The following is a 72089-nucleotide window of genomic DNA, read 5'->3' on the forward strand; positions in this document are numbered from 1 at the left end:
ATGTGAATGCTTAGGCCATGTAGCAGGGTTGAGGTCAATTCAGGGAAATTAAATTAATGAATTGAAAATGATTTATATTAATTAATTAATTAATTAATTAAGCTCATTCATTGATTTTCAATTAACTTCCAGAATTGACTTAAGAGGCTTTTACATCCGCAAAAACACAGCGTTTGCGTAATATCACCAAGTCAATTTCCCGTATGTGCAAATATACTTGGCCAAATAAAATAATTCTGATTCTGATTCTGATTCTAATATCAAATATCAACTTTTTTCAAAAGGCTTAATATCAACTTTTTGGCATTAACCCACTATTCTGCGTTTCTACTATTCTTTTGTAGACTATGCTGTTTCGCATGATGAAGCAATGTAGGCTTAATGACATTTATCTCACAATTGACATTGACTTCATTGAGTGTCTAACGAGTGCCTAGGGTGTGTTTCAGACACACTAAAACCGAACGTGGTATGCTTTAATGCCCATGATACTGATGAATGAATGAACGAATGAATTAATGAATTGGGATACCCATATGTGATTCATTTCATCTGCATGTTCGGATGATGTAATGATGTGTCCAGAAGGTTTGCCGCAGGTACCACTATCTGCCCGTTACTTGGGACTCCCGCAGTCCTTTGAGTTCTACTCCAGCTCTATCCATTAAACACGCAAGCGTCAATTGAGTCTGGCTATAGAAAATGATACCAGAGTTCTGCCTATAGAACTTTGAATGGGATATGTCTCTCCGATTTAGGTGGCGCACTGTCAATACGCCACCACTTGTCGCTCTACCAGCATGAAAAGGAGCGGGCGTGTGGAGAGAAAGAGAGGCGTGCGCCACGGCATTGTCGGATACGCTAAAGTGGTGTAATAACTCCACGTCCACCTTCACTGCAGCGGTCTGGCCAGCAATGTTTTGAAAATGTAAGCGTGAAGCTTCGTCAATGCTATTGGAGCAACGTCTCTCTGCGTCCTCGTTGTTTACAAAGGAACTGGCGTGGACTGTGGTGCAACGAGCAGTAGTGGGTGTGCGCTGGTGTTCCTATAGCCTAGGTGCTGCGGGGAGAGAGGAGCTCATAATTACCTATTTACCCGGGTGTGCACCTCGCTCTCTCTGACTAGAGCAAAAGAAGACACGGATGATGTGTTTTTACACCCTATCGTTCTCCATCCTCTCTCGGTTAAAAACAAGGGATTCCATCGAGAGAGTGTTGAGAGATTTCACATAATTGTTTTCTTCTATTGAGCGAGTTTGTTTTACGCAAGGGTTTGATCCACTGTGACAACCAGAAAATCAAGATGAAATTTCCAACGGAGAACCCAAGAAAACCAGGGAACTTGAACCCTGCACCAGGTTTGTATACCGGAACGTTTATCAATACAGCAGATCAATTGATTTAATACAATCAGTATGAACGTCAACAGTCTATTATTGGTTTGGTATGTAGCCTATAATCAGTTGTTGCTGACACATAAGTGTTTTTATAACAATTGTCTGGATTGAGTAGCCTGGCATTCATCACAGTGACCACACACATGGGCATGTGTTGCATGGCCACACATCCAAGGTGCAATGCCGCAATCCACACCATTGTTTTGCATATTGTGTCTTATCCATTATACCCATTCTCATTTAATACCCTAAGCTCTATACTACTGTATAACATGTTTTTGATAATTGCTACTTGGGTGGGGGCACTAATGTGTCTACCAAATAAACTGCAGATGATGCCATGTCTGCAACCCGTCAAAGCACCGTCAATCATCGCACTTGCCGAGACTTGTGTCTAGATAGTGAACACCATGCGAGGGATAGGCCTAATGCCACATTAGCATCTTAATTAGCTTTATGCAATCAACTGGGCGCGTACCGATGTCTGCTTAGCGTTCATATCAGTTGGTCCAGGCACGACTTCTTGCAGCTACCTCTTGCTAGTATTCCCCATCACCTTAACACGAGGAGAACATGTGTTTCGTCAGGGTTTTTTTTAAAATGTAAATACTGATGTGAAAAAATTTATTTATTCTATAAGGTCTTTGAGATAAAGATTAATTCAGGCAGTTGGTAATGTAATGAAAAATGACAATAGCTGCAGTAGCCTATAGAGATGTATTGTGTGGTAGGTATAACATTACCTCATGGGTAGACCGTAGAACAGTGGGTAGATCCCGCCAATCGTGCATGTATAGCACGTCCATGCGGCTGGCTCCCCTATTCATACCGCCACATGTTTACCCAGCCGCACAAGCCAATGCAAGTGATTTATATGTCTATCTGTTTTTTTACGGTATGACCTTCTGCGGAAATGTCAGCAGTGTTTTACGGGCTACATGTAGTCATGTGTTGCACACACGCAATTATTCTCATTTTTTAGGCACGCAGTAGTGCTCATCAAAATTCATTGCACCTGCCAAAGCATGCAGTGTTGTGATTGTGAATGTTTTCCACCCAGTGCAGTTAAATGGTTACATAAATCACACGCACTAATTGTATTGGTTTTCATCAAAATCTCCCTTTGTGAATGAGATGTGGTAGAACGGTTACGACTTCCATTAAATCATTGCATAATGACTGTGTTGACAGCATCTCGAAGGTAACGTTAGGAATCCAAGCAATGCAGCTTAACAAACCATAACTTTAGGGGATTGATTATTGTGACTAAATGTAGATGCATATCACCAGTGAAAATGACAAATAAAATATCAGCTCCAGGTTTTGAAGTCAGAAGCAGTAGGGTACAGTATCTACAGCTTTTACATCATGCTGTTGTTTTCATATGGGTTCATACATAGACCAATCCATGAGTCATTCTCACCCAACATTTGGCGCTGCCCAGAGCTTGTGAATCCAATAGCATGGTGGAACACTACACTGCTCATGGATGTCTGCTTTTCATAAAGCACACAGACATGGTGGATGCACCCTCTCTCTGCAACTCTATGCTGCTCAGACAGTTAAGGACACAGACTCCATTAGTGTAACATATTTATATCCCTGGGGCTGAATTTCTTCACTTCTTCAGAAATTCTTCAGTTTTAAAAGCTACAATTATATGAAGTAGACGTAGTTGTAATGATATAAGTAGTTGACTTGCAGTTTCCCTTTGTCTCATTGCTGCACCATAAAGTATCATTTCCCTCACTTTCCTCATTGCAGTGGCGGTCCATACCAACCTGGCCCCCCCAAAGAAGGTCCAGCCAAGCATGCTGCAGTCCAGCTTGGTCCAGGCCAGCGTGGCCACCATGCAGAACCCCATGGGCTGCACCATGCCCCGGCTCTCCGTGGCCCCGCGGCCTGCCAGCATGGTGGCCAGCATGGAGGGGGTGGCCGACGGCTCCGCCCTGCTCACCGTCATGAAGTGGAAGACGGTCCTGGCGGTGTTCGTGGTGGTGGTGGCCTACCTGGTGGTGGGAGGCCTGGTGTTCAGGGCGCTGGAGCAGCCCTTCGAGAGCAACCAGAAGGACACCATCACTATGGAGAAAGCAGCGTTCCTGCAGAAGCACCCCTGTGTCTCGCCTGCTGAGCTGGAGGCGCTCATCAAGGTAAGGCAGGCCAGGCAGCCCAGCCGCCAGCCTGGGTCGATACTCCAGCTCTCTTCCAGCCCTGGCTGGGGTCCCTAGTGGGGACTAAGGTCTGCTGAAACCTGACCTCCATATTGATCAGACGCCACCCAAGCCCCACACAGACAATAAACACCGCCAGCCATCTAGGAATTGGAAGTGAGCCACACTAGATATAGACCAGTGTATAAAAATACATGTAAAATAAGTCTAGCTGTCTGTCATATGACTGCCCTGTGGGTGGCGGTGGATTTTGATAGACAATGAACAGGCTACATGCTACTTGTGCGAGATGACCAGTCTGCCTGTCAGCCTGTTTGCCAAAATATGACATCTTTCAGGCCCATGCTGCCAGCGCCAGACGCTCCTCACTGTGATGCCTAATGACACTTGTTATTACTAGTGCTTCGCTGGGAACGTGGGTTGCATAACAAAGCCTCAAAGATGCGGCTGAGGAGACTGAGGAGAGGCAGGGAATAGATCAGAACGTCTATCCCCACTATTCAGAGAACTGTGTAATGGATCCTCACTCAAAGAATAGCCTTAGAACAATGTTTTATCTGAGTCATAGGAGAGCAGTAGCTTCCCATACATTATTATGTAATGTAATTTTTTTCTGCACCACTATTGATTTGTCTCTTTCTCTCATTAGGTCTGTAGCTTAGAAAAGTTGGCAAAGACCCCTGTCACTGCAATTCTAAGCCTTTTTCCATTAAGTCATTCTATTCACTTCTTTATTTAGATTCTCATCTTGATTGATTTGACTTGCAGGGGTATGCCTGCCAATTCTTTGACTGCTGCTTCATGTCAGTCGATTAGCCTACACTGAGACCTCTCAGATATAGCTCAAGGAAATCTATCAGGGAACAATAGCTGCAACAATCTGTGGATAGCTAGACCCTTTAAACCGGCAAAAGGGAAACTGGACTTGGAGAGGATAAGCCTCATAAACTGGGCTTTATTTGACTTGAACTGCAGGACTCTCACTTTTGCAAGCCCAAGGGTTTTCAGGGCCAAATGCTTACAGCTCCTCATAAAAGTGGAAGAGTGGAACCCAAGTGTTTGGACCGGCCAGTTATTGACGCTACATGAAATCCGGTATGATAATGGACAGAATAATGCAGAGCACGGTCCCTCTGGTGAGGTGTGAACACCAGTTATGGAACGGAGCCAAGCTTCACTTGGCTGGTTTACTCATACACAGTGGAACACAAAATGACAGTGTGAATTTAAGTGTGAAATGTAAAAAAACCACTTCCCTTACAATAACTAAAGATCTTGATTAGGTCTCGATTGGTGGTGATAGGGTTGTTTTAACAGTAAAACATCAGGTTGTAATTTATGTTGTTTAGGAGAAACCAGAGGCAGCCAGCCATTTATCTTGGTTAGGAGAAATAGTGAAATTGGCTAAATAAGACGCTGATCAAGTGCCAGATCCATTCCAATCTGGAAGACACTGCTGTGGAATGGAGGAGTGAAAATGCGATTGCAAAGGCTCACTACCTTCACAAGCATTGGCAAGGGACTTCTAGATCAAGCTGTGTGTTTTTGCTTGTACGCTACAGCAGAGGCTATTTCACATTCATATAACACATTCAACATGGGCTTTCTCAGGACCTCCATCTCAGGGTGCTTTCCCTTTGATAGGGCTCTTTAGGAGTGATTATCATTAAAGCAACAGTAGCCCGCTTGATATATGCAGTGATAATTACCCTGATTTTCAGGCTATATCAAGTCTTAAAGTCTTAAAAGCATCTACTGGGGATTCAATTATTCATTAGGCCATCCAGTAGCAGCAGGAGGTGGGATGGAGGTGTGGCTCGGCTAGGGGAATATTGACTGCTCCTCCGGGTCTCAGTTGGGGATTACAGCACTGTAGTTTGAGATAAAACCCTCCATGTTCTCAAACCACATACAGTACACAGTGCTATGTCCATCAATCCCTCAAAATCCTGCATTGTGTCACATCTTGTTTTGCATTGTATCTGATCATAAGGTCCACTCCATCACACACGGATTCTAGAGGCTAATCACACTGATTCAAAAGTAAACCCCCCCATATCTTATCAGATACCATTGGGTTGGTTTTGCCGCTCTAATAACCTGAGTCATTGTTTTGGTAGTGACTATTCCCAGCTGAGGATGAACAGGAGGCAGGGTGCAGCCTGTGTAGATACTGTAACACATGGTGTGGTTGTTAGGGTGAGGCCGTGGTGTGTCGCTCCATCCCACTGGGATCCCGCCCCAGTGTTTTTACTAATTACCCAACACTAGGACCAAGTGAGTCAGAGGTGTGGAGTGTGGCTGTGTGGTGACTCACCCACCTAGCTTACAGCGTATCTCACTGCCTCTCTCTCTCTCCCTCTCTTTTTCTCTCACTTGAGGGGAAAGTGCACTTTCGTTTTTTTCATGTGACTGCAAACGCACACTCTGTGCTGACGCAGTCTCAAAAGATTACCTGCAGGGTAAGACTGGGCTTGAACTCCTCAACCGTTCTTACTGTTAAACACATTAAATAGCAGTGTGAGACATGGGGACCCATATTCATCTTATATGCCATAGGCTTAGTCCTAACATTTGAAGGTTGTGAGAGAAAAACCTTCAAAAGGTCATTATGTTGGCATTTGTCATAATATAGTATGCAGAGATTCTGTCATCCTGCCACATATCAGCTACGTGTATCCAAAGTATCATAATTCTTAGCTATTTGATGAACTCACTACTCCTTTCGCACACAGCATTATTGACTTCTGAAATCCAACATGAAAGGTGAAGCCTCAGAGGTAGATGTGTGCCATGCTCCTGTGTCTAAGTCTACAGGACAGGCAGGGCTGGGCTGCAGCCAGGCTTCTAGGGGGAGATATATATTTCCTCACAGCCCTCTGTGTGAGTTCTATGGCTAAGACAGCGACAGCCTCCCCCTGTGAAATCTCTAGTACACATTTTCCTCTGCTGTATAATGGGGGTAGGGAGTGAATACGAGCTCCATCAGCTGCAGAATGTGTCCCTCTGTGCCAATACCTTTGCCTATTACTGGTCTCTTGCTGAATTGCTCAAGTGGCAGTAACAAAACATAAGAAGAGAACCATTTTCCCAGAGAAATCTCTCCTGCACTACTGTGTGCTGTGGTGTTGATTGATCATGCCGATAATAATGATGAGTAAGGCATTCACGGGTTAACTGAGGAGATGCTTCACACATTGATGGGGATCAGCAGAACATTGGGCATGAAAACACATGAAGTGAAAACAGTCCTCTTAGAGGTTACAAATACAGTGTAGAGAAAACCATTTGATTAAGCAGTTACAGTACATTAAGCCTTACATGGACTTATATGGACTTTCTGCACTATGAGATTATTCTTGTATAGAATGATGTATATGAAAAGTTATTTTTGAATGTAATACATTATTACGATTATTATTATTATTATTATTATTATTATTATTATTATTATTATTATTATTATTATTATAGTAACACATGACAATATGTCGTGTCAGAGTACAGATCCCTGAAGACATTAGCTACTGCAGAGATAATGCTAATCTTTGTTTGGGTCCTCATTGTGGGTGTGCTGAAGCAAAACCCATTCTGTTAAAATGCTGAGTAGCTTTTTGTTACCCTCGACTGCGCCCCGAGCGTGCTCTCCTCACCAGTCCTCTGATTCATGCAGCACTTTCATTCAGCTTGTTGTAAACAGTGAGCAGGGGAAAGGGGGTTGGGGTTAAACCTCATACTGAAGTAAATCATGTTTTTTTACTGCAAAGTTCACCTCAGTTTGGCAAGAGGAGTTGGTTGAATGCCACCATGATCATCGCCATGATGTGAGATGATCAGACAGGCATGAGCAGGTCCCTATGAGGCTCTCTGTGTACCCTACCACTGAACTATCACGGCCTGCTCTGCCCTTGTTTACTTGACCTTCAGCTCTCCCGCACACATATCTCTCACACCCTGAGACACTTCCTGTTGCTCACCGCGCTACAGCTCCATCTGCCGAGGCGGCTTCCTGCGGGGCAGACTGGCAGAGAGTGTGAGGGCTGCTCGGGGCATCTGCCCCGCCCGGTCGTAGGATCTCCATACCTTCTCAGTGCCGTCACAGTGCCACTGTCATGATGATTCACTGTGCGGAGGCGTCATCAGCGGTAAAGCAGCCATATGTTACGCAACTGGGTCCTGTATTTAATCACATGGGGAAAAAAATTGATGGATACTTATGTGGAAGCCCCCTAGTAACTGCTGTTGTACATCTACTGTGATGTACAGTAGAGCCGAAGTAATTCAGCAGTTTTAGGGATCAAGATAGTAGAAAACTGCAACATAACAATATGGATGACAAGATTTTCACCGTAGACTCGTAAGTGCTGCAAATGTTGACAGAATGCAACTACCTTTGTCCATTAGATGTAGTGATTTGATGTGCACTGTATGTCTCTCTCTGTTTCTCTTTCTAGCACTCTGTGGATGCTGTGAATGCTGGGGTCAGTCCAATAGGAGATACGTCCTATAACTCCAGTCACTGGGACCTGGGGAGTGCCTTCTTCTTTGCTGGAACAGTGATCACAACCATAGGTGACACACTGTATTTACACACCTGCCTCTACATTGATCACATTGAAAATTCATTGGGACCAAATCGATCAAATCAGTTTACATTACATTAGCTGTTATCTGTCCTTTTAACAGCTCTCCCAGGAATAGGCAATAGATTGTTCAGGCCCAAACCATGATCATATTGGTGGCAATACCCGAAAACTGCCCCTCAGGGTTTTCATAACATAGAACAGGGATTGGGCTGTGACTATTAGTCATCCCCCAGATGAAATGGAGTGAGCTTTTCCACTCAGGAGAATAATCTCCTGTCAGACTGAAGAATGTTCCATATTATGTTCTAAAGCGGACACGACAAAACAGTTTTTCCACCTTCACTTCCACAGATTATTTTGTATTGTTGTCTGTTGGTGTGTTAAGGGAGGATGGAGAATTTTATTTAAGGGGTTTCTAAACTGAGTTGAAGTGTGGTTAGACATTCTGGCATTTCATTCTCAAGCACCACAGTGTCCATAGACTTGACAACAAGACAATAGAGTGTTGTTGTAGCTGTGTGGAAATCACAGAATCAATCAGACCACGGTCTTGAAAATAACTTTCAGAATCATTATTTCTCTTGACAATTGGATGTCACCTTCTTGATGGATGGGGAATAGAAGCCTTTCACTTCCAGTTCAGACTGTGATTAACTCAGAAGACTGGACGACACTCCCCTCTGTGATGCTAAATTGAAACAGACACCCTGCAAGCAGTGGATGAAGGGCCAGACAGCACATGTTCAGCCATTTTAACTTTCTAAATAGTTGGCTGTGAGAGCCAGATGGATTTGCTACTGCGCAAACACCATTGTGTTTGTCCCATCCCAACCTCTCTCTTTTTCCTTCACAGGGTATGGTAACATCGCCCCATCGACTGAGGGTGGGAAGACATTCTGTATCCTGTATGCAATATTCGGCATTCCTCTCTTTGGGTTCCTCCTAGCTGGTGTGGGTGATCAGCTGGGGACCATATTTGTAAAGAGCATCGCCAAGGTGGAGAAAATGTTCAGGGTGAGTCAAAAGTCACGCATTACATTTATCCTTATTAAGTCTATGAAAACTATCAATAACATAGTGCTGGTGATGATGATGTTTTGATATGACAATAGTAACTCAATGTGCCAAAAACTGAATATGAATAGAGATCATTATAGATAATATACTGTATAAGATAGGTGGAGGGCTTTAAGTTTTATTTTTCAGGTGAAAGTGGCAAGTTTCCAGTGCTAGTCTGCTAATGATGTGTGGGGTCTGCATGATTAATTGTACAGTAAATGAGTGTCACAGAGCTTCACCCAGATTGGCCCAGCAGATAGCCTCTGTTCCACAGCCCTATCAGTGGGATGGCAGAGTAAGACAAACAGGGACACCTGTGGAGGGAGCTGAGGAGAGAGCTGCCTCAGAGACAAAGAACATAGCCACAGCACCACCATCACGTCTCATTTAAGCTAATGACTAATCTTTGGCTCATTAGCAGGTGTTCAAGCTGATAAATATACGCCATCTTGTCAGAGTCATGAATGTCCTCTCTCAAGCACTGTGAGGCCGCCAACCGCAGAGCAACGACACTGTGCACTCTGCTAAAGATTGCCTTGGCATAATGGCCCACGCCACTCACGCTGTGTGTGTGTGTGTGTGTGTGTGTGTGTGTGTGTGTCCTCTACGTTTACAGCGCAAACACAACCAGATTAGCCAAACCAAGATCAGAGTGGCCTCCACCTTACTCTTCATCCTGGCTGGGTGCATCCTCTTTGTCACCATCCCGGCTGTCATCTTCAAGCACATTGAAGGCTGGACTGGGCTCGAGGCTATTTACTTTGTCGTCATCACTCTGACCACTGTTGGAATAGGAGATTATGTGGCTGGTGAGAACTATTAATTATCAGCCTGTGTTTCTATAGCCATTTCTGTGTGCCATAATTATGTTGTACTGAGCATTAATGGGAAATTTGAACTTTCATAATAACAGCTGCTGCACACTTTCATAATGAGCTTCGCACTTGATTATGGTCGAAAGTACTAAGTAGTTTCATAAGAATGCCTTTATTTCATAGCTGGGCTTACCACAAGTTTGGTTCTGTGCTATTTCAATCACGTCTGTGCTATTTCCACTGAGGCTAGGTTCATCAGTGATGGATGTGGGCATCTGTGGACATGCTTATAATGTGAAATGCAGTTGTTTATTGCTTTAGTGAAATTGAATCCATTAACAGTATCAGATAGCTTGATCTCACTGAAAGAGCCTGCCTGCACCACACACCCAGCCACACGCTGACTATTTCTCCTCCAATCACTCTCCAACACACAAGTGCTTGTCAGAGAAAAAAACATGCAAGAAGCACTTGTCTGAGAAAATTAGGTTTGTTTTTCTGTTCTGTAGAAAAACAAACCTAATTTAAAAAATGTTTTGTAATGGTAGCAAATGTGACATAAGTGATTATCAGCTCTCTCATCATTCTAAAATGTTCATAACTTATTTGTATCCAACAGGAGGTGACCGGAGGATTGAGTATCGTAAATGGTACCGACCACTGGTCTGGTTTTGGATCCTAGTGGGTTTGGCCTATTTTGCTGCTGTCCTGAGCATGATTGGTGACTGGCTGAGGGTCCTGTCCAAGAAGACTAAAGAGGAAGTAAGGCTTCTTAATTCTGGCTGGCATTACAGGATTATCCTGCTATAGTGCCACATGGCCCAGTCAGACTTTGGTCTGGTTGCAGTTTGTCCTTGTGTAAAAAATTGATGTTATGGTAGCCATAAAATGTGATAGAATCTCAAGTATTGGTTTGTGCTCCAGGTTGGGGAAATCAAGGCCCATGCAGTGGAGTGGAAGGCTAATGTGCGGGCCGAGTTCAGGGAGACACGGCGACGCCTGAGTGTGGAGGTCCACGACAAGCTCCAGCGAGCCGCCACCATCCGCAGCATGGAGCGTCGCCAGCTGGGCCTGGACCAGCGAGCCGTGTCCCTGGACATGCTCTCCCCAGAACGCCGGGCCGTCTTCAACAGCCTGGACACCAACCACTTCAAGACCTCATCCCAGGAGAGCATCGACATCAAGCTCAACAACCTGCGCCTGCGGGGGGCTGAGCAGTGTGAGCCCCGCACGGACCACAAGACCTCCTCCGAGGATAACATCTTCAACCGCCTGGGCTCCGTCACCAAGCTGGCCAAGCGCAACAAGAACCGCGACCTGAAGAAGAACATCCCCGACAGGCCTTGCAGTGAGGGCTGTAGCACCCCGACCTACGGCTGCAGCACCCCCACCTACGGCTGCAGCACCCCCACCTACGGCTGCAGCACCCCCACCTACGGCTATATTACCCCCACCATGGATGAGGAGAAGAGGAAGGAGGAGGGGGAGGATGAGGAAGAGGAGGTAGACAAGGAGGTGAACACCAGCATGTCCGATTTCCCACTGTTCGTGGAGGTGTGCAAGCCCCTGAACGGGTTCATACCCGCAGCGCAGACCAAAGAAAACGAGAGCGAGACTACACTTGAAGACAAAGAGCTGCATATTCAGATGGATCCATAGACTCTGTCATTGATTCCTTACAGAAAAGGAGGTTTTAAACACCACCCTACGTGCCTTAACTCTCTCTTACTCCTCTGTGTGCTTACAGTAACAGTGGGAGATCCTGTGTCCCCATGTGCTATATGATGTTTGATTTATTCACTGTGCCCGATTAACCTGAAAGAAAGACAATAGGCTTTCTGTTTTCAGGTGGTTAAAGATTTTATCAGTTCTCCTGGTACAGTACAACATGTTCATTACAGTGAAATAGGGAAAGATGGCTGCTATTGAGAGGTGTCAGGAACAAAGCAATTAAGATGCAGTAGCAGAACTGCTATGGTGATCCTTTTGGGCCTCTGACTTTTATGCACATGTTGACCTTTGAGTTGGTGCTGGTCCTAAATTAATTTCTATGGTCATTTTAAGAAAGAAAACTGTTGCTGAAGAGCAATATTGCAAAAGACTGGAAAGCCATTGTGAAATGTAAGACTCTCACGTTGTGGTTGTCCTCATTCCATTAGTATGAGCAAGAGGCATCAAACTCTTAAATCCATATGAAAATGAATGAAAAACGAATAAAAACAGCCACGTTGTCTGTGCATGGTCCCAGAGCTAAGCTGTTGTTTGATTACAGTGTATTAATACGCTATCCAGTTCATTAACGTTTAACACTTACTAAATCTCAGGGCTTGTGGTCCTAATGTTGTCGTTGAATTATGTGTCTGACGTATGCTGCATTCACACTTTGAAAGTAAGAGGGGCTTTTCTTGCACTTCTGCGTTCTGGAGATGACAGCTTATGACAATGGAATGGAAGATAAGCCATAGAACAATGGAGAGAAATGTCCCAAATTGCAAGTTACCAGATAGGGAATGTAAGAAATTTTGAGGATAATGAGAGTGAGAGCTGTTTAAGGTGATCTTGTCTATGACATCAATACAATGACAAGCTTGAATAGAGTAAGCTGACATCTTTATTATACTTGACTTGATTAATTGTACCATGTAATGTCTGTAAAGAACATTCACATATTCAATTTCATACTTGAGATGACACTGTAAACGTACGGTACGCAAGTAAAACGTTTTGTGTTTTGTTTGTATTCACTGATTGTATTACAGTGATTACAAACCCTTAAGATTCAGATTCAAGGGTTAAGTAACATTACCTCTCTATCTCTACCTGACTCACACACACACACACACACACACACACACGCAAACACACACACACACACACACACACACACACACACACACACACACACACACACACACACACACACACACGCACACACACATATCATACAGTATGGCCACACCAAAAACTAGAACAGCATTTCCATTCCTTTCGTTTGCATCGATATTGGTGCAGCATTAACCTAGTGTGAATGCAGCAAAGGACTCTCAATGTTTGTTATGAAAACGCTACAAATAAATAAAAACTCAAAGCATAAAAAGAAACTTGCAACAAGGAAGAAAAAGCATGCTATTTTGCAAAATATATTATCATGATATATGGTATTGATTGTACCACCACATGCTTCAGAAGACAATGCTTACTATAGCGTTTTTTAAATGCCATGTTGAGCTAATGTGGGCATCACCTGCTCAGTATTTGAACGTTGTTCACCGTATTACTTGTGCAACCATTACATTAAATGTAGTGAGTGCCTTTTGGAAATAAATATCACTGAATGACGTGCTTTTTGGAGTCGCTTGTGTGTCAATAATGGACTTGGGTTACTGTGTCCACCACATCTCTATTTTTCAATCTGCCCTTGTGTGGTAGTTATCAGAGATTTTCATCAGGCCGGAAAAAGGATGTCTTCCCAGTTATCACCCACATATCACTTTCAGTCTTGTTGGCAATGACCTCACTGACATTGAACTAATCCCCCATTTTGGCCATCCGTTCCTGTGTACCCTGGAGATATCCCACTGAACTCTATCACCTTCAAACTAGCTTCCTGCCATAGAACCCACTCTTCTCTATAGATATCAGCACCTTCCTTTTTAGCAAAAGGTTGTGATTCTTTAAGAGTAAGAGTCTTACAGAAACAACAAGGATATAATACCACAGGCTTAAGTACAAAATGTGTATATCATGATCCACTCACTGAACACTTTATTAGGAACACTATGCTAATACTGGGTAGGGCCTCCCTTTGCACACAAAACAGCCTCAATTCTTCGTGGCATTGATTCCACAAGAGTCTGGTCCATGATGACGTGATTGCATCACGCAATTCCTGCATTTTTCAGGTGCACTTTCAAGCTGTGACTGGGAAGGCCACTGAAGAACATTGAACTCATTGTCATGTTCATGAAACCAGTTTAAGACGACTTTTGCTTTGTGACACCATGATAATGCACCATAGTAGCCATTGGAAGATGGGTAAATTGTGGCCATGAAGGGATGCACATGGTCAGCAACAATACTCAAATAGGCTGTGGCATTCAAGCAATGATTGATTGGTATTAACGGGCCCAAAGTGTGCCAAGAAAACATTCCCCACACCATTACACGACCTCCACCATGAGAAGGTATACAGGTGTTCCTAATAAAGTATTCGGTGAGTGTATATAAACATCAACAAGAAAGACTGTGACCTTTCTCCCATTTGAATGACATTTGAAAATCTGTATGAGGAGAGATACGAGATTTAAGCTGGGGCTTTAGCTTTTTATTTCTGGATGCACTTTGAGCATGGGCCAATGCAGAAACTCCAGAGTTTATGCATATCAATTACAGGTTAATTGAGGAGGCTTGGTGCCAATGTTTGATAGATTGTGCAGTGTCTTCTTCTACAGAGCCCTCTCTGCAAACAAATACTGATCCAATTTCAGTCTTGGCAGCTAATCGTGTTATTGAGCCACAAAAACCTCACAGACGCTATTACCTGTCACTAGTATTGACATCCATGACCTTCACGGTAGAATTTGAATGAACTGTAGATGGAGATGTCTGTGTGCATTTCTTGTATTGCCTGACAGACAGTCAATGACAAAATACATTTCTCCCTGGTTGTCATTTTGTTTGTGTACAGCATTTTCACTCTGTTCATTGGCACATCAGATTATAGGGAGAAGGGAACGTTACATTTACACTAGCACAGGATGTTATGCCCACTCATTGTCAAGGCACTTTCATGTCTGAGACCAGGATTTACTGTAGTTTTGTCATTTACTTTTTTCTTTCCCTTTGAAGGGCAGATAAAGGTTGAAATTAGCATTCAGTATTTATATGTGAACTATTGTTCTCATTTCCGACAGAGCTCACACATGGCAGTTCTCACTGACACACGTCCTCAGATGCCTCTCAATTAACAGCCACGAAGCTGCGGTAACACCAGCAGTGAAGAACATCACCTTTACACAGTCGAAAACATTTATAGTTTATAAGTTTATACTTTTACAAGTATACACAAGATAATTACCTATTTTATTTGTTTGTCTGTTGAGGTATGGTTCTTAGACATAGGTCTACAGAGTAACAGAGGACCAGGGTCAGAAATTCTATGATATTCAACTCTGATTTGGTATCAAAACTGGCCTTATGAATAAATAATACATGATCATAATGAACCAGTATGTACGTTTGACCAGCCATGAAACTAATCAGCACCTTTATAATTCCACAACACAGCCCAAATCCCATTCTAACTAAGCATTGGAGTAATTATGAAGTTTGAAACAAGTGGATGGGAATCCATTACCGTACTTTAGTCCTCTCTCTACCTAAAAAGCGCTCCAGCAGGCTGACAAATAGATTATTGTTTTATCTATAACAACATGTCCCGCAGGTCAACTACTATGGCTCCCCTGCTCCCCTAGGTCCGACACAGAGACAAACCCAGACACTGTGGCGGAACCCCCACCTGTCACACTGAGTTAAAGGAGGAGAGGAGATGATGAAAGGTCTCCCAGGACAGCAGGAATGTCACTGAACACACACACAGTCTTCCACGGACTCCAGACCTCTTGAGCCCAGACTCTGGTAGCACACATAGATGATAATATCAATTGACTCAATGTTGCTGAAATACCTGCACATAACCAACTGGAATGTGTTATGGCAGATCTATACTTAAAAGATAGCTGCACAGAAAATAATAATCATAGTGGCTGTTTATCTGGGTGGGAAGGCTTATTTTGATAACAAGGATGTTATGGGATTACTAAATCAGTCATGACCTCATGCTGTGTCTTGATGACGTCCTTTCAGAGTGAAATGCAGTCCATCGTCTCCTTCACATGATCTCTTTCAGTCACTGTGGCCTGGGCCAGTCTGGCAAAGTGTGAAGACCAGCTGTGTTTGGCCACCGTGCCATATGGCGTACCACAGGCTCCCTGCTTCACTGATGCCCAAAGTTTGTTGGTGATGAATGTTTCATAATCTTTAGCCCCTCTGGACTGAGGCTTTTATTTTAATCATACCCCCAGCATAAGGCAATAACTGTCAGTAAGGCCACAGCAACAGTCACGATTGGCTTCCCAACCTTGAGTGTGGCAGCAGCACTCTGACAGGGTTGTGATAGCACTGCAGCAGAAAGGGATTCATGACTGTGTCCTGAGGTATCATGTGAGGGAGTCAGCTGGGAGTCACAGTTGATTCCTGCATACAGTGCGTCTTGAGCATGTACTGCATTTCAACAACAGTGTATGTTCTACAGTGTACAACTTAAAGGAGCACAATGCTATGATTGTACAGCCATGGAAGGGACAGGAGAGAAAGATGAGAGAATCTAATACGAAGCACACACAAGCTCATTGTATGCAGACCTAGGTATTGGGTTGTAAAAGTCCTTCAGAAGATGCTGCATACAAATCACACAACATGTGATGCGGCACTGTGTGGTTGCCATGGAAACCGTTGTCTGTGTAATATCGCCCCATGTAAATCTCAGCCAATTGGACTCGGTGAGTTTCTGCCCATGATAGGCCGACAAACTCAGCATCCACCCCCTCAAACATCCTCTACAATAGAATAATATTTTTTTTATATGCTTTATTTTCAATCGTGTATTATGACACAGGCGCCATACAAATAAACCTTGATATTGTGTAATGTAATGTAAAAGCTCTACTGCGGCTGCCTCTCGCTCACACGTGAGTCTCTGGAGATACTCACAGGATGTTCTGTGTAGCTGTGAAGTGGTGCTCAGGCTTTTCCCCAGGCTGACAGAGATGTACAACAAGCCAGGAGATGCTTTCTCTCCTCTACCCCCTCATTCGTTTCACTGTTTACATGAACCTCCCTAAATCTAAACCCCATACATGTTTTTTCAAAACGTAGGCCATAAAATGTAGATCCAATACAATATGATTTTGTGCACAAGACTTCCTTTAATAATTGTCATTTTGGGAGTCTTTGAAAAATAAACATGAAATGCCTGATACCATGGTCTCACTCAATGATCTCGATCACCATGTCGTTGCAGTTGTTGTCACAGTGAGGAATATCCTCTCCCTGTCCGATAACAGTGTCATTGCACATGGTAGGAAGACTTTCTCCATCATCTTGTCCACCAGTCTCCACAACGTCCTCAGCACAATCCCTATCCTCTTCGATGGTGATCACAACATCATTGTTGTTGTTGGACTGGTTTATGGCGAGCTGACTGCGAGCCAGCAGCTGTGGAATGAAGCCAGCAGGTATGAACCTGTTCACTTGGTCAACATGGTTCAAGCAGAAGCCTCTGTACACATGCCATGCCGCCAGAGACATCAGGAGGAGGGAGATGATCGCTACCACCGGCCGCAGGCCCTTGAGAACACTGTCTTCAACAGGAGGCAGTAGTTGGTACTCCACCACTGTCCTGGGATACTGTTTACCTTTAACAGTCTCTACGGATTCACAAAGGTAGTGGCCAGAGTCGCTTGTCAGGGCGTTGAGAATGAGAAGGCCCTCCGTAAACATCAGGTGTCTATCACTAGGGTGCAACGGTTCCCCATCCTTGCTCCAGTGAACCTGCTGGTTCTTGTCTTCCAGGGTACAGCGAAGAAGGACGTTGTTCCCTGGTGTCACTGTCTGTGTCATTGCCTTCAATGTGACTGGAACATGGCACAGAGAGAGAGAGAGAGGGAGGGAGGGAGGGGGCATGTTGTGGATAACAGTCAGTGATGATGGAGAGGTCCAAATTCCAAACCCTAGTTTTTCAAACTCATAATCTACAGTACTGTTCATCAAATAAAGTGGTAGCTTTACCAGAACAGCTGGATTTTTTATTTTTTATTTCAGTCGGGTATTGTCTGATTGGTATACTCATCAATCAAGAGAAAAATAAACGTACCCACAAGCTTGGGACACATAGAGGCATCTGCATCTTTCAGACTCTGAATCCAACTCCTGAGAGATAAGAAATAAACCTTTCGATTTTAGCATAACATGCTCACACTCATACATACTGAGGAATTTTAACAACACATATCATTTAACTGCTCAAGCCATCACATGAAAACATATCAAATGAACAAAAAATGTTTCAAATACTGCAGAATGCAGGCTTGCTATTATGCTAAAAGGAATAATCTACTGAGGAGTTGAAGTTGGACCATACTTGAAGTCTGAAGCTGAGGGTGTGCTGGCCACTGCAGAGCAGTGTCTACTGGACATGTCCCAGCCACAGTACGGGTCCCTGGCCAAGACACAATCTACGCAAGACGTGTAGCGACCGCAGTCCCTCACTGGCACCTGCACAGCTCCAGACTGGGAGCCTGCATACAGCTGACCCTGGGGAAACAAGAGGACAGGAGGACTGTTAAACCAGAATGGCCTTTCATGAAGTGAAGTGAAAAGAAGTGGATCTCTATAACTGACTCAAGTTGTCCTAAACATTATAAAAACATTTTATAACTTGGTTACCGCGTCGGAGGAGAGCCTCAGAATCTGGATGGGCTGTGGAGTCTCAAAAAGCCGCATATCCTCAATGATGACCATGTCACCGTTGTAATTGACAGCTTTCTGGATGGATCCATCGTCTATCAGGGGGAGCAAGACACCTTAGTTATACTCTTTCTTTCTTTCCACCTATCTTCTCAGAGATGTGTGTTGGGCTGATGATTGAGGTGTGTGTGCAGTAGGCTACCTGTTCCGATGAACATTACATTATGCAGTTCTCCATCCAGGGCACGGATCTGATCCACCACGATTCTGTTGAAAGCAGATCCCCTCTTCAGTATCAGTGGGCCCCCTGTCAGTGGGAGGACTACATCCTCCAGGAGAGGCCGCTCTCGGACAAACTGCAACGTCTTGTCAGGTAGGTCCTCTGAGCTCCGGATCCCCAGGTCTCGCAATGCATTGTTTATACACTTCAACACAAACCCAAAGAAATCATGAGTCATATGAGCCATAACTGGGAGATAAAATATAGGCTGCTCTTTCTCTGCAGCATCCTCGGAGCACCAAGTTCTCCCTACTTACCACAGTGAAAGAGCATTGTCTTTCCACCCACCCAAATACATACTTACCATGGTCAGTGACTATACTCTTACCACCCACATCTCCCATACATACTTACCACAGTGACTGACTATTCTCTTCTTTCCCACATACATACTTACCACAGTAAGTGACTGTGACAGTATCGCAGTGAGTGACTATTCACTTACAACCCAAGTCTCCAAATATACTTACCACAGTGAGTGACTATTCTCATACCACCCACCCAAATACATACTTACCACAGTGAATGACTATTCTCCTACCAACCACATACATACTTACCACAGTACATCCATCCACATACATATTTACAGTACCATAGTGAGTGCATTTTCTCAAGGATACGGTAGCACAGGCTCTTACCATCCACATCTCCCAACACACTTAACCCAGTGAGTGACTATTCTCTTACCACCCACAACTCCAAACATACTCACCACAGTGATAGAGAATTATTTTACCAGCCACATACATACTTACCACAGTGATTGACTATTATCTTACCACCCACATACACACTTTCCCCAGTGAGGAATTACCACCCAAATCTCCCTCTTACCACCCACATATATACTTACCACAGTGAGTGACTAAATTTGACCACCCAAACACACTTACCACAGTGAATGACTATTCTCTTACCACCCACATACTTGTACACACTTACTACAGTGAGTGACTATTATCTTACCATCCACCCACATACATACTTACCTCAGTGAGGGACTATTCTCTTCCTACCCACATCCATACTTATCACAGTGAGTGACTATTTTACCACCCACATACATACTTAAAGTACCACAGTGAGTGGCTGTGATCTTACCACCCACATCTCCAAACATACTACAGTGATTGACTATTCTCTTACCACCCACATACTGTATATACTTACCACACTTATCTCTATTCTCTTGCCCCCCATATTTCCCAACATACCAACCACAGTATCTTAAAAGCTGATTCTTAAACCTAAAAGTTGCTTTCCATGGCTTTATCATTCAAGAATAGATGAAAAAAACCTCACCGATCCGGGCCGTGGGATAGGCTCCTGCCCTGCGTATCTCACCCACTTGACCTCCGTGTCCACCTGGACTGGGGTCTTATACCTACCACCGCTGAAGATATCACTAACATCTGACGCGCGATATGAACATACAGCTGTCACGTCCGAGAATTGCCTGTCACATGATGATCAAAACACCTTTCATTATTCCAAGCTCTTGTGAACAGATGAACAGTGTATGATAGCTCTGTCCTTGTCCATCCATTAAAGTCAGTCAGAATCTCAATCCTAGATTAGACGCTAATGCTAACCCAACAGTGACACTATAGGACAGACACTCATGGTAAAACTCACGACTGTGAAGTGAAGACAGCGTAGAACACGCTTTTCCTCCAGTCATCCTTGTCTTCCAATAGAAAGACATCCTGGACCACTGAGGGCAGCAGACTGGGCTCCACCAAAGGGCAGTCTAAACGGGCCTTCAAAAACGTTGTCCATTTGCTCTGGAGTGTCCTCTTACCCCCTACATCCCCCTACACACCAAACATAGTGAGTTACACATTGTTGACCCTCAAATCCCCTACACACCAGCCATAGTTTGTTGATGTTAGTGGGGCCAACACATTGTTTATTACTGTTTGATATCTATTCAGTATCAGATGACTTTGAGGAGAGTAAAACAGCACTACCTTACAAACACGGGCCACGCGAGAGACGCTGATATCTCTCGAGTGCTCAAATTCAACAGCCTTCTCAACGAAAAACATATAAACTTTGTCATCGTCGCCATTAACACTGTTCAGGCTCTCATTGATGACGTCCATATGAATAAACGTTGGCTCTGAAACAACAAATCACATCGAGGGTATTTATTTATTATAGACCCTTGATTGCAGCCGTTACACTCAGACATGTACTGTATGTTCTGATACCCTTTCACAGTATTTTGCTGTTGACAGTGAGTTGCACATTGACAACGTTGACAGAGGGAGAGCTTACCGTTGAGCCAGGAGCGTCTGAATTCAGTCCTCAGTGGCATGGAGGAGCTTCGCTGGAACACAGGCTGTGTGCCCAGGAAATTGAAGGATGTAGCAGAGTAGAGGTCATTCCCTGCCAGAGATAGGAGAGTGACAGTACAGTGTCATCAAACAGAATGGAAATAATGCATCATCTAAAACCGTTAGATTTCATAGATCAGCATATTCATAGATCAGAAAAGTCTTTGGAATGCCTTTATAGTACTAAATCCTGGACTACTTCTCAGTGACTATACTATTGTATGACCTGCTTAGTCATTGAGTAGAACAATCAGCAGTACATACCAATCATTGTCGAGGCGTGTCTTTCGAAAGGGTTAAAGGGACACTTCCCTTTTCCCTCCTCCTGCTTTCCTTCGAGCTTCAATTTTCCATTAGAGTAAGCCTTTGAAAGTGTGTACAATTTGATCGGAGAGGGACATGTGCTGTCATTGATACATGCTTCACAGCTTGTGACCTCATAGAGGAGAACAAAGGGTTCGATGTTTGTATGCTTTCACTGTCGAGAGAGATGCTGTGTCCTACACTCACCATGTAATCACAAGTGGGGCTGTAGGCATTGGTGCCACACACCAGAATCCTGCCATCCTCCACTGACTGCATGGTCTGTATATAGTTTCGGCACTCATTCTGGAGACAGGGTTGAGAATTTGGAAATGGCAATGTCAGTTATGGAGATTTGCAGAGGGTGGGGGGGGTGTTTGAACTTAAGGAGTGAGCTTACCATCTCAACTTGGTTACATGCACACTCACCTCAGCATCCTTTCCCTTTAATTTGCACAACTTGTTCTGTTCCTCAGTTACTGGCCAGTACACCTAAAGCAACAGAGAGCTTCGGTTTACACAGCAAGAGTAGAATGGAGGGAGATTAAGGCTGCGATGACAATGGTTTTGTACAATAAGGAACTGGAGTGGTAACTTAGTTCAAGGCTGGACAAAGCTTCTTGTGAAAATTAAATATTCATTCATTACCACTATCTCTGTTTAATCAATATGATGAATGCAGCTGATAGAGGTTGTTGAGTAGCGGTTCTTACCCCAGCCTTTTGATTGGAGATATCAGTCATGTTAAGGGCATAAATGGCCTCCCGAGCCCCCAGGAAGACCAGGCCCAAGTCTTCTCTCACCACCATGGAGGTGTAATTAAAGACCCCATCCTCCTTGAACATCTTCATGTTGTCTTAGAGAAAAAAATGTATTATTAATGCTAGCTCTGTATCGCATATTGATTTCATTCATTAGCAATAAAACCTTGTTTAGAAATGTCACTTATGCACTCCATCAGGGATATACCCAAATCCATATACATTATTGAATGTACTATATATGTACTATTGTATCATGAGATAAAAGAAAATAGACTTACTGTACTTGTAGAGGATGGTTCTTCGGGGGGCATTGCTGGTGCAGTGCACAGTAAAAACACAGAAGAGTACACAGAAAAGACTGAGGACAATTGTTGACTTCATCTTGTCCTAAGGTTGGTGGGAAAACACACAAACACAGGTTAGGTCAACTAAAACAATACTTCAAACTTACTTCAATTAGTTAAATCCATCCATCCGACATGCAGCTCTGGCTATCAGCCCAGGCCCAAATCAACAAGCAATATGATGACTTTACTTAAGCCTACCTTCCTGTGCGGTTAGCACACTGCACTGTACAGTAAGTAGATCCAATAGTCTTCACTGGACACTGACGACTTCAAAGGACCTGAAAGGATTACTTGGCGCAGTATTTACAGTTTTCAGTGCGTGATGTCATACTAACAGACGTGACCTCATTACATTGACGTCATTACATTTACCTAACTATGACCTCATTACATTTTAAACCAAACATTGACAATGGGACGACGACATGCTCGTCTCTTGTTAAATCAGATACATGTGTGAAAGAAAATATGCTAATTGCTACCAAGATTCCCTAGAGCTATAGACTTATTAATTAGAATGCACCTAAAGCTGATCTCCTTTTTAGTTAATTTCCGCGAGCATCCAAACATTTAGAAGCGACAAGCCCCTCCAGTAGACGCTTTGAACTGGGTTAATTTTTAACCTGCTATATGACCAGACTATAGCACAATTCCCTTCCATTTTGTACATTCAATAAGTAGATTGAAATTCCGATTGAATACTTGCGTGTGTTTTCAGTGTTCGTTTATTTATTCAGTGAAATAAAAAAAAAAAAACGTGGATCCGTTCTCCCGGTGGCCATAACTTTAATGTAGGCCTATTTCATTTGAAATTGTGCTCATTTATCTCCCTGGCAGACATAATGTCATAAGTGAGAAACGATTCAAATGTTAATTATTTTATTATCTGAGATGACAGCGGTCATAAACTGCATTCATCTAGGCGGTATACTGTGGTTTTTGATAGGTTGATCATTCAGATAGGCAGGGGAATAGAACCTTAGACGGGGCATTTCCCGCCGTCTGCTATCAAAGCGAATTTACATAGTTCCAGTAAGTAAAACTCACATCTGTGAATTAACACGCGAATATAGGCTACCAGACCAGCTGATCCCCAGCTGCTTTTTCATTCCAGTAAAGTTTCATTTCTCACGCAAGTGATAGTCAACACCTGTTGTTCTACCCGCGATCTTTTGCCTTCCGAGATTAAGTAGAAGATCTAAGCACTCAGCTAAACGGCAAATCACCTCGTTTGGTTTCAATCCACCCATAGTCTTTCGCACTAGAATCCAATTTGTAAAACAATGAGTTCACTCATCACTCATCTGATGAAATGATGTAATTCTAATTGATCATTTCAGTTAAATACAAGTTATTTCAATGATTAGCCAATGTGTTCACAACAATCTAAGCCAGCTGCTCATTACAGGTTGACATGCCTCATGAAGTCAGCCACTCTGAAATGTGGAGATGTGATGTACTCCCTCTGCATAGTAAATCAAAGGGGCGTTAAGAAGCTCATCCTGTTCTGTAGTTGAACAAAGGAACTGTCCTCTGTGGTGTGCTGTTTAGCCAGAGGAAGAAAACAAAAGAAAGTGATTTGGAAAGGCATTCCAAGTAAAAACTTCAAAGGCAAAAAGCTACAGTCAGAGCGATGAAAGCGGGACGGAGAAGGTTTAGGGAGAGGGCCAAAAACCGCAGCAACAATGAGGAGAGATGGAGGGGGGTCTGCAACAGAACATAGCAAGGGAGAGGATGAAAACACACTTCTAACTGACTTGCCAAAACCATTAAGCGGATACTGTCAGGCTATGAACTTTGACCAACAGAATTTATGTGTGAAAGATTTGACAAGCAAATTGACCAAACACATTTTTTCCTCAATGATGCATTATTCTCTGGTGACGTTTTTAACATGACATTGCTGGGTTTTCCATATAAAATCACAATTCATTTCATTCTAGTTTGCCTCCAAATCACAGGCTTCATCCAGAACTGGTCAAACATCGGCTCAAAATACAATTAATTAATCTAGAAAAGCGACAATTCATGATAATGCAGTAAGCCATAGCAGAGTATTGCACTGACAACCTGGGATGGAATAACTTAGATGAACAGTCTTGTTTATCTTATCCATCAAGACTCCATGTCAGATCATGCTTATTGGAGGATTATAGTGCAGTACTCCTCATTTAGGCCTCTGCTTTTGGTGTCTTGCCCGGGCCATATCTTTGAACAAGAGAATCTTATAAGAGAGGGCAATTCACATGGATCAATTTTGGGGATAATTATATATTGATGCACCATGTTCCATTACTGTAGAGAACTGATGAATGTGAGTACGGGTTGCTTATTTGTTTTGGTCAAACTCTGCTCTCCCCATTCTTTTTCAAGTGTAGGAATATGCTCTTTTTAGTCCCTGTTGCCTCTCTTTCTCAGAAAAAGCTATTCAGTCATTGTCATATTCCACCTCTTTCACCAGTCCCATAAGATATACACTGGGCAGCACAAAGCAGGTCAATTAATCACATGGGTTCAGTGTTTAATTCTGCTTACACTCGCCCTCAATGTTGATCTGTGTGGTGGGCAGTCGGCTACGTCGGCTATGTTAGTTATTGTCTACCTGAGCCATGGTGCATGTCCTCCATCACAGCAGGATTAGGCACCATTTGTCTGTAGGCTCCTGTCTGTGTGAGGAGTCCAAACACTTCCCAGCTGACGCCCTGCCTGAGGTTTGGGTGAATTATATTATATGACTCACGCTGTTGTGTGTACACAAAAACAAACTAAAAACAGCTCATGCAGCAGCGGATATCCATATTAATAAACATAGCAAATTCAGAACTGTTCTGGGGATACTGTAGTCTACTGTATTAATAAGGCTATGAGAGCTTATAGCACATACAGAGGGCAGAGGAGTGGTTTTAAACATGGTTTATGCAATGTGTCCAGCTCCACAATTTGTATTTGATTTCAGTTAGTAGCCTGAGCCTTGTGTCCACTGTTGATAATCACAATTAAATTAACCACAAAAGCAACCACTTAAATAACTGAGAGATCATCTCCCACATTTCAATTACAATCTACCCACAATCTGTTGAAATGGTTCATCCATTGTACACTCACCGAGGACTTTATTAGGAACACTACTAATACTAATACTGGGGAGGGCCTCCCTTTGCTCTCAAAACAGCCTCAATTCTTTGTGGCATTGTTTGTACAAGATGAAACATTCCTTTGAGATTCTGGTCCATGATGACATGATTGCATCACGCTATTCCTGCAGATTTTTCAGGTGCACTTTCAAGCTGTGAATCTTCGGTTCCACCACATCCCAAAGGTGTTCTATTGGATTCAGATCTGGTGACTGGGAAGGCCACTGAAGAACACTGAACTCATTGTCATGTTCATGAAACCAGTTTGAGATGACTTTTGCTTTGTGACATGGTGCCTTATCATGCTGGAAGTAGCCATTAGAAGATGGGTAAATTGTGGCCATGAAGGGATGCACATGCTCAGCAACAATACTAAAATAGGGTGTGGCATTCAAGCAATGATTGATTGGTATTAACAGGCCCAAAGTGTGACAAGAAAACATTCCCCACATCATTACACCACCTCCACCATGAGAAGGTATACAGGTGTTCCTAATAAAGTATTCAGTGAGTGTATATGTTGATGAGATTAATGGGTATCCTAAGTAAAGAGCTAACAAAAATTATATTATATTACTCATCCTATCTACTCTGAGGGAAGAGACAAATACAAGGCAAGCGAGACAGTAAATCTGCCAGCCACGACAACTTTCACAGCTCTAAAATCTGTTTATGGTCATACGCCAGACATCTGTGTATTGTTACCAAGGCAACTGGAGCCCAAGTCTGGCAGCATCATTGTGCCAATGTCTGTGTCCAGAAGCTAACAGCCTCCCAAGAATGGCTGCAGTGAGATAGAGCTTTACAGCAAGCCTGCTGAAATGATGTATTGAATTGATTTTGATCAGTAATATGTTGATGAAATGCTGTATTTGCATGCAAAAACCAGAACTAGAGTGTTTGACCATGGTTATGTTTATGTATAAGAGGGAAAAAAAGTATAAATGTAACGCACATGTAGAGAGAAACATTAGTTGAGCCAATTTAAGAGCTCTACTTTGCATTAAGATGGAGATGCTATTTATTGTCTTATTCACAATTGACCACCAGGGGACACCATATGCTCTCTGATGCACTGATCATTCTCTGAAGCCCTTTCTTCAGTCGAGCCATGTATGATATGATGATGCGCACTACAGTGGTGGGTCTTCGACTCAGCATTACTGAGATCAGTGTTACAAATGTAAAGGAATACAAGGAGGCTCTGTGGAGCTATATTTGATTATATGATATGTTATTCAAAAGTCTGATCAGTTTGATCATAAATGTTTGATCATACTTTACTCACTGAAAAGCAAATATGTGGTTACAATAACCTATTGTATTAATACTGCAAGACCCTACCATAAACATTATCAATACTGTAAGTTTGCTTCTTTGTTGGTATAGTTTTAATGTGCAAACTGTGGTTGAGGACTGGCCTCTGGTGGCTCATTTCTGAACTGCTCTTGATTCAAAGTCCATGAACCCCACCCCCTCCACACACACCTCCCCCACCCCACCCCATCAGATACCTGTCATGGATGATGTCATCTGATAATCCAATTGAACTCTGCTATCAGTACGAAATTGCTGAACGTTGGGGAGAACACATTTATTGACGTGTTTTACACAATCTAAATGATAAATCCAATAGCTGTGCAGCAGAGTGGACCCCATATTAATGGGTTGATGTGGTTGCTATTATTTCCAGATGCACATTATCCCTAATGGCAGGATCATGGCAGAATCGTAAATGTCATTATCTGTCCATTAGAAGTGATAATGGACAATGTGCAGCCCCCGAGGAATGCCTGAGGAGGTTAGCCTGCTCCAACACAGCCTGTGGAGATGTCAGGAGCCCAATCAAACATAGCAACTCACCAATGTAGGATAGATCACTCAGGAAGTTTGTTCAACTGCTCTAATAAAATAATCTGTGGATCATGCATCAAAGAAAATTATCATATGACGCCACTGGTAGCACATCCATTCTCCTAGAGCGAAAGATTCCTTTGAGTTGACAACAATCTGTCTTGAACAGAAGTGGTTTGTACAGTAAAGCTTTGTTATCACTCACAATTACACACAGGCTCACCGGCGGCAATCTATGCCAATCATCGCTCTCTTTAGGGCTGCTTTTTGATGGCTGCTGTTGGCAGTGTCAGAGTGCCCATTTCACAGTGGCCCTGTTGACCCATAGCAGAACATTTCCATCTGCCTCTGAGCCAACCAGTGCATAGAAACTTGCCTGGAGGTTAACAGACAGAAAGACTGTTCTAGTAATTACTCCCTGACCTCTTTTAAACAGCTTTCAGCAGTCTCAGAGTACGGCGAGATGTTTTATTAAATGCAGTGGAAGAAAGGGTAATTGGCTTCTGAAGTCATTGCATGCATCATGAATTGCATCAAAGAATATGAGTGTCATATGTTTGATTTTTATGTTGAAAATATCCCCCACTTTTGGGATCAACATGCACTTTTGATTGTTGTGCAATCACAATAGATAAAAACACCTGAATGGATGTATTGTTTTATATAATATGTGTGCATTTTATAGAATGGGAACACATTTTTTGGTTTAGACAGAAGGAGGACAGAAGCAACCTATCCAGGAGCATGGGTTCTGTGACTTGCCAGATTGGTACTTTAGGCAAAGTGAGTGGATCCATGAATCAGTATTACAAGACCTGTCGCACTGAAAGTATTGGTTTGAATCATAAGGACAGACACTGAGAAGAACTCTGTTTGCCCTGTCTATGTTTTTACTTCACCTAGTTAGGGTTAGGGTTAGGGTTAGGGTTAGGGGTTAGGGTTAGGGTTAGGGTCAGCATGATAGATATACAAGCTACTGTACTTGAGTTTTATCTCTGAATTGGTTGGTAAATGTTGACCGTAACAAACTATATTCTAATTGAGTGGGGGAGAAGAAGAAAAAGTAACACAATCCTTTCAAAGGACAATATGACATTTTATGTTTCAATTAGTCCACAGTGCAATAAGTTCCATTCATAGTGTTGGTCTGGGAAAATCATTCCACATAATGGCACACTCTATCAAAGTTAGAAGAAGCTCAATGACATTGAAAGACTTCATAAATCACATTTAGATTAATCTTCAGCACTAGACTATGGTTATTTAGTGCATACATTACAGCATACAGTAAATATTTAAGACTGTGAACCTGAATGGAGTGTCTAGCAGTTCCACATATTTCTCAATACATCACAGAAGGAACGACAAAGGGATTGTAGAAAGCCAAATGGACTGTTTGCAGTAATAAACCTCTTGACAATACAGAGCCAGATGGCCACCAGTAATCACAATCTCTGATATCCCTGATCACTTCTACACCTCACATTTACAATAAATAAAACCAGCTGCGGTGAAAATCTTTCAGTCCAGCAGTCTGGGGCAGTGTTTTTATAGGAAAGTGAGTCATTTAATCACGTCACAGTCTGTTTTTCAAGTTGTTCACAGGATATTTTTGTGTCATTTAATCTACTAACAGAGGTGAAGTTGACAGTCAGGAAAGTTTTATCTTTTAAACCAGGACTAAAGATATTCCCAAACACCTCTTTTGCCCTCTTCCTGAAGTGTCTCCCGACAATGACATACAGGAAGGGGTTAATTGCGCTGTTGCTGTACGCCAGGTAGGTGGACAACTGTATGCCAATGTCTAAGATATGACCCCAGAGGCACCCTGGAGTGACTTGGAAGTAATCCAAAGTATCCAGGAAGCGTACCACCTGGTAGGGTGTCCAGCAGAAGAGGAAGAATGCCAGGACGGTGAGGACCAGGTGTGTGGCCTTCCTCTCTGCCTTCACCCCTGGGCTTCCTCTGACAAGATTTTTCTTCAGGGCAGTCACAATATGGCGGCTGCAGAAGGTCACCACCAGGGCAGGAAGCAGGAAGCCCAACACGTTCCTGGTCATGTTGTTCAGAACCCTCCAGGTTGGGTGGGGGTAGGCCAGGTAGCAGGCTTCTACCCCTGGATCATCGAAGTACTTCACCTTCCGGAAGAGCAGGAGGGGCAAACTCAGCAGGAAGCCCAGGACCCAGATACCCAGGCAGATACGCTTGGCCCAGGCTGCCCTCCTCAGCCTGCTGGGGCACATGGGCCGGACCAGGGCCAAGTAACGATCCACACTGACAAGCACCAGGAACAGCACACTGCAGTAGTAGTTCATGGAGATGGCCACGCATACCAGCTTGCAGAGCATCTCGCCAAACTCCCAGTGGTAGTTGTTGGCGATGGTGGCAGCCCAGAAGGGTAGGCAGGACACCATGACCAGGTCTGCAGCTGCCAGGTTCCCTAGGTAGATGTCAGCCACCGTGCAGGGCTTCCTCTGCAGGCAGAAGACACAGAGGACCAGGCCGTTGCCCACCACCCCCACCATGCTGACCAGCACCAGGTAGCCTGGCTGGAAGGAGGAGAGCCACAACCAGGCTGTTGTGTAGGTGTAGTTCATTACATCACAGGGGTCCAGCTCTGGGTCCACAGTAGGGACCATCCACATAGATGTGTTCAGGACCATTGTAAAACTGAAAAGAAAATTAGAATTATCAATGATCATTCTGAGGCCAGATCTATGAACCTATTTTCTAAACTCTGCGAAGCCATTTACCACAGTACTTTTATTGAATTTCAGTTTTCTAAGAGGAGAGAGAGAAATATGGATCAAGGGAAATACAATAGAGGGTGATACAAGGTTTTGTGCACCTCAAATTACACTTTCACAGGTAGAAAATGTGAAATACTGTAGACATTACTAATGAGAAACAGATACTGTTATAGGCTTTTACTGATGGGAATACTAAACAAAAATGTGTCAAACTAGCTCACTCATTGCTAATAATAATTACAAGTTGCTTTTAGTTCTCGTTTAGTCGACTCAGTTTGACCCCTCATACACTCTGTGTACCTATTCGCTAAAGACCCCTCCAATCTTTTTCCCTTCCAACATCTTTTTTTTTTTTCCCCCTTTAAATCAACTTTGCCTAAATTTGTCCAAATCCGCCAAATCTCAACGAAATATGAGCCCACTGTCTTCTTCATCATAAAATGAAGGTGCCAGTTGGCCTTGAGACCACTCACCTTATTTCCGGAGTTCTGTGCTCTCCGTCTACATGTGTTCTGTGTTCATTCCAAATAGATTATCATGGTGATCCTGCCTCCAGTGAAGTGTGCACTGGGAGGGTGGACACTCTTATATGAGCAGACCGGAGATCTTCCCAATTACGTCACTCTGAACACAGATGTGTTTTTTCCCCTACAGAGAGAAAATATTTTTGGCTCAACTTTCTGTAAATGTATCCACTATCAAGTGGTGTTGTTTTTCAACAGAGACACACTGTACAAAAGAGCAACATTTATAATTGACTCAGTGACAGCTCTAAGATGCCTTGTAAGTAAACTGCAAAGAATGTAGACTCGAGTCATGTGACTCGGACTTAAGTCCTGCTCAAGTCACAAATGTGTGGACTTGAGACTTGACTTTGCAAAAAGCAGAACGACTTGACACTCTGACTTCGACTTGAGCATCTATGACTTGTGGCTTAACTTAGACTTAATAATTAGACCCAAGTTATAGAGGAGGAGTCTATTCAAAGTTCAATGTTGTATGTATGTAGGTCAGGAATGTCAGCCTTAAACCTCCCCCATATCTGTTTGAATATCAGGGCACTATGAATTGGCCACAGCGCTTGTCAGGGTCAAGGATTTGCATTGAGATTAGTGATGCAGTAATTTTGAATCAGTCTGCCAGATAAAGATTTGCTTAAGACAACTGATGAAACAATGTAAATCAATGAAAACAAATATATGGTAGTTTTGTGGTAGAAAACATTCATTTTCATGTTCAGTTTACAGTACTGTTGGTGGTGTGTGCTGTCCCTCTAACATTAGATATGTACCCTTTCTCCTCTCCTATAGTTTAGTTTTCACAGAGAATGGTCACATATAGCTGGGGCTAGATTCTAGCTGCTAGATGGTACTAAATGTTCCTGGACCTGCGGCAACACTGGCCCTTCTCACGCTGTGTGAAACCCCAGAGCCCCAAGGCTCGTTCAGCCTAATCTTGTACAGTACAGCCAGCTCCCACAATATATAATTTGTTTATCTTGTTAGCACAGAAAAGCTATTTGATCAGGGGAGCATTAGGTTTTTCCGCCTTATAAAGATGGTCAACATCTGTAGGACGTCACAATGTTTTCTGACCTTGCCTTGTACGTTTTAAATGAGAGCACTTGAATCATAGCATTTGTAGGGAACTGAGATATTGACAAATAAAGAGCTAACCATGCCTGGAGATGTGTTATCTCTGAAGATGTGTTCTCTAAAGACACGGGGGTTTGGGGGTTGGTTGATTCTTGGCAATCCTGGTGCCTGAGGCCTCGGTGTACCAAAAGCAGCAGAGAATTGTCATGATGACTGTCCGGTCCTTCAAACTCAGTGCTGCCTCTCTCTCTCAAATCAGATCACGCAGGAGCATGTGGGGAGGCAAGCCACACCACAATCTGCAGATCAGCCTGTCAGCTGAGATGAATGGCTTCATTAAAGTTTGTAGCAGAACTGTGTTAGTGTGAGACAAGGGTGGTTGAGGGGTTTAGTTTGGGGGAAGTGGGTCTTTGGCATGGTGTTATTACATGTATTTGCATGTTGAACGTCAGAGTAACTCCATAGCAGGAGAGATCCGATGGGTGAAAGTGTAAGCAGACCATTTCCATTCAGTGTTATTACATTGTAATTACTGTGTAATAAACATTTAATCTCAAACTGTATAATGAGGACATTGTTTTATCCTTTTTATCCCACGTTATTCCTAGGCAATTAGATATTATTATATTTATAATTATTTTAATTTAAGTGTAGTTACAAATTAATGTATTTGTTATTGTGAACTGTCGCAACCTGACCTTGAGTGCAATTACACAGTCTCAGATGATCTGGCCATAGAAGGTATCCATTTAGCTGTGACTATAATACTAGCACAGAAGGAGTCAACAATGCCAAGAAATTGTCTTCAATTACTAAACATTCTATCAAAGAATGTTCACAGTGCAGGTTCTAATACAAATAAAGCATTCTGTTAAATAATTTGTCTGTTCAACCTCTTGAGAAATTGGAATAAGGCTTGCACAGGCTTTCTCGCTGAATTGGGAAGGTCTCCATAGCAACTTGGACAATGTAGCTGGTTTCCCGACAGGCTGAGGAGTGGAGGGGTACTCTGGATAATGTCACATCGACCTCCCATGCGTTTTCTCATTTACATCTGCTGCTCTCAGAATCTCTAAATGTTCAGAGTGGAAATGAGGCAGAAAATAAGTATGATTGTTGGTGTACCTCGCTAAATGACAGAACGGAGCAGAGGTGATCAACGTGATGTGTTCATGTTCCCTCAAATGATTGGGCAGTCATTTCCAACTCTGTAGTCATTTCCTGCTGTTACACAGTGTTACACAGCTCACCCATTCCCAGAGGGCCCACGCCTTAATCCTGACGAGCAGAGCTGCAGACCTAGTGTTCTGGCATTCCTCTCCTTTGACTCAACGACTCAAAGGTAGAATCATTGGCATTCATAAAACACGTTTCACGAGTTATTTAACACTGTGAAAGGAGGCCTTTTCATCAGGCGAGCAGAGGCCATATGGTCTCCCTTGGATCAGACCCAGACAGGGACACTGCTGGACTTCTGAAGCTGTGGCTTCCGGCCTAGTCCACAGATCAAACAGATCAAAATGGGCAGCCAGGATTCTACTGAAGGAAGGTTCCAGAGCCAAGAGCCGCCCTGGAGGACTTTCTGTACCTGTGTAGGTGCCAGGGGACATAAGAGGACAAACTCTGTCTGGGTATTTTTATCAACATTTGATAAGTAATAATGAGTTATGACAGAGACAACTAGGAAACATACTATACTCTGTGTGTTAACAACTGGGTTTTTTGCTTTAAGTTTTGTGAAGAGAGTGGGAGGGTGACACTGACTAGAAGCACATAAATCTGGTTAATAACGTTAACAATTATCATGGTGGAAATGTTTTCCTGAACTCCCAGAGTGAACCAATAACTGGGCTTGGTAAGTATCTGAGTCAGCCAGACATCCCCCTCCTCCCCCAGTGAAAACTCACTGGCAGGTATGTGCTGACTCAAATGCAGGAATTTACCCAGGAGGAAACATCTGGGAAAGTATGGAAAAAAGGAAAAGACAAAAAAACAACCATGCACACAGATATATTTGATCTAATGGATTGTGACCATTTCAATTCTGGTCAACTGGCTTAGAAAACATTATTGGCATTGACCATCAAAACTGAGCAGCGCTTCTAGGAGCAACAATTTCCCAAAGCCTGCCATTGCCAGTGTAGGTTATTATCAATGTTTTGCACAAAACGTCATCTTTTAACACATCAATTTGGCTTCATACTTTCACTTATTGCTTTCCTTTGACAGATATTATGACATATTGTGTTGTTGACAGCGTAAGCGAGGCTGAGTCTTTGTCTGTTCCAGTTCTTCCGCCCCCTCGGTTTGGCCCTCTGTTACACAGCCTCTGGCAGTGTTTACACAGACACATTCTCCAAGACCATAAGAGGCCTTCCTCCTGTCAGGGGGAAGGCTGCGATGTCTCCCAGGAGACTCTCCTCCTCCTCTGGCCCATGCTGAACACAGACTATCAGCCAAAAGCATCAAAACAGAGTGGTTTCTACACCCACCACACACTCAGCAACCAAATCATCTTTATGACCCCATCTCTATTTACCCATCTTTTATTTTTAGCGTTGGAGGCGTCTGTTATCATTTCCAGTAAAAGATGGAATGGTGTTCTATTTTTGTGACACCTTTGCTACACATTCTCAATGTGATGACTATTGCTTAGTGACCTGGAGCTTGAAGGTGAAATCATGACTCATATCCCTTAAGGCATGCAACAGGTGCTGGTGGAGAGACTCTCCAGACCCATCCAATAGCACAGTGTTAATAGCCCACAACACCTCCATGAGGTGACAGGAGGTGGAGCACATTGACCTGGGCAGCTCTGTCTGTGAAGTGCTCTGCCACCCTGGGGTTCAGAGGATCCAGTCAGGGGAAAGACATTGATGGATTCCCTGTCCAAAGTCTCCATGGGAATAGTGCATAGGAACTGAATCATATGGACGACTGCACCCAGTTTCTTTTCAAGAGAAGTGTACTCACTAATGTCAGCTTTGGTGAACATCAAAGTGACAGGGCCCGCGGTGACTTGAGTGCTTTAGAGGAAAACATAACAGCCTGGAGCAGCAAGTGCTCTGCTGTGACACTTGGCTTGGAGTTTGCATACAATAGTGAACACAAGACACTACATAAGCACTGCGTGAGCACGTTTTATGGCTCTTTCGGATGTGTTCCAAGCCCTGTTATTGATAAAGGCGTTTGACAAATGACTGCTGTGTCACGTAGGCATGGAGTGGATCTGATGACATATAATTTTGATAAACATCCCTTTTCCCAATTAAGTTTAATCAAAAATGTAAAATAAAGGATGACTTCTAACAGAGTCTTAGCCCTGTATTTAAACAATGCACTGCCACCTTCTGGCATTAAAACTTGCCCATCTGAGAAAGTAGATCAAAGACCAGAGCTTCACCTCACCTTCACCTAACCCCTATGAGCTGATCCACCTGAGACAAACCTGTTTACTTCCTGCAGAGGCCATCCAATTTCATGTCATCTCTCATTCTCATCCAAACCTGGCTTACTACCACAGTGTAAAATTACTGTAGTCCATCTCTTCCTAGACGTCATAGGGTCGCTTGTATGCATATAAAATTAGTTTACCTGACACTGATGTCAAACAGAGTGAGATCAATGCAAATCATCCATCAAGGAGCCGTCACGGAAAGCATCTGTGATAATTTGAGCCAGCCGAGTCTCATCCGCCATGTCAGGAACCAGTAATGAGCAGAGGCCAGAGGCATCAATCACCTCCACAGGTTTAACAGGGGATTGGCAGCTATATTAATCAGAGGCAGAGTGATAGCCAAGCAGCTGCTACTCATTCTGCTTCACAAAACTTCTCTATCCCTGACCTAAATAAAGATGAACTAATTGCTATTGTCACAATAACAGGCAAACAGGTGTTCATTTAGCTCCTCTTTGGATTTGAGAAAAAAATAGGATGCAGTTCATTTGAATCCCAATGGCATTTTTTTTCTTTCTTAGGGACACATGCTTCCTCCTAATTAATCCTGGCACTTGAGTAGTTTCAAAGCATTCTGTTTTGCAGTTTCTTCTCAAAGAACATTGTGCCCATCGTCTTTGGAATCTCATATGTGGACCTGGGCACTACTTGGTGATGTCAATGGGAGGGCTTGATATCAGTTACCATGGTGACAACATTGTGGAATCAGGGAACCAGTCCTGTATGATGGGGTTGCCATGGGTACTCTGGTTGCGTAATCATCAGCAGGAAGATTCTTCAATAAAATGGAAATCTGGTCCCAGTGTGAGGATTTGTAATATATTGATAATATTTAGTAAATTGTGGCATGATATCAGTACCATGAGAGAAAGTGGTATAGTAGCCTATGTTGCTATTATGTACAGTAAGACACACCATTACATGACAGCACAAAGGTGACAGATAGGCAATGACACTCTCATGTACTGATCAATATGCATAGCTCTGGTGTTCCTCTCTTTGGTTTATTCCTAGCATCAACCTTCTGTTGACTTCCACCCCAATGGCCAATCAGTGCTTAAGTCTCCTTCAGCAGGGAAAACAGCCCCATCTATTACGCTTAAGTGGATATGTCGGGCTTCCATCAAACAAGTTTACCTCAGAATCATATCTGCACTGACAAGTTATTTCGGGTTTTACATTTGGAGTTATGGCCCATAAAACTATAGGACAGGGGTAAGATTCATGATTGGGCATGAATTTCCACCAAAATAAGTGTGAAATCATGCATAAAAGTCACCTTAAATGTGAGAAACGTGTGAGAAATGTCATAAATAGAATGATCTTAACCAATCCATTTCAACAGTCAGTAACAGAGATAATACTTTGTATTAAAATTTTGTATCATAGCAATAAAAAATGTGACCTTGGAAATATTGCAAAATCAATAATAGAGTGTACATTGTATATGTATTTTTCTAGTTGAGGTGTTGCCAAGCAAACTATGTCATGGTATTTTTCGATTGGCTGCACTTTTTCATTGATCCAATAATAGGAGAGCAGCATGTATCTAGTAATAGGTTCTGGCATTTTGCCTGGTGTGAACATGATGACCACTGGGGGGTTCTGGGGTCAGGTTCACACGTAAAGTAATATGAGGACAATAGAAGAGAGGGAAAGCAGCCTCTTGGCAATGACACTCTGGGTAAAGTCAAGCATGGATTTATTCACAGCACATACAGATCAAATCAATTAGTATTCATCTCAGAATAACTTCAATGCTCACGACTGGAACACCATTGTATGTGCCTCCTCAGTATTCCAAGTATCAAAGAAGGAATCCATTGGGATATTTTGTGGTGCTTCTATACTGGTTGCCCTTTGGGAATATTGATGTCAGTGGTGTAGTTTTGCGAGGAGAGGTTGGCTGGTCACGGCGTGCTCTGCGGCCCCAGTGAAGCATGGTGTGCAGTGGGGCGGTACTGGACGTGAGGGTAGTGCTAAGTGAGGGAAAGTGGGGCACTGTGTGATGTGGATGCTCAAGGGGAAATCTGCCTTTGTGGAGTGGAGAGAGGGTGTGTTAGCTGGAGCGCTGAGACATCCAGGTAGGCAGAGTGTGTGTCCATGCAGAATGTACACAGGGGGACTGGGTGGTTACACACAGCTGCCCATGTCTCTCCTGCACTCTGCAGATCAAGAGCTGGACAGCATCTCAATGGCAAGCAAGTGCTTGTCATGGCAAGGAAGTGCTTGTCATAGTTAATTCCGAGGTATTTCCAGAACCTTTGAGTCACAATGTATTCAATTTAGTGGCATTTTGGGTCTCAGGCACTGTTGTGTCGGAGAATACTGATGTGAGCAGGGAGTAAGGTGCCTTATTGTGCTTATGCATCATTATCACCCCGTGATTCTCTGGACTCTCATGCTCTTACGATAGCAGTGTATGGTATTGAACATTGAACATTTCTCCATTGATTGCTCAAATGCAATTTGGGTCGCCATTATGAGCCTGATAAAAGAAATCTGTATTTTTTTTTCGAGACATCAAAGCCTCAAATATCAATATACTGTATAGGGTCTCTCACAACATAATAGGATATTATAAAATAGTTATGGTCGATTCAGGTTGAGGAAATTGCTCTGAATTTGCCTCCTTTCATTGATCTTTACACACTGTTATCAACCTGATAACAATCTCTGAGCAAGTCATTAAGATGTGAGGATGATGGTATTAGGAATCTAAATATAACTAATGAAAAACTAATGAAAAACACTCCCTCTAATGAAAAACACTCCCATCCTCTGACAGACATTAATTGATAATGGACAACTTCAATAACTGCAGAAAAACATAGTTTCTCTCCAAGCAAGAGGATGATCTTTACTATGAACACACTGGCGTGACGTTTATTGATGACAGTTTAATAATAACTACATTTTTATATAAAAGATCATAATTACAGTGCAAGTGCAGTACAATATAGATGAACAAATCAGTGTCCACCTATCTTTACAAATAGTCTTTTTAATATAATCTCAAACACTGTAACATTATTATCAACAGTTCAGGGTACACAGAGCCTATACACACAATGTCCATGAAGTGCTGATAAATCATTGAGATTGCTGATTGGACAGTTGACTATTGATATTCTAAAGCAACACCCTCTGAGGAAATTATATTAGGGGCTGATTCAAATAGGTTTGTATAATCCTTCTGAACAGCAACATCTATATTATATCTACTGTACTGTAGTAACGGTATGTGGATTTTCTAACTTTAGAAAATTTCTCCCCGGGCGAGTGAACCCAAGTTCAACCTTGCTTGCGGTCATACGAGTACTGATTGACATAACTATGAAAACCTTTGGGGTTAAGCTTGCCCTGTGGTCAAACACAAATGTTTCATATATGTCTTTTTTTAGTTCAACCTGGTCATATGCTCACTGGAGACAAGTACCAAAATACAGTATGTGTTTACATCAGCCATGAAAAAATACAAGCTTTAAAAAGGTTGTTATCTGGCCAGAAAATAGACCTTAGCCAAGGTTAGCTACTATAGCTGTTTATCCATACCCTGGCAGCTCTCATACAGTACTATACCACTCTCTACACATAGTACTATGAACTTGAACTATTGAAAAGATTGAATATGAGCTTATACATTTCACAATTCATAACCCTCCAGAGAGGGAACAGAGATTCCTTAATCAGCATATCATTAACACCATTTCAATAAGTAATCCATCACGCAATTACAAATCAATTAATCAAGGTCAATAAAGTACAGACTCATCGCACAAACTAAAGGCAAGGTGTATTGGAGTGACAATCTCATCAATTACACTCAAAAGGACATTGTATCGCAGGACTACATCATTCTGTGACCGTCACAGCCAGGCCAAACTGAGTGACATTATTAATGCACTGTGTGTGACCTCCCGGGGCTCTGCTCTGCCGTATGCCAGGGTTTTAGTGACATTTCATTAGCCTCTCAGCCTCAGCATTACACCTACTGTGGAGCTCACTGTCTGCTGCCATTTGGTGGAGTGACTTTGGATGCCCCCTCCCTGGTCTGAGAGTGAGACAACTGTTCTGTCTCTCTGCGGGGGAATGTTAACGTGTAAAAGTATCATTATGCTTAATTTAAGTTTAATCTGCCCAAGTCATGTCTGTTGTCCATGTTTGAAGACGCTCCTTATTGTGGATGCCCGTTTGGAATGTACCCAGGGTGCTGTGTGCCAGCTGTGTTGCTAGCCAGGTGTGCTAGGGAGAGATAAAGCAGATGTGCTGCACTGGGAACAAGAGGCAACATATTCTAGAGAGGGACAAGAGATCACTATGGCAACCGCATAGAGCTTTTCATCAAAACCATTTGGCTTGTAATGCTGTTTGGGTTGCAAATTGTTTAACAAGTAGAAAGAGAAAATAAATATGTCATATTTAATCAAAATGTACATCGACCAACTTTGACCAATGACTTTCAAATGGATTCAAGCCTTTGCATCGATGCAAGTGTCATTTAAACTCAACTAACAAGAGATCAGGGAAAGCATCAATTTAGTTATTCTTATGGGATTTAAAGCTGCTGTCCGTAAGTCGGAATTGGCCGGCCCACCACTTTGCTTACAAGCCGAAAAGTGTGATGTTGCGGCTTGTAAAAGTCACAGAGACAAGTTTGCCAAGCGATTGCCCTTAAAGTTCAGAGTTAAAATCCTGTTTGAGGTTACAGCAGCACATGGCCAATCTTCACCGCTTGTTGTTTACACACCTCCTATGGGACTGTGGAGCAGGAAGGAAGACGCACTACACTAAGGTAACCATATATGTTGCTAAGGTAACCATATATGTTGCTAAGGTAACCATATATCTCTTTTCAGGGTTGTTGTGGTGATAAATTGTCTCCCGGTTGTCGGTTACTTTTACTATGCTCAATGCAATTTCTTCTACGTTGTTTACCTGGAATGGTAGGCCAGCCTATTCCCACTTACAGCTAGCAGCTTTAAGGTCTGTTTTTTAAGTGAAATACATTTTATGAGGCCATGTTTTAGTTTGAAAAACATTTAATTCAGAGTGAAATTTGATTTACAATTGTCTATTCAGCACTCAAGGCAGTGGTACTAGCTAACTTCTATCACAAAATGGAGACCATTGAGATAAGACATGTCAGGTGAACAAATATTTGGATAGTTTTCATTTGCCTACTTTCTGTAATGAGCTATGAGTGGCCAGGAGAAATCAATACGCGAATACCATAGCCAATCAAAACATTGGTGGGGACCTATTACTTTTAAACACTATTGCTCCATAACTCCTGTAGATTTTTCAAGGCCATTATATGCTGTAGTACAGTGAACATGTCAGGTGTACTGTCAAAATGTCCTAATGTGTGCTCCTTTAAAGATGCTAAAAACTCATCAATGTTACTTTCTTTACCATGATTTGTTTGTAGAGATTATTGCAGAATTGACATGTGACAAAGACTTTGAGGCTATTCAGAGTAGAATTTACATCACTGTACACTATAATTACAGTCTGTTGACCATTTAAAGCTTTATCTGAAACATATCAACATCCTAACATATGGTGGACAGAAAATATAGACACTATTCCATATTTCAACCTTTGGCAGCACTATACATTGTGTATTATATGGTTATAACATGACCACCATATAACAAGTATTGATTTCAGTTCATCAGAATTTGTAAACTGTTCCTTGTCTCCCTAATGATTGACGAGTCATTCTCTCCTCAGGATCAATGTAGATGTTACGCAGTTCTAGAAGCTAATGTCCCAGTGAATTGTCCTGCAACTTCCTGGCAACACTATATGACCAGCATTGGCCTCAGAAAGTGAAGGCATACACCACACCCACAACCACAATGTTCCCTATGGTGGCAGTGATGGCGATCCAAAGCCAAATGGCGTCACGGGACATGGACTGAGGCTCCTCCTGCTGGCCATGGGCAGCCATAGAGGCAGCGTGGACGCTGGCTGAGGAGTTGAAGAGGGAGTGGTCGGTGCTGTAGTCATCATTGGGCGATGAGTCCATGAAGGCCCCCGTCATGACCGGGATCTGGGAACAAAGAGATAAGGGAGGCAATTAAATGCAAATAGAGGGCAGAATACGGTGCACAGCGCCTTATGATTATACATTCCTGTTATGCACTGTATACCCAAAACACTCCCTCTGAATCACCAGTCCAATAACCTAATCTCCTTCTCCATACACCAGTGATAAAATATTATCTACGTATTTCAGTTATCTTTTTTTTTTTTTTTTAAATACTATCATAGACTTGAATAAGCAAATAGTCTGGAAACTTTTTTTGCTACACATTCATTTCATATGCGGAACCCTTATCTGGAGGGTGAAGTTATTTGAAAAGGTATACGTTAAAATTCTCAACCATCTTACACTTTTCCATTCAAATGCGTCTCTACAATGAGCCACTAGAACGGCATGGACATTATTTATCCTGTGAAAGTATGAAATCTACACATTCTGATGCATTTGTCAGTTCTTCCTGTGATCTTTTGGAGGAGTGATCAACTTCTATGTGCCTATAGATACCCACCTATGCTATGTGTTCTCTGCAGGAGGGTAAATAATGCAATGGCAGTATTCACAATGCTCAGGTTAGGAAAATGTAGGGAAACTATGCTCAGGTAAAGAAACCAAACCAATACCAACGATTGAAAACTCATCCTAAAGGAGTTAGTCTGGCACATACTGTGTAAAGGTTTGCTTAAATTATATTATTATATTAAAGAGACATGGATAGAACTTTGTGTGCGTTTCATGGGTTTCATGGGTACTGTGCAGAGACACATGCTGTCACATTAAACCAGGCTGACCGATTAAAACTCCTGTAGACCTGATCTATGGGAAGTGCTGTGACAAGTGCAATGTAGATGTGTCTGTTTTTCCATTTTCCACCTAATTGCTCTTGCTACTGTAATCACCTCACATACTGTATCGATAGACAATCAATAGAGAGAAATTAAAGGAATAGTTCACCCAAATGACAAACTTACCTCATCTTATGGATACTTTGAAAATGTGTTGGAAATGTTGTGCACATACTGTAACAGTGCTACTGCTAAGCTGTAGCTATGTAAACAAGTTGTAGGTTGTTAATTGTCTGCTTTTTAGGAATCTGTAATTTGGGTGAACTATCTCTCTCCCAGTATTTCTCCTAGTATTCTCTCCATAGCCCTGTCAGGCACATCTTCTAAAATAGAGGACTCACCTCATTGAACAACTTATGCTTTTTGTTTAACTTCTTAAAAAACAAACCAGTTATACTCATTTGATCAGAGAAGACATAAAGACATGAAAATGTATACCAAGGCAAGGCTGACTCAATGACCTGGTCTTGAAATGGAATGCACTGTTAATTTGTGGAAGGTGTCCCCAAGAGGTAATTTCCTCGATTTCACAAGATGGGTTTCATCAAGAAATGCAAGGATTCTCCTATAAAACCCACAAACATGCCACCACAACACACAAACACATAAATAAATGTACATACATACACACAGACTGCCACAGATCTTTATCCACAGAGGGATAAGACGGTATGGCTATGAAGACAAACAGTTCAGTCTGAATGAAAAATGGGGCACGCGCATGCTCATTCATTCATGTATCGGATTACATTCGTTTGGCTCCAACTAGCCATTAAAGTGCTATGTTCAGGGTAATAGAGGTGTCTGTCACAGCCTTAACGTCTTTTTGAAATGGCTTCCTGGGCTGAACAAATGGATCTCACGTATTGGCTCCCTAGTGGAAAAACCCTGCTAACTCGCAGCTGAGCCAGTGATTAAGGGACATTAACAAGATAGTAATTCAGGAGCTTCACACAAACGTAACCAGACCACCTGGATTTATTAACTCAATTCAGGGCATTTTCTGTCCCAGCACAAAGTTTATTCTTCATCACTGTCACAATCTCTTTAAATGTAAATATATATGGAACATGTGTCTTTTTTTAATCACAATCTCTCCCCCAAAACATCTTGGATCTGTTCCGCTACCTTGCTTTCTCCAACAAAAGAGCAAACTGAAGTGAAGAAATTCAGCAACTCTTGGAGGACAATGGAACTGGACAAAAATATTGATTTATTGTTAAAACCAAAACCACCTCCAATGCTCATTTTATTTTGTTTGAATAAAATATCCTCATATAATAAAAGTAAATAGTGTATACACTGAAACATGAATGTAAAATTAACTTCAAGTATGAACAGTGAGTGAAACATACAATGATATGTTCATCGTACTACAAATGATGTATCTCATACCATTCGCCTTTTGTTCAAATATGACCACTAGTTGTACAAAAAAGCATTTCAAAAGAACTCCCTTTCGATTGAATATCGAAAGAGAATCCTAGATGAGTGAGAGAATGCCCTGCCTACGTGTGGCTGTCTCCAACACTACAGCCTGGTGCACACGTGTTAGACAGCACTTTCTCCTTACAAAGCAGCCGTCACAAACAGTTAACAGCTACCACCAGGCAGGTTCCCAAAGAAGTCCCCAGTCTGATGTCAGTCATGCCATTTTAAGTGCTTTCTGTTCACTAAATGATCTTCAGTCCTATAGCCGGCGGTTGCCGAAAGAGGGAAAATGATGTTACTGTATTCTACAGACAGCTACAGGAAAGTTAAAAAGCCCCAAAGCCGCTGTTTGTTCAATGGAACCACAGAGTACTGAGCACTTACATGTCCGCTTTTCACTGAAAGCACATAGTTGTGACGCTACACACTCCCATCAACTGTACAATTCAGATGCTGGGAAAGATGTACTGTGATAGTGTCTGAACTATCTCACCAGACTGCACCGTCAGGGGCGATGTTTCAGAAACGGTCCTGAATGACTGCTCATGCACTCAGTTTAGCACCCTGCGATAGTCTGTTAGTTTAGTTTGTCACATTTATCTTACAGGAAGGCATGCTGCTAATGTAACTCTTCCCAGCACGTTTGTTTCTCAAAAACCTTGAATAATGACTACAATAAGTCTCAAAATCATACATTTTAACTTCTTTTTTTTAAAACCCTTTTTAAAGGACCTGTACTGTACATTTGTATATCCTCCTGTACTGCATATACAGTACAGCTACTGAATGTGCTCATTTTATGTATTTTGGTGAAACACCCATCCTTCCATCACTCCACCAACATACTAATGTGAGACAAGCAGAAGACGCTTCTTTTTCAGGTTAGGACGACAACACTATTTCGCTTAGTGTACTGTATGACATACAGTATTAACTCATCTTTAAAATGTGTTGCAATTATTGGATTTTTGCCTCTACAATCCATAGCCATGGCCTTTTCCCAGAGCATAAGATGAGTGCCTCAAACTAATGAGCATGATGTGATATTCATAACAGGAATATCAATACTGAAAACATAGAAAAGTTTCATTTCAGTTCAGTGGCAGGTCTATCTAGTGAGCCACCATTTCTCAGGCCAGTTCAAATGAGTATTATCCCATTACTGAAGATGGAGTACCCTTGACAAAACAGAGTCAGCCAGCTATTTTGCCTCTCTCTTGTTCCAAATCACGCATCTCCGTAACAGCACTGTGACTGCCAGGAGTCTGGGTCCTCTCATATTCACTGTGACTGTGGCAGAATCACAAAGCACTATACTAATCACAGGCTCAGCATTGTTGCCTTGTCACCTTCCAAAACAATCCAGAACGTTCTCACTGTTTTCCCTGCCCCCAGATAAGAATGTCTTGTGGGTATAATACAATAAGATAGTGAATGTGGACTATTATTTTCCGGTCCGGTACCTGGGCTCAAGAGTGTGGCTAACCACAGCCCTGCTATTGTAGATGGTCATCCTGAGGACACAGCAAGATGTCATCACTGAGAAAGGAGAGGATTGACAGGCATATTGCACATCCTGTGATTATTTTCCTCTGCCTGCTCATGCCTGGGTGAGTCTTCACTGTAGTATGCAGCCAGACAGGCACTGCCCGCCCACCAGACCGTTAATCATACAGAGGTTGGATTTCAGAGTTAGCTAGCGCTGCTGCTCAGAGGGTCTGCTGCTCCACATGATGTCACACTAACCACTGTGACTGAGGGCTGGACAGCATCACAACGGACAGGCTGTTTAATGTGAACACACACTCACAAGCCATTCATCCTCAGGCTCACAAAGCAAAGGAGGAAAACAAAACACACAAGTAGGCATGCAAGCACGCACGCACACGCACACGCACGCACGCACGCACGCACGCACGCACGCACGCACGCACGCACGCACGCACACACACACACACACACACACACACACACACACACACACACACATTTATTTGACTAGAGTAGTTGAAAGAAAAAAAAGCAAGTAAACAAAGCTGGAGCAGCCATAGATTTGGGCCAACGTTAGATAACCACGTCGAGCGATGTACTTCTGTTTCCCTGAGGATGGAGTGTTTTCAGTGAAGTGGCACTGCAGGAGTCTAATATCAGCCAGCCCCCGCAGACATAAGTGTATTTGCCAGGACTTAAAAACTATGGTATATACTAATAGGAGATATGTGAGGAAAAGAAAAGTGACTGATAGTTTCTTGGATGTGGGTACCATGACACAGTTCACAGTTACAATGACCTGAGTGGTGAATCATGGAAACCAAAAACCCTAAACTGCAAGCTGTTCCTGCCAATGTCTCCATATACAGTATAATCCATACAGGGGTCAACAATAAACAACAACAATGAACATTGAGGTGTTGAGGGCCACCTGCCCACCTCTACACTTCAACATGGACGGCGTCATCACGTGACCTTCACTGGCTTGGAAGTGGCACTGCTGCTACAGTGGCGATCAGTGAGAGCCACAGTGAGTGCCCTACATTGCTGTCAGCTACAGCGATGATCCAGAGAGGACTCCCGACACTCCTCCTGCCCTTGGCCTCCTTTGAAAACACATGAGACTCAGATTCGCAGGGCATACAAATCCCCTTTTATGAGCTTGCACTGTAGTCAGACTCAGTGTGAGAGGCCTGGCCTCCTACCCGTATAGGCCAGGACTGTGGAGCTGGAACTAGTGGCTTGTTACATATGTACTGTACTGTACATCCTGGCATGTCTCGAGGCACTGACAGTACCGCTGAACTGGAGTGATGATAATGAGTTCTTCAGGAGGTGGGGTTTCTGCGTCCCCTGGACGGTTGCATCACACAGCATGGAGCCTGCTGTAATGAGACATAATCAGGGTGGCACGGGGTCCTCTGACTCTCTGCATGTCAGTAGGTCCGAAAAAACCCTCACCGGGGCAAAACGTTTGCATGAGTGTGAGTGAGTGTACAGTACATGCCTTTGTGAGGTGTACATCTAGTGGATTACTTCAAACTCATGTTTGATTACTGTAGCTTCACATGAAGCGAGGGTCAATGGTGTCCTTCACAGAATATTTATAGAATATTTGACAGAAAAAGTAAGTAAAACTAAGATGAATGTCTCAGCTACTCCATTACAACTGCATAAAAGCTATTTCTGAGTAATGATGAAAATAAATAACACACTAAAATGTCCTTTCATCTGTGAATTCATCCAAAATGAAATGGCAAATCACTGAGGCAATTTGATCAATCAATCATGACTCTACCATTCAATATTATAGTATACTGTATGAATACATAAATATAATTAAAGTATTTTTTCATATTCAAAACTGTCGTCCCTGGCAAACACTTGGACGAGCAACTTGATAATGCATGTAATACTTCAGATTTATATATGCACGCTTAAATGTGAAACTAGATAACATATGGATTATAAACGCAGTAAATCACTCTGTTCATCAACCATTGCAGATCCTTGAAAATTAACATCCCTCCATCCATATCATTACCTTCCATCTACCCTCTTCAGGGAATGCTTGATTTGATGTTCTAGGTCTTAAATGTGCCAATGCCCATTAATACACTTTAAACAATGCATGGTTGGTTCTTTAACAAGGACATATTTCTTGTTTTGCCTTACAGCTCCCTTATTTCGCAAATATTTTATGGGGCTGAACGTTCATATTTTTTTAATATAATGAGCTCTACTTGCAATATTGACATTAATATTTGAGATAAATGGGTATTTCACCCTGCTCTGTAAGGTAAAATAGTATGTGGATATGCAAAAAGTAAAGTCCTAGTTTATGCGCATGCATGTTCACAGTGCATTTGCTATTAATAGAGAGGAATAGAGGAAAACTCTGAGGCTGGATGAATGAACAGGATTACGTCATTTGTGACCATAGTCTCATTTGTTCACTTGACCATGCCTGCACAAAGGGCCAAAATATCTTTTAAGACATTTTTAAGTCCATTACGCTTGGAAATAGCCTGCTTCGGCTATTTCTCTTTGCAGCTCTGAGAGAGAAAGGCCCCCTCTGGCTACAGCAAATGACTCACTAACTCTGTGGCATCCCCACAATGCACTGCCATTTTCATTTGCACTCCAATTTGCATTCTCTACAGGGTAAACAACCTACAAGCACCATGGGGGTACAGCATCATTTATTCACAGAGGCATTGCAAGCCATAGTTATTATCAACATAATCACCTTCTCTACAGGATAGAGTACTATCTCCTACTACCACAGCTCCAGTCCGTCCGGATCAGATAGTTATCATTTAATACAATATAGATCTCATACAGCCCTAAAAAAATGTGTCAGAGGTTACCTGAGAAGCAATAAGGTACCCAACACACATCTTATATCCCTGTGGGCTATGGGTCCTTGCACCATGCAGGCATTCACCCTGGAGAGCTGTTGACAACTGGCAGTATTCAGCCCTTGTCTGAAAGTTCATACATTCACACGGCCAGCAGCTAGAGCATGGAACATTGCTCCTGTAGCCCCATAGCCAGAGGCCAACACTCTCTCCTAGCTAATTACTGCACTCTGCACAGTCTGACACACCCTAGGGCTTAGCCAAGGCAAACCAGCTCTTGATGGGATATAATTAATAAACAATTTGCTGATGGTTTGCTGGTGCCAAGGACACAAAGTTGATGAGGTTATCAGGGGGCGAGACCTGAGAGCAGTTAGAAATGAGTTGATGAGCCCAGTCTAGTGGGTCAGATGTGACGGAGTACATCCTCATCTACCCTGATCCAGAGCAGAGGGGGCTGCAGCAGTGGCAACACTGACTGTATGTCTAAACCACCAATGGCCGAGAGATATATATATTTAGAGATATACTGAATATTGCACTAAATAAATGCTGCGGTTGTGTTTCAGGAGATCAGTTTTTGTTAAATGCGACAAAACCACTTTTTGGGTCGTTTCTATAAAAGTGACAGTGGTCTGCAGAACAGAGACATTAAATTGGTAGAAGAAGACCCAGACAGTATCCCTGACATGAGACAAATGGAAGGGCTCGGGGAGCAATAATTATAATCTTGATTATCATCTGTCAAATAGAAATAGAGACTGATATTAATTTGCACCAAGGGCACAACATGAAGGATACCATTAAAGGGAATGTCATTTGCTACCAAGCATACAGGTCAAATTAAGAGCAACATAGATGACTACACTTTATTACTGTCTTATTATTGTCTTATGATGCCCTCTGATTTCAAACCAACATGTAAAAGACTAAGTAGAGGAATATACTTAGGAAGAGAATGTCTATTCTTAACATCTCTATGATACTTTCTGCAATGTTGTCATTCCTGTTCAGGTACTATGTGTCTGAGGCTCATACAGAAAGGCAGCATCTCAAGCATTAATATTGAAGTGACCACCTCCTGTCTGTCAGGGTGAGGTGGCTCTGGGCTAAGAGCTTGGGGAGAGGCGGGCAGAGGTGCAACTGGTGGAGACTAATGGAGAGCTCTCTGAAAGTGGCCAGCAGAGTTGCGTCAACCCTTTCTGACCATTCTTTGATCGCTTGATGACCTAGTATCACAGCACCTGGCTTACAACCAAACTGCAGTCAGTCATATGGAACTCCATGTTGTCAGCTCACATGAAAAGTGACAAAGTAATATTCATTTGTGTGACATCAAGTCAAGGTTCAGGTCAAAACGACACTGATCTTGGTGTCAAACTCAAGGCTGAGACATCAGTCTCTCAAACCAGTGTACCTCCCAAGCTGCAATCTCACCGCAAGACTACACGTCGCTGATAAAAGTATTCTGCGGGGTAAACTCATCTCCAATTCACCTTGACAAGAGCACATCTATGATAAACGGACATGAGATTAAAATGGTCATCTCTCCTCCTTGCCTATCTTGCCCATGGCAAACCAATGTATTCTGAGAGACATGGCCAATGTCATGTACATGCATGAGAGCAGCCATGAAGACATCACACAAAAACATTTGCATGAAGACCTGTGTGCTGACTGCTGAGAGTAGTGGTACATTTACATTTACATTACATTTTTGACATTTAGGAGACGCCTTTATCCAAAGCGACTCACAACAAATACATTTGTCAAGGTAAGTGAATCATCTATCCATCAGTCATCATAAGAAAAATAAATCTGAGAAACTGTACGGGGGTAGTGGGGATGAAGAGGTCTTCAGGAGGGACAGTTAAGATGTAGCCTGAAGAGATGGGTCTTCAGTCTACGGCGGAAGATAGGTAGTGTCTCTGCAGTCATGACAGCAGTGGGAAGCTCATTCCACCAGCGGGGCGCCAGGACAGTGAAAAGCCGCGACCGAGTAGCGCGACTGCTGCATCCACGCAGAGGCGGCGGTACCAGGCGGCCAGCCGAGGTGGAAGAGCGGAGTGATCGGGCAGGGGATTGGGGGCTGACCACTGCTTGCAAGTAGGGAAGGGCTGTTCCCTTTGCCGCCCGGTAGGCGTGGTATAGTGGTACAATTACATTTAGTACTGAATCGCACATTGACACTTGCGTAGCCATTAGTGAACCTTAATAGCTATTGATCAACTTCAATTCCATTCTAATTGCATATAGATCTGGGCTGATTAAACTTGATCACTTTCATGACACAGCCTACTGATGATTAGAAAGTTATAACATCATTATGAAAAGAACATTTTTGATTTTGAAAAGAACAACAAAATAATGGAAAGCCTATGCTGGTGATATTTATTTCTCTCTCTGAATAATTAGGATACGCTATTTTAATGATCTTAGAAGTAATTCAAATTAACTGGAATTGATCTGCTCATGTAAAACAAACATTCTCAATTTCACATATGGAACCCACAGGTATCATCAACTTATCAAGATTCAAGAAATGCACTGAAAGGTTATGGCTTGCAATGCATTTATAGACTTTTTGCCAAGTGTCTGTGCAAAATGATTCAGCTTGACAACAGCATGAGAGAGCAAACTGCGTAACAGAAAAACTTTCCTTTACCTCGCTTACAATTGATTCCATACAGGTGGCTTATTTGATCTCGTCCGATCACCCTTATCAAGCTTCCGAGACCAATTTTTGTGGGTGAACATCATATTAATGATCAACTCCGTGGAATTAACAAATGCATTCTCTTGGTTGATATAATACCCCAAAAATTGGTCTTACCTGCGCAGCCATAAATGAGAGATCCATGGTGGTACGTGTTTGAGGACACCGGTGTCTATCTTGAAACAGTGTCGAGTCGTCCTTTTCTGCCAAAGGACATCAGAATGTTTCTCCCATCAAAATAGCATAGCCCAGATCCAGCCAACGTTCAGCTCTCTGTAGAGAAGATAACTATAGTGTCTGGTAAATGGTGTTGGATAAGGAGACTGAACCCTTACAGAGAGAGAGCGCAACAGCCTACAGAGAGAAAGCGAGAGGGAGAGGGAGAGAGAGAGAGAGAGAGAGAGAGAGAGAGAGAGAGAGAGAGAGAGAGAGAGAGAGAGAGAGAGAGAGAGAGAGAGAGAGAGAGAGAGTCGACCTTCTATTATCTGGAAAAGTACAGGATCATGATATCGCTTAGCACGTACTGCACTGTAGCCTGATTTCTCTGTATTTGTTCATATGAACTCCAACTGCTGATCATGTAGCCTAGGCAAGTGTTTTATCAGCTTAGTTATGACAGTCTAATTCAATAGTCTCTTAGTAGCACATTCTGCCGTGGATTTTGAAAAAAAGGCCAAGAATACGAGAGAGAGAGAGAGAGAGAGTGCTTTGTAAACCATGTCTGCTATTTTATGACGGCGGGTATTTCACAAAAGTAATTAATCATGCAGTGAGTAGGCTACCTATGTTAAATGAAAAAGAGGCTGCATGATTAATGATCATTAGATTAATTTGTACATATTTAATGTACGGCTCTATTTCCAGGATCACTCGTTCCTTTGGCATTTCGGATAAAATATGGATGACATATGAATTTTATACCATTCCTTAATTTACTAATTTAGTTTAGTTTATCAAAATGGCATATGGCCCATGATTCAGAGACTCCTATCTTGGACATGCAGCTCTGCAGAGATTTATTTTATTCAGGGACACACACTGAGACAGGTATATTTTGCAGGTGCGCCCTGTCTACAATACAAATACCATTACAAAACAACACCTTAGATATACAACTCAATAAAATCCAAAATGCATACTGTACATTCATTAACCAAAGCAAGAGCAAGCCTCTAGGAGCTGGTTCCTAACCAAGGACTTAAAATAACTATGTGGGGCCAAGTGCTCCAACCTCAGTCTACCCTGAAGATCATTCTATTTGAGAGCGTGTCTGATCACCACTACAGTAGGTTACATAAAAGCGATTTGAGGTAAAAGTACTGCTTTATATACAAATCCAATCCAATGATAAGCCTTTCTCAAAGTCAAAGATCCCAATCCACAGACTGATACAAAAGCCAATGGTGGGTGTGGAAACTATGCCTAGAAATGAACCGCAGAGCAGAGTGATGAACCAAATCTAGTGGTTTAAGAATTGAGGCTGCCATTTGCATTTACATTGTGTCACCATAGTCAAGGACAGGGAGGAGTGTTGCCTGGACAATCTATTCTCGAAGGTAAAGACTTATTTCTACAGTATACTAAACATTTTTATTTTTGATTGATTAATTTTTAAATATTTCAGTATTTCAAAACTTTTAATCTGGATCAGATCCAGCTGACTGACTCCCCTATACTACTACAAATCTGCCAGATAGATCTGATCCTGGAAAGCAAAAGACTCATTCTGATGTAGATTATGTGTTTTTAAATACTGGGCCAAGGTACATATAATGAGGGACTTGTCAATGTAGGCGTCCTTCAGGGTACAAATACATGAGTAATACATGAGATTGCAGATCACTGTAAACAATATTACAAGATCTAGAGAAAAAAAATACCCTGGAAGTAATTTACAATTGTTCAAGGACAAACCAACATTATTTCTGTAAATGGTAAACAACAGTGGACCTAGAATCGAACTCTGCAGAACATCTTTATTCATATGGACAAAAACTCCATCAACTAAAATAGTCCTATCCTGTAGGTAATTATGAAATCAATTACAGGCCAATTACAGGTGACTTCTGCAACTACTTATTTAGGAGGTCAGGAGAAGATAATGAAATGTCTTGAAAAGATTCACTAGATTCAATTGAATATTTATGAGGGTGATGAGAGGCAGGCACATAGAGTTACATTTTCCCATTCACAACTCCTATATGAAGTCTTTAATGTATTCTAGGGGAATGCAAATAAGCACTGTACAAACAGTAATTACCCAAATGAGAGCCACAGTAAAATACACTCTACACTGTTTTATGTTGTGGTATTTAAACAAAGGGCCATTACAACATTAATGTTAGCTACGCTATTCCACCACTACTTAATATGTTATAGAATATGAACACAGTACATCATATATATTTCCGGCTGATTATTATTTATATATTGTATTCTATGCATTCTATTGGTATTAGGTAATGATATTCTATTAATGCATTATAATTGCGTTTTTTTCTCAGGGACCAAGACGGAAATTGCCAAAAGGATTTGTCTTGTGCGGGGCATTAATTTAGTACAACAATTGCACCGACACGCTATCTCTTAAGCTCATCAATATTTCATCTGCAGCCTTTCCCAGGCTCTAAGGAATCATTTGGGTTGGAGGGAAATAATCTGCTGAGCTACGAACAAGCTGCCAAAAGGGAGAAAACTTTAATGGAAAATTAGCCAGGAAAAATGACAATGATGGATCCCAACACTTGCCCCTTGTTACTGGGGGCTGCTAGAGGCAGTGACTACCTAAATTGTTTGAGTTCCAAAGCATCTGCCACACCTGGGTTCAGGCCGTGGCAATGGTTACTTTTGAGGACAATTTGTTCTAGAACTTGTTGGGCCTCCAACCTTGTCCTGCATGTCAGCTATCATGTAGTTTGATAGATAGATGCTTAGATATACACTGTTACCTCTATCTAGTGCCACCTTGAACCATGCCAATGATCACATACAGTACAGCAGAGAATGCCAAGCATGCAGGTACTGTACTACTCTGCTTCTATCAGATCTGCTATCCCAGTTTCTTTATTTAGCTTTTTCTATGATATGGGTGCCATAGCAACTGTTCCTTGTAAACATGGTTAATCTTTGGGAGCGTGGATTTGCTGGTCATTAGACTGTGGCAGCTGTGTGGGAGGGAGACCATGAATACCATCATTAACCATGAGTGCTGCAGGAGACTGGGCTCAACAGATTAGCATCTATTAGGCATTGAATCTAGAATGCAGCTTGTCCTAGACGCTAAGGTACCACTATAGGTGGATGGATTTCTGATGGAATAAAGTAAATAAAGTTCTGCTCTGTGGCGCCATTCAGATTGTGACTTCAATTGATCTCAACACCTTTTAGTCAAACAAGAGCAGTACTGCCTTCAAAGATCGGTACATGTGCAACAAAGAAAAACTCATTCAGGTTTTGACAATTAGTAATTATTCTATGACAGCAATTATTACACATTTTCTCTCTCCTACATCGATTTGACATGTTCATGACCACATTTGGTTACAAATCACTGTATTCCTTTATTAGTCATTATCTCCATGGTCCTATAAGGTGCTATGGCCATATCAATTGACTCCTTACCAGCTCTAACTTTGACAGTGAACTGTGTTGCACTGCCACAGTGGATAGTCCACTGTAAAAGAACTGCCTCTGGCATCCAATCACCAGTGCTGTAATTAAGATGGTGGAAATAGGACAAAGCTCCCTGGTGACTGCTCTGCAGAGTGAACGGGATCCCTGACAACTCTTTAAAGTATGGATCACTGTGGGTACTTAGTCGTTGTATGGTTTCTTAGTATTTAGCTTAGAGGTTGGTTTTGTGCTCAGCATGCAGAGGGTTGAGGACCTTAGAGGGTCTGACTTACAGACCATAGGTGAGTGGAGCTGTGTGCTGAGCCTTGCTGAATAGTTGAAGTTTGAATAAGGGGGGGCTTCTCCATTTCTCATGTCCCTTTTCACAACATTACCTTTTTAATAGAATGGATCTTCAAAATAAGGGTTTTTTTGAGCTGTCAAGGGTTAATAGACAGATATAGAGAAAGGGTTTTTGAAGGTCTAGATACCCCCACCATCTCTCTTTTGCTATGACATCCTCATCGAATCTATGTAGATTTACAGCCAGACTTTGCAAGTCTTTAGTTTATTACACTCAGGTTAAAACATTAGCTCCTGGTAATCAGAGTGTAGTCTGATTTACAGGAGCGTCCTTCATACACAGTACATACATACATACATAGTAATCCCTGTGGGCGTGGTCATCCTCAAGGACATTGTGGTTCCCTTTCAGTCGACTTGGTTCGACCCCTCACTATGGGACACGTACTCTGTGTATCTATTTGCTGAAGACCCTTATACAGTCATGACTGGTACAGGCCAGTGACACATGCAGGCAAATAGCCCCGCCTACTGCCCATCCTATACAGAATATAGGACCCAGCAAGCACGCCCATTTGATCCTTTCCACTCTTCACTCCCTGACTGTCCAAAGCATGCTGGAGTGTGCTCTCGTAGCTAGCTACAACTTAACTGTTGAGTAACTGTTAACTGTTAACTACTGAGAATCCTATGATTCTCCTGTTAGATTCTCCTGGTTAGTTTGTCTCTACTTGAATCCTACAGTTTGCAGTGTTCGTTCCCAAAGTCATCTCCATGGCGTACTGCAGCCACAGTGCTGTACTGCTCCCTTTCCATTCCCCGCCCTTCTCCTCTCAGGAGTGTATGAACACCCTCTGTCCTGTATGCCCATAGCCAAAATGGCGTCGTTCTGGGTTTGTAATAAGTTGTTCTTCTGCTTTGCGAACCCTGCCAAGGATAGGGCCCTGTGTACGCAGAACCTCTCCCATTGGATTTTGGGGGCCATTGTTGAGGCTTACAATTGTCAGGGATTGCAGCCCTCTTTGGGTGTCCGGGCGCACTCCACCCGTGGGTTGGTGTGGGCCCTGTTCAGCGCATCCAGCTGGGACACATACAGTACCTTTCAAAGGTTTTACAGCCTGGACGTGACTGTGCTCTCTGTGGAGCACACTGTCCTTAGTACTGGTTTGGAGACTATGTGATGTAGACAGGATAGATGATTGTATTCGTACAGGTTTCCAGTTTGGACCAGGAAATCTGGGAGTTTTGCAGGGTCCCGTAGTGAGGGGTCGAACCTAGCCAACTGAAAGAGAATTAGAGGTTACAAATGTAACCCAGGTTCTCTGATGAACCCTCACCTCACCTCTCTGATGACCCCTCACCTCACCTCTCTGAAGACCCCTCACCTCATTGCCCCTCTTGTGCTGAGCTTGTGAAGAGTGATTCGCTGGATAAAATGGGTGCACTTGCTAGGTCCTATATATAGGACGGGCCTATATATAGGACAGAGCTATCTGCCTGCAAGCATCACCGGCCTGTAGCCAGGCGTGATTGTATTGCAGTCTTCAGCTAATAGGTACACAGAGTGCCCCTTAGTGAATGGTCTCCCTAATCTCCTTCAGAGAACCTGGGTTACATTTGTAACCTCCAGTCTCCTTTGACAGACACTATAACTCGTTGTGGGGCTTGAGATCAGAGCTCCTGATGGTAAATTAGAGGTCTCATGTCTTATCCTTGTGAGACCTTAGGGTCTGTTCTGTTTCCACAGCTGCTTCCCCTGAGCCCATTTGCAGAATGAGACCAGAATGAGACTGGATGAGCTGCAGAGGTCTGATGGCGGAGGCGGGGAGCCCGGCCAAGAGTGCGTTGCAGTAGTCAAGGCGAGAGATGGACCAAGAGTTGTGCTGCTTCTCTGGTGAGGAATGGACTATCCTTCTGATATTGTAGAGGAAGACTCTACAGGAGCGTGCTGTCGCTGTGATGTTCCACGCACAGGATAAGTGGTTGTCAAGGATCACCCCAAGGTTCTTGGCTGTCTGGGAGGAGATCACAGTAGAGTTCTCTACTGTGATGGAGAAGTCTTGGAGAGGTCAGGCTTTCCCCGGGAGGAAGAGCAGCTCAGTCTTGTTAAGGTTGAGCTTGAGGTGGTGGGCTGACAAGCGGAAATGTCTGTAAGACACGCAGAGACACGTGTTGCCACCTGTGAGTCAGAGGGTGGGAAAGAGAGAAAGACTTGAGTGTCATCTGCATAGTAGTGGTAGGAGAAACCATGTGAGGAAATGACTGAGCCAAGAGAGTTGGTATAGAGGGAGAACAGTAAGGGCCCTAGGACAGAGCCCTGGGGGACCCCAGTGGTGAGGGCTCGTGGAGAGGACAGAGATCCTCTCCATGTCACCTGGTAAGAGTGACCGGCCAGGTAGGATGCAAACCAGGAGAGTGCAGAGCCAGAGATGCCCAGTTCTGAGAGGGTGGAGAGAAGGATTGGGTGGTTTACTGTGTAGAATGCAGCACAGGTCCAGAAGAATGAGAACAGAGGAGAGGGAGGAATCTCGAGCGGAGGAATCTCCCCCCAGTGAGTGGAGGGCCTCCGTGACAGCAAGGAGAGCAGTCTCAGTAGAATGCCCAGCTTTAAAGCCAGATTGGTGAGGGTCAAGGAGGTTGTTCTGAAGGACATAGTGAGACAGTTGGTTAAAGACAGCACGTTCAAGGGTTTTAGATAAGAAGGAGAGAAGGGATACCGGTCTGTAGTTATTGACAGCCAACGGGTCGAGTTGGTTTCTTGAGAAGAGGCTTGACTCTGGCTGTCTTAAAGGGACAGATCCTGTGGATAGAGAGGAATTGATTATGGTGGTAAGGAATGGAAGGATGTCTTTGGAGATGGATTGGAGAAAGGGGGAGGGGATAGGATCGAGGGGGCAGGTGGTTGCCTGCTTGGATGTGACCACTTTTAGAATATCATCAGGGGAGAGGGGGGAAAGAGCTGATAAACCAGAGACCGAGTGTAGTGTAGTGGGTTTGGGAGGAAAGGTAGCAGTGTTGGGCTTAAGGCAGGATAGCCACAGCAAAACACACCAAAACAACCAGCAACACATTGACTTTAAATAAGATTAAATTAACTTACTTTAGGACAGGCTTCACCACTGAGTGGAGGTGCGTGTTTGTGTGAGTGTGTGTGTGTGTGTGTGTGTGTGTGTGTGTGTGTGTGTGTGTGTGTGTGTTTCGGGACTCTACGGGTTTTGATTTTCTGCTCCGGTTGGCTGACCTATGCTTTGTGAATTCAGCTGCTGCCAGGAAAGAGGAAAGAACTCCCCCACCTTATGTATATGTGGATTCTGCCTACACTACATTACCATAGATGGTAGCCACAGTGGATATTGTCTGAGCAGTGACGTCTACTTTGTCCTGGTAAGCAATGGAACAGTGGTTGGTAATTCAGTCTGTATATGTCTCCTACACTGAATCTTCCCTTATACTGTATTTTAGGAAGCTTATTATGATAACACGGACATTTACTTTGCCTTTGTTGTAAACAACAGAATGTATGGCCCCTTTCTGTCCAACATGGATATATGGCCTCTACGGGTTCTATCTCCATTGAGGTCATACAACTTTGATTACAAGTCGGACAGCCCAGAATTTCCTGTCTGACCAGGGTTAGTGCTTCCTCCAGTGTGTCCGCCAGAGCTATACTATATGGTGGGGTCGTACTAAACTGTAGTTTTAGAGCAGCATTGAAGAGTTGGTTTACAGATGTGACCTTGAGAGAGCTCATTGTTCATTGCCACAGTCAATAAATCCAATTAAGATTTGATCACAACAGACAGATTGTTGGGTCAGACAAAGGGAAATGGATTTCCTTACTGGTAGTTGTTTGATGTGAAATGGTTCAAGATGTGCCAGCACTCACAGTATGTAGAAACAGGTGAATGGTGTAGCAAGGATTTGATGTTATCATGCCATATAAATTGTGTACAATGCATTCTGGTACAGTATACTGTAGATCAGACTTAAAATGCAGTCAGCACAATGAGGCTTAACAAAAAAAAAAAAATTGGTACAAGGCTAAACCAAAATCTAAACAGGTAATATAGCATTTTCCAGCTCTGATACCACCTTATCTCACAGTAACAACCTTCTCTGTTCATGCACCTTTCATGCAAAAATAATGACATGGAAACTACAGTCCGACTTACCTTGTAATAACAAGGTAGTCTTTCTTGTTACTGGTAACTACAGGTAATTAAGTAATTGGTAATTACTGGTAATTTACTGGTTATTACCATGTTATTACACACTTATTCCAATTATGTTATTATACACTTATTCTGTGATGTAAAGTGCTACCAGGACATCTTTAATAATGCTAAGTAATCTATTCACTGCATTGTTATGGAATACTCCTTGAACACCCTTCGCTGGCATGGACTTTAAATATCAAATACGTATTAGTTCCCAAGGTGAGAAATACAATATCCAGCCATCCCCCATCCACCTTGATGAAGGTCAGCCCCTCCCTCCATGTAAATCAAGCCAACTATTGATGATGTACTGCTGCATGCCTAGGTTCTGCTATTGCCTATTGCATAACGTACATATGGGAATGCCATTGTGGGAACAGATTTGAGAGATGGAGCAATGATGTGTGTAACCAAGAGGAAATTCATTTCTGCCAAGGGCCCCAGTCAATAGAATGGCTGATGGAGTGGCTTCTCCTGTGTATATACAAACATCTATTAGTCTCATACTGTGTTACTGCAGTGTATGTACTATATATTTTTCACAATATCATTTTCAGATGCTTTTGTTTGCCGTTACTGTAACTTACAGTAGGCAATGTGATTTCACAGTAAGACCTTGTCTCGCTCCTGTGTGATAAATGTTGGCTTGAGAAATCCCCTTGCTATTTTGCACTTCTACTCTTATATTTTCTTCTAAGTCAACAAAGCAATGGGCTTTGGCATACCAAATAACTCCACCTAAACACCCTGGACAGGGGCTGCCAATCTCGTAATTAATGGGTGGTGCAGTTGTGTGTGTGTGTGTGTGTGTGTGCGCGTGCTTCATCAGAAACAGACAGCAGGGGAATGTCACTGTCTGTGTGCAGGGTTTAGAGGGCTTAGAGGACGACCTCTATAACGTTTGTGAGGCACCATGTAGTCATGTTAGGTACAGTATATCCTCTTCTGTGTGGCAGCCTAGAGGAGGGATTGACATGGTTCAGTGCTGCTGGGTGTGGTATTAGTGCCCTACCTTCAGTGTGGTATTAGTGCGCTAAGCACCTCAATCATTAGGTAATTACCCCAAAATGGAATCGCAGGCTTCTGGAAGGAGTGAAGACTAACATATCCGCAGGGGAGCTGAGGACGTAACTAAACCAAAGCCATAACAGGTGGTTCCCTAAAGACGACTCAACGGTGTTCAAAAATTAGATTTGAATATAAATCCTGTGTACCTTTTCAGTTCTCATAAGGCTGTGAACTAGGAAGAGGGCGGCTCATGAATACTAATCTGAAACGGCAGGTATAGAGTGTACAATCTTTCCTAACATTCTCATCCTGTATACTGTTATGCTCAGTGTTAGCATGTTTGACATCATGAATGGCTTTGCACGAACACACAACTTCAAAGGCAACCCGTCAATTAAACCTACTTTACATCATCAACTCTGCATACATGAATGTCAAAGGACTAGATTATCAATGACCTTATCCCATGCAATATCTGAGCTGTGTATTACACTGGAACGATACATTATAACTATTTCTATTATGTGACCTGAGTGTGCGTGGTATTGTAGTCATCTCCCCAAGGCTGACGAAGCTTATTAATCAGATAAACGTAAGTAAATCAAAAGCACAGAGAAGAGAACTGGGCCCTGAAGCTATACTGTACATACTGTATGTGTTCCAGCTCATTATTGATTATTATGCCTGCAATGAAGCCTGTCTTCTCTTTGTGGCTGTGTTTGAATCTTTTGGTTTGGTCATTGGCTGGATCTTTGGTAAGTGTAAAGTTGCTTTAGTCCTCAGAAGCCCAGGATCTTTACTCAAGCACTCTGCACAACTAGTAACATTGTGTACTCTTTTGCTACATACCAATCCTTTATGGCATCCTTCCTTGTATCCTTTCCTTGAGAGCTGGACAAGGAAAGCTACAGGTCTGGTAGAATATAAGCATTTTACTCAGTCTGTGCGTGTTTTATCAACAGGGGCAGACCGCATATACAGTATGGTGTCGTTAAGGACATGACCGGTCAGCGACGATGTGTTCTCTTCAGACTGTGCTGGCATTACCTCACCCCACTGTGTCTCTGGTGAGTCAGCTGTTGGAACTTGATACATTTTAAATCTATTCATCTCACGCTTTAGATACCAGATACTGGCACATTGATGGTACAACCAATCCTGAATCATGGCACTCTCCTCCTGACTCCTGGTGTCAGTCTTGGGGATTGACAAGATCTGTGTTGGCACAGGCAGCCTGAGGCAGGTGTGTCCCATCCAGTAAGATGTAGAAATGTAGAAAAATAAGATGCTGAGAGAGACACTCAAACAGCACACTGCCTGTGATAATTGAGTGCTTTTGGTGTATGAGGGTAAAACCTAGTGTAAAACCAAGCATAACATGTCAAAGGCTCCTGTTGTTTTATTTATATATTGTCTATGAATGATTCAGGTCAAATTAAATATGATTTCACTCCTTACCGATAAGCATTTAGCCTGTCTCTTTGAAAGTGTTACAACTGTTGGATTGATTCTCTGCCTATGCTGTACTTCTTAATTCAAACTATTACAACTTCTCCAACTTGTAGATTGCTTTTGCAAGCACTGGAAGACTGTATCTGCTTGGACTTGTCCTTTTCAGGTTTATTATTTAATTTAATTAGGTAAATTATTGACACAAATCAGCTATCACAGAGGTACATGGAGAGGTAAGGAGTGAATTATGCCAATTGGAAACAAAGATGAGTAGGGGGTCATCAAGGGCCAGGTTGGGAATTGTGCCAGTACTTTTGGGTTAATGCCCCATACCCACTAAGGCGCAAAGGTAGCTAGCAGGACAAGGCAATACAAAAAATATCACCAAGATCAAAAATGATTACAGAACTATCACCTCAACTCAATTTAACTCAAAAGCAGCGTTGCTGACATTATGTGCAGATACAGTATAACTTAGTTTCAGACAGACGCCAGAGGGATGTCTACTATTTTACTGTAATAAAATTAAGGGAAATGTATTTCTGTAAAGCAGCTCCTTTTCTCACACTATATTGTCAGGCACCATGTCAGAGAAATAGAGTACGAGGTAGAGTGAGGTCATCAGAAAGCACTGAGTGACATCAGGATAATGATGACATAAAATGACTCCGTTGGTACGGTGGATCGAAGGGTTGAGGAGAGAGGACAGTGGAACTCAAAGACATAATATATTCTGGCGGTGGCAGGTAATGTTGTTGTCCTGGGCAACGTGAGGAGATTTCCCTATCTCTGATACAAGAACGGTGGTGGTGAGTAAAGTCAATAATACTGATAAGTATTGTTGTGTTATATACAATAGGAGAATATTTATCTGTGGGTTAATTATCAATCAAGGTGAAGTTTGAATAACAGTGGACCCAGGTAAACAGTTTGTGTCCATTAATTTATGGGGTGCATACCTTGCTTTGTTTATCTCATGTTTGTGGAGTTGATAAAGATGACCAATAATGTTCAATGCATCCTGTGGTATTAGCTGTGCCTATGTGCACAGATAATGTGTTACTGGACAGGGGGCTAGCTCTGCATGCTCACAACACCATAAATGACTTTAATTACCTCTCTTTGAAAGATTAATTAGTTTACCAGAGCTGCTGTGGCCAAAAGAGGATAAAAAATATGCCACAGCATTGCAGTGCTACCATAATGCCCTTGAGGTAGAGCCAATTCTTCCGTGGCTCATCTGAATGAATTTAAATCAAATAATCAAAATAAAAAGATTTAAAATCTTGCCAGCTTTGCATTAAGGGAGTGAATATTTTGGATATTCATTACCAATCATTACCAGGGGCCTATCTGACAGGTTCCAATGAGAGTATGGAAGATTTGTTTGAAAGTCAGTATTCAAAATAATATAATTGATAAGTGTCAATGGCAATGAAAGTAAACTGATTTTAAAAGCAATTTTTCAAGCCTGCATAAGCTACTATTATTATTATTATTATTATTATTATCATTTTAGTTATTATTGTGATTGACCATGCCTTTTCGTGTATCAGATGATTTTGTCTGATATGTGGGAGATTAGAGGTCTGTTATTTTTCTTGATTCCAACAATCAGCTAGCTGAGTGGACCTCTCCTCACCAAACAGGACAGCAAACTGGACCTCAGGGACCAACACAACCTCTGCTGCCACTGAGTTCTGGGAGTAAGACCAGCACAACCAGCACAAACACTTAAAAAGACGGAGTATTGGTACTGTGTATATTTGTGTATATTTGTTGTTGGCTCACTGGCAGTGAGATTGGCTGGCAGAAGATCATTATCTGAGACCATCTCTATCCCATTCAAATCCCATTCAGAAACGAGTAGCTCAGTCCAACCACTTTTGGCGGTAAAAATAACCCAGCAAGTGGTCCTTGATGAGTAGACGTGATGAGGAGGTAGCAGGGAGGGATGGGGAAGAGAGAGGCACCATTTTGTTTTGTTTTTGTTTTTTGGATCTGGACAGGGCTATCTATCTATCTATCTATCTATCTATCTATCTATCTATTATCACTTGAATATGTTTTCAGGATCAATACTTATGTACTTAAGATTTCAAAACTAGAAAGGTGGGTGAATGTCAATAGGCTGGTTCCTATTTAATTGCGTCACCCAACTGTCAAATCACTGATGTCTACGGATGTCGCCGACTTGCATTGGAAATGATTGATATTCGTCCGCTTTGTCGCTAGTGACCGATTCTGGTCTAAACACACAGGGTTAGACAGCAATACTATACTAAGCTAGGTGACACAGCAATAGTCCTACCATGTGAACCTTACATCCCTGTGGTGACTCTGCTGCCCCCCAGGCATTGTGTGTTGGCCATTTCTGGAGGTATTGAGGAGTTGGGCAATGTGAGATGGGAGTTGATGCTGTGCCTCATCGCCTGTTGGGCCATCTGTTACTTCAGTATCTGGAAAGGAGTCAAGTCCTCAGGGAAGGTCTGTTCGTAACACTTTATTTAAAAGGTGGTTAAATGGAATTATTCACAACACATTTCATCCTTCATAGTAAAAACCCCTGTGTGGCAATGCTGGATGAATAACATGGAGATTAAATTTTTCTGTTTTCTGTGCTCCTCAATCATGTATTGGGAAACTATCTGAATAATTGGGAAGCACTGCTGCTCATGAGAATAGCTTAACACTGTTTGGGAGGGGGTTTCCTTTTACCTATGCCCAGACCTGGGCCGCCTGGCAGATCCTCAGGTAACCACTTTGTTGGAGCTCCATTTGCCATTGTTAAGCCATACTGGCAGTTCTTGCTCTTTTCCTTATTAAAGTTGTCTCATTTGTTATTCATGTATGGTTGGAGGCAGGGTCTCAGATATTCTTCTCCTACAGTCTGGCGCGAGGCACTCTGAGTGTTCTAGGGAGCCACAACAACTACAACAACAACTTCTACAAGTGAGCATAACCATATGGAGATGGATTACTGCCAATATTATTAAATAAATAGAGTATGACTCACAAATGTGTACCATGATCCGTACGACTGAACAAAATACACACAGCACAAATAGAATGTACTATCTACACACAAACACCTCTTGATTTGTATTTTTAAACAATTATTTGAATACATGCAAAATTATTTGTAAATATATGCACATATGAATAAATGCTTCATAGATTTATGAATACATGCTCTTACATTTGCAAACAAATGCCATGATTTGTGAATACAAACAAAAGCAGTGACAAACAACTTTCCAAAGTTATTAATAAACGCATTGCTTTTGTAGGTATCCAATAATTTCAAAACAACACTTAGCATTAGATCTGTTGAATCTGTATTTGCGGATTTCATTTGTTTACCGAATTTTGGCTTGGCTTGACTTGTACTTATTTACAATCATATCGGCAGTAATCTATCTCAATACATATTCCTCTTTTCAGAAAAAAATACTAACTATGGTCAAATCACAATGAAAACATTTGATTCCAGACATTTCATGAAGTTAAAAGCTTTCAGTATTGGACTGAAAACACTTGCCACTGGGGTGGTGCACATCAAGTTTTTATGCGACTGACTCAAATTTGCATGAGACCCACATAACTTGGAATGTAGTAAAGAGACTGAAACAACTCTTCCTGAGACTGAAACAACTCCTGCTGAGACTGAGGCTGTCCTAATATGGACACCAAAATGTGCTATTTGCTTGTCCCCTGCAGGTTAAACAAATACATATTATAGTGCTCTCAATGTCACATATTTATGAAAAAAGATAAGATGAGATATGCATACAGAAATGGCTGTGAAGTATTGTTTTCAAATTCTCTTTCTCTATTCCATGTATGATTCTTGTGCAAAGGCCCTGGTCTGGCGTTCATTGTAATCCCTCAGGCAGCTGCCATGATACCTTTGCCTCAGCTCTGGACAGTCTGCTTTTTCATCATGCTTCTGTTACTGAGTGTAGACACTATGGTACTACAGTATATCGCTGTAGTTTTTTTTATAAATGACTTTTAATGTGTCCATTGAAAATAGTAATTATTAGTATTAGTATAGTGTCAGTATAGTGTTCCTAATAAAGTACTCGGTGAGTGTATATATACTTCCTGTTTAAAAACTGAGCCAAAGGCATATGGTAATGGGTTTCATTGATACAGTAATCCCATTGTGCTTAGTTTATACAGTAGATACAGTAAAGTACTGTACCATAAATATCTGCACAATGCTCAGCATACTGAAACCCTCACGCACCGTCATCTAGGTCATTGTATGATGCAGCTAAGGTAAGTACCTGAATGTGAAATGGAAAGGCATAATTTATGATGTCTTCCATGAGGTGAACTTCTGTGACTGAGGTCTAATAGATCATTCTGCTGCCTGAGATTTGAAGGGCGAGACGGTTTTAGGGGGGAAGGAGAGGGCTTTAAGACTGATTTAATGTCAGAGAGAGTGGGGGGAACTGTCTGAGGTATTCTCTCAGACGACACAGTGGAAACAGTCCCAGTAAATAAGGCGCAGCCGTCAAAGGGAGGGATATAACGTTTATCAAAACAGCAGGGTTGCCAAGCAGCCTTCCTAACCCATGGGATGCCACACAACACTTGGACCACGACCAGCTGGACCACCTCTCTCTGTCTGTCTGTCTGTCTGTCTGTCTGTCTGTCTGTCTGTCTGTCTGTCTCTCTCTCTCTCTCTCTCTCTCTCTCTCTCTCTCTCTCAATTTTCCCTCTAAATGTCGTCTGTCTCCAAGTCAGTGCGTGATTTATTACTCGTCCTAGTCTAGTGCCAAGCATTGCTTTTAATGGCGAACTTCACACACCAATAAACAGCTGAGGGAGTCTGTTGACAATATGGAGGAGAGGAGGAGGAGGAGGAGGAGGAGGAATAGGGAAATGGGAACAAGCAATTGTTTAGTTTGTGTGGGCCAATCTCATTTGAATGCAAATGTGCAGCAGCTCTCTTGTTTTTGGTCTCCATTTATTCTGCTTTATGCAAATGTAACAATTAAACAGCCTATCTTGATAGGATCCTCTAAGCAAAAAACAATGGGAGATAATGAATGCCATCAAAACAGGTCTCTTAAGGGAAGGAGGAATTTAGAGAGAGCTGGCTTCATTGAGAGAGATGATGACGCTTACTAAAAGAGTTTGTGGGCATGCAGAGGAGGGCCTCATTTTGTATGTGTATCATGTGTTTTTGAAGCAGTATTGCTGTATATTGCATGCTTGTTTGTATGACACAAGTCACTGAATAAGCATGTGCTGACAACTCTCTCAGCAGATGTGTGTGCTTGAACATTACCATGTCAGGAAGATTCCATGTCACAGTCACTAAGTCACTATAGTCGGGGATATTTGACACAAGCCAGAGCTACAGTAACCTACATTTCCTTCCCGGTGGCCAGATGCACTCTGCTGACTACTACGATGGCCTATAAAAGGGAACACATATTAACCCTTTGGTTCACAGTTCTCCTTAATACTGTATTATAACCCATGTCTTCACAGTATTTGCTGTGTTTTTCTTTCATTTATTTAGTTGTTAGGTCGACTGGAGCTAATGCAACTGTCTGTGTCTTTATACATGGGTATTATATAAGGTTTTGTCTGAATTACAGCCGTACTAGTTTACAGTCTAGCCCTTAGGTTACCCTTTGTAGAAGAAATAAAAGGCCACAAAGTCAATATGAGAGTGAATATGTTCACTTTATGTGTCATCTTTGACCTATAGGAAATGGTCCCTATGAAATCTGTATATGTAGGCTACTGTATGTCATTACAAACAAAGGTCACCTAAGATGAATCTAAGCTGACATAATATGGATGGTCTTACAAGTATTCTCTGTTCCGGTTTAATATACACCCAGTCTGACATGACAGTAATTCTATCAATGTAAATATATTCAATTGTACTCCATCAAACACAAATGGATTGTTCATGCTTGGTTGTATTGCGTTACACCTCTCCTGTTATTTCTGACTCTCACACTAACTCCCTCTTCCTCTTTTCCTCGGAAGAAAGTTCACTGACTGCTAATCAGATTAATCCAGTCTGCAGCAATATGGGCTATGACCTCAGGGCTCGTCAGACTCCCATCCAATCAGGAGGTGGACAGGATGTACCCCACTCACTTCATGGCCTCATTAACTCCACGCTACAGTGATGTCACATCTGTTTTAATTACACCATTGTTCACTGAGTTGTACCACTCCTGCCTACTCTAACTCCAGAAATCCCTCTTTATGCCACACATTAAAATATACTGTACATACTGTACACACACACACACACACACACACACACACACATGCACGCATACACACATGCACACACATACAAATCCACGGGCACACACACAAGTCATTCACAGATGTGCAATGACCTTCAATCCAATATACTGTAAGCTTGTATTGTAATTATATGCATCAATAACATTTTTCAATCACATCTTTCAATTTCAATCACTAATTAAATAGACAGGTATTGACTTTAATCCGTGGATTGGCATCATACTGACTGTGGCACAGAAACAATCTCAATACAATGTATTGAGAAAAATGTACACGTTATAAAGTAACTTGTACAGAGGGCTGTATATTACAGCCAATCAGAGGGCAGATACTGTCGTTTTCGTAACAGTTTAATGTCTGTGCACAAGTACACGAGTAACGTGGATGAGTTCAGAGCTTTTAACCCTCTGTGTTGGCAAGGTACTGTTGACCAGGACAATCCAGATGCCTCATTAAAATCTGGCCTAATTACTTCTTATGGGCAAGTAAACATATTTTGACATGTAACTACTAGATGTGCTAGTTTGACATGTAACTACTAGATACAGCCCTCTGTACATCAGTTATTAGAAACATCAATATTCATTACGTTTTCTGAACTGTGATTGCAGGGTCCCCCGCTAGAGGGCGTTGAAAGATTAAAATAGCTACAGTGTCTCCTCAGAGGTTCATTATGGGCAACTGCTTATGAGTGCATAATATAATTGCCGAAATGTTCTGAGGTAGTCTTATTTATGCTCTTCATGACATCTAATAATCACACTACAAATGATCCCCATAAAATCACTTTCACATAAGATTAATTTAAAGTTAACATTAACATTTAACATTTTGATGGTTGATAGTTCAAAAGTCAATCAATCTCTAGATTGCTATATAGCTTATTAAACCTTATGGGGAAACATGAATGATGAAAGCGTACATAGGGGAAGCTCCTAAATGTTCTTATAGATCCATATATCTCACATCCAGACATTTCCGTCTAATGAATGAATGTGATCTGAAAAGGAGGGATCTGTACATCTTGCTTGAAGCGCATAAATCCCTTCATGAGGCAGCAGATGGCACTTAGACACAGGGAGGCTCCTACCTAACGCTCATGCCATTTGTATGAGTGGTCTGTACACAAATATGTTACTGTATATGCTTTAAGCCTAACATACATTAAGTTAAAATCTAACATACAGAAATGTTGTCTTGGGGCAACAATGTTCACACTTTCTTACATAACGTACTGTAAATGGGGTCTTTGAAGAAGGCTGGGCAGTAGATGGAGATGAATGTGACAGTTGTTGTGTTGGGACCATGCATAGCCTGAGTGTGTGCTTTCCCTCCTCATTAAAAAGCGCCATGCTGAGGTATGTCCTCTGTGGTTAGCTTCCTCCATTCTGCAAACAAATGAGTACTAAACACTCTGGATTGCTGCCTACCACCCATAGTGATAAACACAGTAGAAAATAATGTTCATCGTGCACTGACAGACACATTGTCTACACTGTAGGCTGTAGATTCTGTGTCCTTTACGAATATGATTAACTTTATAGAGGGACATTATACCGCCCCAGTGCATTGATGCTCTATTATATATGTCCCTGCCTTTCATTAGAACATAAGGTGAGACCGTTCTCTGTTTTCTCTGTAACGTCTCGTCCTGTTCCTTAGTTTATGTTTGTCTTTGTTTCGTGTGATTCATTTATTGTTTCCTGTTTTATTTTTGTGTTCCTCACCTTGTCTCTCGTTTCAGACGCTTCACCGCCTGCCCTTGTGTGTTTCCCACCTGTGTGATTGTCTACCCCACCCTGATTGGCTTCACCTGTCCCTCATCATCCTTCCCTGTGTATTTAGTCTGTGTGTTCCCCTGTCTCTGTGCCAGTTCGTCTTTGTACCTTCGTGTCATACGTCCCAGCAGTGCCTTGTGATAAGTATTCCTGTTTTTTTAGGTTTTTTTTTATATATCTTCTGGTGTGTTTTGGACTTATGGATTATCTGCCTGTCTTTTTGAGCTGCCTACCTGTGTACCAAACCCTGCTTTGTCTACCCCCTTCCTGGATTATCTGCCTACCCATTGACTGCCTACCTGTGTACCAAACCTTTCTGAAAGTAAAGACTATTCTATTGGATTTAAGTTTTTGTCTCTGAGTCTTTTGCCTTTTTTTTTTGTCTTTTGCCTGAGTACTCATGCCGTTACACACTCTCTATGGGACACACAGACAGTACCAGGGGACTCCAGACTCACAACAGGAGGAAATGCATTCACTTTTTAGTCAGAATGAGAGCTCACAAAGAGAGAACACTTGAGGAATAGGACATTGATATATCAATAATGAGGGAGAAGGCATCGTGTATGAATGTTCTGTATAAGGCTTTGTATATTGAATATTGATGCCTGGGTGCGGAAAGACGGGCTGTGTACTCACAGAAAGACGTCTCATGAATGTTGCACCGCTGTTTTCATGCTCTTTGGATTCATGCAACAAGAGAATGATTAATGAAAGCCTATGAGTGCATAAACCATGCCAGTCTATTGCATCTTTAATTCAGGCAGAAAAAGAGCATGGGAAATCAAAAGACATCAAGAGAGACCACATTCCCTCCATTTAGCTCACCCCGCAGCTGTGAGAAGTCCTGAGAGTGCTCTGTTCTGTACCTGGAACCCAGCAGCTCTCATCTGTCTCACATCATGCAGTAGAGAGAGCCCTGAACAGCCTTCAGGTGGATTCTCATCTGCGGGAGATTTGTGTCACGGTGGGGCTCCTGTGATAAACCTCTCTGATAACAGTGGTGTTTACTGTTTACTGTCCAGCCCCTCATAACTGAGACAGATATTGGGGCAGCTTTACCCTTTGGCCTCTGGAGAGTAGGGAGGGCACTGTGAAGTCCCATAAATGAGACAGGAGAGGTGTTGTGATCCTCAGTGTGGCTGTGTGAGGTGTTTGAAGCCTCAGGCAGAGAGGGTATTAACTCAATAGGATGGTCTGTTCGGTACCTAATCAAGGGGAAGAGCATCCATTCCGAATGAGGCAGATAGACTACTCAGGGACTCTTACCTCTATAAAAACAGCAGTTTGTTTATCATGAGGCTCCAAGCGGACAGAGGGAAAGCACTGTAATTTATTTTTACATCTTATATCCCAATACGAAATGTGTACAAGTTGTTTGTAATAGATGAATGCATACTAAAAATGTTTACATAGAGAGATACAGTATGACAAATCTATAGCCACTGCAAGATCCGGGTAAGTTAAAGTGATATTTCATTTACATCTCACATTCAACCTGCGAAGCAAATAGAACTGGAAGAAAGTTGCCCTTTTTTTTCTTTCTTTTTAAGGCTTTCCAGTTCATCATTCTGAGTGGAAGGTCTATGGAAATGTCCTCCTGTTCTCGCTTTAGCCCATGCTTTACCACACACTGTCCAAAAGCACAACGAGCATAACGTTCAAGAGATTATGAAATGATGAGGTTGAGTTGGAGAAAGTTTCTCAAGCTATTATAGTCACTATGGTCAGACAGAGGTTCCCAGACTGTGAAACAGTAATATTCACCCTGTGGTTTGGCAAGAGTTGTCTAATGACATAGTCATTCTCTGGTTTCAGTTAACCCCAGAATCATGGAGTATCACAGAGCCAGGGGCCATAACACCTGTCAGAAGACCAGGTTCAGAGTTGATGCCGCCTCTTAGAGTCCCAGGAGGCTCTGTGACGAGTATATATTGTGCACATGCGCTCTCCCATATTCAAATTGATGTGTAGATGTAAACAAAAATGATCACAAGCAGATTGAGTATGGTGCCAATGATTCCAAGCACACCAAGTATGGTCTCTTCCTTAATTTCCTTCCTCCAAAGTTCAGCGTCTTCCTTCGGAATGGCTCTATCCACCATTGTACCCAGACTTGTATGACGTTTCCTCTTCTGTCCAGTCTATATATGGAAAACACAATCAAACAAAACAATACTCAAAAAAACACCAAATCAACCATGACTATATGAAATGCAGATACATGCAGTATATCTGTATTCATATACATCTATACAGTACATCTTTTTTTGAAAATATAAACTTCCTTATTGATAATTTTTCAACTCAGTCGAACCAGGACATTGAATTGCCTTCTCTAACTTCCATGCTTGGACATTGTTTGACAAAGGGTATCACTAATCCAACTCTATTCTCACATATGGTATAGTACTGTATGCCACCAGAGCTTGATTAAGTTAGCATATTGTAGCACTGTAATGGGGTGGTAATGTGACTGGGTTGCCAAGATAATTGAACAGAGACAGGACAGTTCTTACCTGTATCAGCAGCATCAGGAGGATGGTAGCGGTACGTTAAATGTCTGTCTCTGAAGGATGTTACAACAACCCAAGTGGTCCTCATAGCCCAGGGTCCCTCTCATCCTGTGGTTAGGAGAGGAAGCTACTAGAACAG

The 72089-nt window shown here is 42.4% G+C and overlaps 4 protein-coding genes across 4 annotated transcripts; 1 reads left to right on the forward strand and 3 right to left on the reverse strand.

The window, feature by feature from the left end:
- Positions 1-1303: 1303 nt before the first annotated feature.
- Positions 1304-11687, forward strand: kcnk10a (potassium channel, subfamily K, member 10a; the record flags this gene model as incomplete). The annotated part of the gene is made up of 7 exons (XM_083689095.1): positions 1304-1358; positions 3162-3547; positions 8023-8140; positions 9008-9168; positions 9830-10022; positions 10648-10790; positions 10953-11687. The coding sequence occupies 7 exons, from the start codon at positions 1304-1306 to the stop codon at positions 11685-11687; spliced, it is 1791 nt and encodes a 596-aa protein (XP_083545221.1).
- Positions 11688-17075: 5388 nt separating this feature from the next.
- Positions 17076-22330, reverse strand: LOC310818060 (semaphorin-4E-like; the record flags this gene model as incomplete). The annotated part of the gene is made up of 12 exons (XM_083688818.1): positions 17076-17722; positions 17962-18017; positions 18229-18401; positions 18534-18649; positions 18757-18979; positions 20140-20221; positions 20473-20651; positions 20808-20959; positions 21118-21228; positions 21698-21785; positions 21909-21971; positions 22193-22330. 12 exons carry the CDS (start codon positions 22328-22330, stop codon positions 17076-17078), a joined length of 2028 nt encoding a protein of 675 aa, XP_083544944.1.
- A 6819-nt stretch (positions 22331-29149) lies between these two features.
- On the reverse strand, positions 29150-30241 carry LOC310818061 (B2 bradykinin receptor; the record flags this gene model as incomplete). The annotated part of the gene is made up of 1 exon (XM_083688819.1): positions 29150-30241. The coding sequence occupies one exon, from the start codon at positions 30239-30241 to the stop codon at positions 29150-29152; it is 1092 nt and encodes a 363-aa protein (XP_083544945.1).
- Positions 30242-41207: 10966 nt separating this feature from the next.
- On the reverse strand, positions 41208-50954 carry LOC310817829 (uncharacterized protein C14orf132; the record flags this gene model as incomplete). The annotated part of the gene is made up of 2 exons (XM_083688545.1): positions 50891-50954; positions 41208-41438 (listed from the first exon to the last, which is right to left on the reverse strand). The coding sequence occupies exons 1-2, from the start codon at positions 50915-50917 to the stop codon at positions 41208-41210; spliced, it is 258 nt and encodes an 85-aa protein (XP_083544671.1). The 5' UTR covers positions 50918-50954.
- Between the last annotated feature and the right edge of the window lie 21135 nt (positions 50955-72089).

Source organism: Argentina silus, assembly GCF_951799395.1.
Source record: "Argentina silus genome assembly, chromosome: 17".
Taxonomy (NCBI): domain Eukaryota; kingdom Metazoa; phylum Chordata; class Actinopteri; order Argentiniformes; family Argentinidae; genus Argentina; species Argentina silus.